At 37.3% G+C, this 72,089-nt stretch overlaps 5 protein-coding genes and 1 long non-coding RNA gene across 6 annotated transcripts; 3 read left to right on the forward strand and 3 right to left on the reverse strand.

Annotated features, from left to right (window-relative positions):
- Positions 1-12,866: 12,866 nt before the first annotated feature.
- On the forward strand, positions 12,867-15,166 carry LOC145015098 (putative E3 ubiquitin-protein ligase BAH1-like 1). Its single transcript, XM_078973549.1, has 6 exons — positions 12,867-13,296; positions 13,804-14,060; positions 14,156-14,413; positions 14,536-14,673; positions 14,749-14,807; positions 14,883-15,166. The coding sequence occupies exons 1-6, from the start codon at positions 13,101-13,103 to the stop codon at positions 14,986-14,988; spliced, it is 1,014 nt and encodes a 337-aa protein (XP_078829675.1). The 5' UTR covers positions 12,867-13,100; the 3' UTR covers positions 14,989-15,166.
- LOC145015097 (ABC transporter C family member 14-like) lies at positions 14,475-20,548 on the reverse strand. Its single transcript, XM_078973548.1, has 9 exons — positions 17,965-20,548; positions 17,164-17,880; positions 16,919-17,083; positions 16,536-16,830; positions 16,196-16,410; positions 15,804-16,109; positions 15,646-15,709; positions 15,286-15,525; positions 14,475-15,180 (listed from the first exon to the last, which is right to left on the reverse strand). Exons 1-9 carry the CDS (start codon positions 20,362-20,364, stop codon positions 15,080-15,082), a joined length of 4,503 nt encoding a protein of 1,500 aa, XP_078829674.1. The 5' UTR covers positions 20,365-20,548; the 3' UTR covers positions 14,475-15,079.
- Positions 20,549-21,955: 1,407 nt separating this feature from the next.
- Positions 21,956-24,193, reverse strand: LOC145018573 (putative E3 ubiquitin-protein ligase BAH1-like 1). Its single transcript, XM_078976451.1, has 6 exons — positions 23,805-24,193; positions 23,159-23,415; positions 22,809-23,072; positions 22,549-22,686; positions 22,321-22,379; positions 21,956-22,257 (listed from the first exon to the last, which is right to left on the reverse strand). Exons 1-6 carry the CDS (start codon positions 24,010-24,012, stop codon positions 22,152-22,154), a joined length of 1,032 nt encoding a protein of 343 aa, XP_078832577.1. The 5' UTR covers positions 24,013-24,193; the 3' UTR covers positions 21,956-22,151.
- LOC145018574 (uncharacterized) lies at positions 23,320-24,421 on the forward strand. Its single transcript, XR_013667077.1, has 3 exons — positions 23,320-23,433; positions 23,533-23,954; positions 24,169-24,421. It is a non-coding gene; the product is annotated as an uncharacterized LOC145018574 (long non-coding RNA).
- Positions 24,422-31,323: 6,902 nt separating this feature from the next.
- LOC145014604 (uncharacterized) lies at positions 31,324-32,604 on the forward strand. The gene is made up of 4 exons (XM_078973015.1): positions 31,324-31,578; positions 31,684-31,775; positions 31,985-32,106; positions 32,265-32,604. Exons 1-4 carry the CDS (start codon positions 31,398-31,400, stop codon positions 32,344-32,346), a joined length of 477 nt encoding a protein of 158 aa, XP_078829141.1. The 5' UTR covers positions 31,324-31,397; the 3' UTR covers positions 32,347-32,604.
- Positions 32,605-33,507: 903 nt separating this feature from the next.
- LPA1 (tetratricopeptide repeat (TPR)-containing protein) lies at positions 33,508-36,927 on the reverse strand. The gene is made up of 9 exons (XM_078973014.1): positions 36,608-36,927; positions 36,003-36,106; positions 35,771-35,906; positions 35,459-35,690; positions 34,852-35,009; positions 34,569-34,754; positions 34,395-34,495; positions 34,141-34,237; positions 33,508-33,743 (listed from the first exon to the last, which is right to left on the reverse strand). The coding sequence occupies exons 1-9, from the start codon at positions 36,863-36,865 to the stop codon at positions 33,669-33,671; spliced, it is 1,347 nt and encodes a 448-aa protein (XP_078829140.1). The 5' UTR covers positions 36,866-36,927; the 3' UTR covers positions 33,508-33,668.
- Positions 36,928-72,089: the final 35,162 nt, after the last annotated feature.

The following is a 72,089-nucleotide window of genomic DNA, read 5'->3' on the forward strand; positions in this document are numbered from 1 at the left end:
CTTCGACAAGACTCGCCGAGTCCAAGAATAGACTCGCCGAGTCTAAGGCTATCATCAACCTACTCGCCGAGTTGTTCTTCCAACTCGCCGAGTCCCAGCTCATCTTCAAGCAACTCGTCGAGTACACCCATGTGACTCGCCGAGTACCACCGGTCTGAATCCATTTAGAAGCATTCCAGGCCATGCAACTGCTCCAAAACATAGATCTAGTCTCCTACCACTCATCCATCACGTAAAGTGGCAAACTTTACGTGAATCCAAAGAGATCTAATCCGTTTGCACATTAGGCTAGGGTTTGGGACATGTAAGCTTCACTAAACACTCCAACACAGGGACTTTCATGCTCTCTGATTCTTCTCCCTTCCAGATCTGAGGTAGCAACCTCAGATCTAACCTCTAGACTTCCCATTTCATCCATAGAAAAATTCTCACAAACCCCAAAATGAAGAAACAACATAACAACAGCTCAATAACGAGATATTACCTCTAAGTGATGCCCCAATTGCAATGCAATTCGAATCCAAGCAAAGCCCCTTGCTCCAAGCCTTCAATCTCCCAAAATTCCTTCAACAATTACTTCTCCAAGCTCCAATCCACTCAACAATGGTGCTTCTCCGTGATTTAGGGTTTTATGGGGCTCAGGGGGTGATAAAGAGGCTGGGAGGAAAACATAATGATCTTTTTATAAGGCTCAACCCCGAGAATTAGGGTTTTCTCCACTCAGCGCCTACTCGTCGAGTCCATTACACTGACTCGCCGAGTCGGCCACTTAACACGCGACCAAGTCGTGACTCTACTCGCTGAGTCCGCACATGGACTCGCCGAGTCACTCTTTCCCAATTTACTCTTTTAGCCCTTCAACTCTACTCTTGATATTTCGGGATGTTACAATTCTCCCCCACTTAAATTAGGCTTCGCCCTCGAAGCCTACAGCAACTCAACTCCAGAAATACTCCCACAACGTGCCACCTGGCCTTAATCGGACCAGATCTCACAAGGCATACCCATCGAAACTCGAACACACTCTCCCTTTCCTTACGGTGTCCTAACCACTGTCTCGAACCGAGCACCGGATGTACCCTCTGATAACCACACTCAACGATCCGAGAATTACCCATGAAGCATCATTGTCCCAAATCTCAACAATCCTCGACCCATAAGGGTTAGAAGCCATGAACCATCAGATCCCCGATCCGAATCCCATTCTATCCAATCCATGACGACAGGAAGGCCCACTCTTTAATCCCAGAGCAACTCCCATGAGTCCTCTTCTTGCAATCACGCACCCAAGCTGCACTAACCTTCGCACTCTCGGGTTAGGAAAACCCGTCGCACTGATGACATCTCTAACATCCCCAGGAGAAACCAGCACTACGCACACGACCCTTGATCAGAATCAAGCTGGGAGTCCCAGACTCCATCCCTACATCCATCCTGAGACTCTTGGCTCTACACCCGCGGAATCCCTTCCGCGTCCTCAGCAGACATCCCATCATGATGTCATTTCATACCACTGTCACAGACACAATGTTCGACCACCATACTTCAAATCATCCATTCTCACTACAACTTCCACTTCCGCGAATCAACACTTTCCCCAGCAAATGAGGGTCCGACACTTCCTCCCATATAACAGCACAAAGGGTGGCATACCAATGCACCATTGATGGCTGTTGAAATAGGATAACTCAACCAAGGATAAATACGTGCCGCAACACCCTCCGAAATCTAATACACATGCCCGAAGCATGTCTTTGAGCGTCTGAATCGTTCACTCCCTTTGAGGTGTCCTCAGACATCATCATGATAAGCTCTAGCTCATTTCTCATATCCCTCTTCAAGACTGAGCACCAGGTCAGCTTTTGACTCCACAACTGAGCCTCCAAAGGTCACCCATATCATGATCCAAATATCCCACTAACTTCCTCCCCGTGACCACTATCCCGGCCCCGTGACACGCAAGTCACGAAATTCTCTTTTCCTTATGCGAGAAAATACAATCCAACCGAGGATCGTCTCGACTCTGATCTCTGGTTTCTGCTGCGCATATCCCTTGCGCATCTCACCACATTTCCTGACAGAGACGGGGACCCCAGTCTCGCCCCCGGTCCAACATCCAGGCTCCAAAAACTCAATACTAGGGATACTCAAGCCCAAAACTCTTCCACATCATACACTGATCGGAGAACATTCCATCATCACACTCTCTTGCCATCTAGTGAGTATTACGGCTCCCCGCGGTATCACAACACCCTCTGACTAGTGAGTACTACGGCTCCCTGCAGTGTCACAACACCCTTTGACTAGTGAGTACTACGGCTCTCCGCAGTATCACAACACCCTCTAACTAGTGAGTACTACGGCTCCCCGCAGTATCACAACACCCTCTGACTAGTGAGTACTACGGCTCTCCGCAGTATCACAACACCCTCTGACTAGTGAGTACTACGGCTCCCCGCGGTATCACAACACCCTCTGACTAGTGAGTACTACGGCTCCCCGCAGTATCACAACACCCTCTGACCCCACTAGCTCGTGCTCCGCAGACTATCATAGGCGGCTACCCATACTCGTCTCGAATATTCATCACAGACTCTGGAGGCAATCGTCATAACAGATGCCCACCCTTGCGAAGATCCACTCTCCCAAATAATCTCCCTGGATGCCCATACTCGAAGGGCTCTCACTAGATCCATAGATACCTGATATACCACAAGTCGTCTCAACTCAAGATTCGCGAGTAACTCCGAAATAAAGATATCAATAACCGGATACCTCGGAACACCCCCACCGAACATCACGAGATCCTGCCACAACCACTGATCTCCTGCCCCAAGCACCATATAGATGCAATAATACATTCCCTCTGAACCCCATAACTAGATCTTCATTTTTCCCAAGTTGCAACTTCGGTGTATTCAATTTCTCAATTGCAATACGAAGAAACGCTAACGCTACGAAATACGCTGATAATTCTCCGAAACCCTTTTTCCCGCCGCTCAAAATCCAAACAAGTATACGCATACCGACCCGGGAGTTGGCTGCCCAATCATTCTCTATCTACTTGCCCCAACACTGACCAATACCAGATTCCTGACCAATAAACACCTATCGTGGAGACATTCATCCTTCTCAAACAAGTACTTCCCGCATTAACTCACTCTGACCCCTTTCCTCGATCACCGACATTTCTGGTCTCATGATTTCTTACCGCATATCTCTATACTCCACTTATAACTGCTCTTGACAAATCTCTGCTTTCTTACATACGGCACCCGGTTCTCCCCCACTTAGGGTTCGAACCATCACCAAATAGCACGCAACTAACCCATAACTATATTCTCCAGCAAAATCGCACCTGCCCCCGGAAAGTGCTACACAACGCCCGATAATCCCCCTTAAGGAAATGAATCGACCTCATATACTCTGAACCACTGGTGAACTCCTCAAGAACTTCTCGTCACGTCTGCCTCTAGTCGTTCCAAATCTCGTACCAATTTAGTACCAAACAACTCAACTGCTCAATAACATCCCTGGCTCATACACTGAACCATAAAATCATCGTACCCCTCACCTCAACTCATTAACCAACGCTCCAACACTGGGATCATCCCAAGAACAGGAACCCACTCCCAAATTCAACACCCCATGGGTAGAAAACTCTCTACACCGCTGAACTCGACTGAACTCCCCACTGATACCACTACCGTACACCCGACTAAACTCAATTAGGTATAGCGTGGCCCTCGACTATCTCAGTCCCAACTGACTATCTGCTCATGATAAATCACTACCTCGCGGCACACATGCTACCTGATACTCTGGTGGGAAATCATCATCAATTAAGACCTGCAGGGTTTACCCCTAAACCCAAAACCAAAACATCATGCTTTTCATATTTTTCACACGAGCATAATCAGTACCTCCCAGATCATAGGAGGTGACATCTCCTTTATCGACTGATCGCTCAACTCAGATCGAAATTCTCCCTTCTCACTGACTCCTTACTAAAATACTCTGAGGGGCTCTCGATCTCCCTCTCAAGGGACGTCTCTTCGAACTTACTCGTGACCGAATAATCGGAGAACCACAAACATCATTCACTACGAACCATGGTACTCATTCCATGACATCTCTCCTCAATATGCCCCGGTGTATGGTACCCTAACCATAACATCACTCCCCAATCCGCTCCGATGTATGGTACCCGGACCATAACATCATTCCTCAATCTGCTCTGATGTATGGTACCCGAACCATAACATCACTCCTCAATCTGCTCTGATGTATGGTACCCAAACCATAACATCACTCCTCAATCCGCTCTGATGTATGGTACTCGAACCATAACATCACTCCTCAATCTGCTCTGATGTATGGTACCCGAACCATAACATCACTCCTCAATCTGCTCTGATGTATGGTACCCGAACCATAACATCACTCCTCAATCCGCTCCGATGTATGGTACTCGAACCATAACATCACTCCTCAATCTGCTCTGATGTATGGTACCCGAACCATAACATCACTCCTCAATCTGCTCTGATGTATGGTACTCGAACCATAACATCACTCCTCAATCCGCTCCTTAGAACCTTCAGAATACTCCCTGTATCAAGTATGGGTCCTCTGCTTTTAGTAGTACGGGCCCATACTACCTGCCACATCTACCCATACTTTACACACGGACCATCCCAGAGCTTCTAAGTAGCTGCTCGACCTGCTCTTTCACCAATCCCATCGCGCGTGCTCGCTCCGTAGCGAAATTCTCTATTCTACAAGCGCACTCATCTGGCTAGGGTTACTCCCTAGGCCCTTCCGTTGTCCTCCCACTTCTTTGCTATCAGCTGCTGAAGAGCTCCTAATGATGCCAGCCATCTACCTCCTGGATATCTTCATATTCACTTGGTAGCTGACTCCCATCATCGAGAGTTCCACAAAGCACAAAGCAAGCAACATTCGAGCATCGAAGAATACATAGGACTCCCTCTCTGTGATAACTCCACCTTCTCGGCTCATCCTCGAAAGTACCACCGAACTCTGTAACTCTACCCCTCATGGATTCTAACTGGATACTCTCACTCATCACGTACTCAAAAGCATAACACATATAACAACAAGTCCTAGGCTAAGGCATCACAAATCAGGCCACTCTAGTCCTAACATATGAAATACCTAGCCTGTCTCTAGCATGCAATAATATCTCATAAAGTGCATCATAAATATCTCATAACACAAAAGTAAGGGTATTTTGGGAAATCACCGTTCAGGCTCTGGCTGATTATACACACTGCTCTTTCTTGCTTTCTCTTTGAACTCTTATTCACTTTTAGAAAATTATTTCCTTAAAAACTTTTCTTACTTCCTCAGTTTGAGTCCAGATTTACCCGAAGGCGCATCCGAATCCCTCAAACCAAGGCTCTGATATCAACTTGTAACACCGTAAATTTCAAGACAAAATTTTCATTTAAAATTATCATTTTATTCTTAGAAACGCTTGTTAAAAATCTCATTCATAGTCGAATTACAAAACATAACTCCATTTTCACTTGCATAGAAAACCAGGATCCTCCAAAAAATGACTCTTTCTCTGGTGTGTACAATCAAGCCGGTGTCGTCTCGTGATACTGAAAGAAACGTGAAAACATCACACAAAACACTGTAATCACGAAGCTTAGTGAGTTCCCCAAAATACCACACATAACACATATTAGCCACTCGAGGCTATAACTCTATGGGTTCGTGCACCCAAACTCTGTGAACCCTCAGGTTCTAACTCTGGGAACCTTCCGGTTCCAACTCTATAAACATGCACAACATAAATCACATAGAAGTAATGCAGTACAACAGATCACGTACATATAGCATACAAATACTCTGATCACATAACTCTGGTTACCTACTCAAGTTAAAGTATAGTGAGAAGACTCACCTGGCAAGCAGAAAGCAGATATCCCCACACTTGAATCTCAAACTCGCCACCGCCTAACACGTAAGGCAAATACTCTCATGAATATAACTCTCGAGACTAGAATCAATCCTCTCATAACACCCTCTTAAGGGTAAAAGACTATTTTACCCCTCTCTTGGCCTAAAGGCCACATTGCTGACCAAACCCTAAAAGTCAACGGCCAACCCTTGGTCAAAATCAAAGTCCTCAGTCTAAGTCAACCCCTGACTGACCCTACTCGCTGAGTCAACCCTGTGACTCGTCGAGTTCCCATAATCAGAACTTCACTCAATCTGCGACCTAACTCGCCGAGTCACCCCGAGACTCGCCGAGTCCAACAACTCTGAGTCCACTCGCACACAACTCACCGAGTCATCCCTTGACTCACCGATTCTCGACTCAACCAGAGAATATCGGGACCCTTCGACAAGACTCGCCGAGTCCAAGAATAGACTCGCCGAGTCTAAGGCTATCATCAACCTACTCGCCGAGTTGTTCTTCCAACTCGCTGAGTCCCAGCTCATCTTCAAGCAACTCGACGAGTACACCCATGTGACTCGCCGAGTACCACCGGTCTGAATCCATTTAGAAGCATTCCAGGCCATGCAACTGCTCCAAAACATAGATCTAGTCTCCTACCACTCATCCATCACGTAAAGTGGCAAACTTTACGTGAATCCAAAGAGATCTAAGCCGTTTGCACATTGGGCTAGGGTTTGGGACATGTAAGCTTCACTAAACACTCCAACACAGGGACTTTCATGCTCTCTAATTCTTCTCCCTTCCATATCTGAGGTAGCAACCTCAGATCTAACCTCTAGACTTCCCATTTCATCCATAGACAAATTCTCACAAACCCCAAAATGAAGAAACAACATAACAACAGCTCAATAACGAGATATTACCTCTAAGTGATGCCCCAACTGCAATGCAATTCGAATCTAAGCAAAGCCCCTTGCTCCAAGCCTTCAATCTCCCTAAATTCCTTCAACAATTACTTCTCCAAGCTCCAATCCACTCAACAATGGTGCTTCTTCGTGATTTAGGGTTTTATGGGGCTCAGGGGGTGATAAAGAGGTTGGGAGGAAAACATAATGATCTTTATATAAGGCTCAACCCCGAGAATTAGGGTTTTCTCCACTCAGCGCCTACTCGCCGAGTACATTACACTGACTCGCCGAGTCGGCCACTTAACACGCGACCGAGTCCACACATGGACTCGCCGAGTCACTCTTTTCCAATTTACTCTTTTAGCCCTTTGATAGCTTCATTTTACTTACTTCTTTTTATAGTTTATTTTAGCATATTTCATTCATAATTTAGATAACTTTCATGCATATTTTCCCTTTTGTTATTTTTATGACCATTTCGGGGTACTTTCTAGTTTCTTGAGCATTATTGCAGATTTTCTTGGAAACTAGCGGGGCGGCACTCTTGCGAGGTGATTGGGCTTGAAGGGAATTGGAGATTTCATGCTTGATGGCTATGAAGGTGATTCATGGGGTGGACTTGTCAATTGCTTGAAGGCTTGGAAGAATTGAGCTTTAAATTTGAAAGATGCAGGGGAACATTCAAGCGTATGAAAATTATTAATCGGGCGAGTTCACGAGCTTTGGAGAGGATTTGGAGAGGTCAAATTGGACTTTAAATGAAGAAAAACTTGAAGAAAATGGGCTAGGAGGTGATTGGATTCGATCTGGGCTAGTGGGATATGCTTTAGAGGCCCAAAATCTCAAAGAAGCCCATGTCAGGCACCACCCGCGCAACCCACCCGCGCAGCAGCACGCGGGTCGCGCAAGGCCCTGCAGGGGCAATTTCGGGAATTCTTCTTTTGAGCTATTTGAGGAAGGTTGGTGCCCATCTTTTGCATACTCTTGGACATCCGATTTTTGAAGATTCTCTCTGGAGTTTTGGAGACCTTTGAAGGCCAAGAACCCTTGAAGAACATCATATTTTTACCTCTTGATTCTTGCTTAATGTTTGGTACAAATTTCTCTAACTTTGTTTCTTTGTGTTTAGCCATGCTTGGCTAAACTAATCTTGGTTGACTTTTGTTTAATCCTTTGAACTTTTGTTGAATGTTGAAGAATCCATGAACATGTTCTTGAATCTTTATGGAAATGTTTTGTGTTTTAACATCTTATCATTACTTGTATGTTTTAGTTCATGAGTTTAAATGTGTTTGTGGTGATTAGTTGGCTAATTTCTTGATTAAGTAAAGGATCCTCAAATTAGCAAGCAACAAATGATTTTTGTGTTGTTTTTACTTCACACAATCATAAAAACATTTTCCTCCAACATGGTGGTGAAAGCATTTGACCCCTCTTGGATTTGGTGACTTTTTGGTTCTTAATGCTAGTTGACTTTCACTAATTACATGCTATTTGGAATTAGTGACTTTGACTAAGGAAATTGTTATGAGCTTCTCTAGCCATTTCAACAATTAAGAAAAGTCTAGGTAATCTCAAGCTTCTTGGATTACTATAGTCAAATTGAGGATTTAAAACAAGTATTGCACCATTGAATTCTAATGATATGTTCATCAAAAGTCAAAGTGAGAAAACTTTAAGTCAACCATCTTTCCCTTATTGATTTTACATCAAATTCTTATTTTTGTTGCAATTGTCTATTTAAATCATAGTTAATTCTAGTTAGCTTCAAGTATTTCAAAACACCAAAACCCCCCATTTTATTTTTTTATTGTTATTTCACAAGTATTTTTATAAAGAGATTTTTCATAGAGTTAGAAATTGAACCAATCTCCATGGATTCGATCCCTTTACCACTATACACTATTTTAGTGTGTAATATTTAGGGTTATTATTTGTGTTGGCCTCGACAACCACCACCCTTCAACTCTACTCTTGATATTTCGGGATGTTACAGCAACCTAAAAGGACCACGCACAACCGGGTCAAATACATACCAAATATAGTTACAGGCTTAGACACCAATCCAACAGTCTCCCACTTGGATAAGTCTAGTAACTATAAATGCAAGTAAGACTTCAGCATCCGATTAGCAATCGTAGCTCTCAAAGGTGTTATCGGACTCTGATCTTATCAGTTACTTGTCCTTTAGATAAGGGATCGTATAGTCCTCCGTTCTAGATATCGTGCAAACAATTACATGGAACATAGTCATACTTATTGTCCAACAGTTTGTTTCTCGATCTCAGATTTTTCTGACATAGAACTTCATTGAACACATCAATTCAGTCCTGACCGGGCGCGACACATAAGTCAAACCAAATCATCTAGGGCCCCATATATCGCTTTTACCCTCTTAAGATAAAAGGAACAGATAAACTTCGACTTATATGCATTTACCATTCACTCATCAAATCATGCACAACAATGCGTTTTATAACATCAAGTTACTGATGCGTTTACACATTATCAATGCACAACCAACTTGCAAACAATAAACCATATATCTAGGTTTCAAGACCATATGATATTATCGTCTTGCGATCACTCGTGATAAATTCCCTAAAGTGATACCAGCAAGTGTGGGTCTATTCCAATGCTCAAATCTTATTCATAAGCATTCATGAACTCTGCAACAAAATTTTGCTATACACTTTAGACAGTTTACAAACCAATTCATGACAATATTCTTTCATACCTACTTCCAAAGTATGAACAACTGTGGACTGTTCGAATAATCTTATTATTCATGAAGTCAAAACATGCAAAATGAAACAATTGGTAAATAGTTAACATAAGACAGTAACTTTACTCATAAATAATAATCCTTTATTTAATAATCAAATGCCAATTACAATTTATCTATTACACATTTCGAAGCTATCTAATCTAAACTAATATCGTCGTTCAGCCCAATGCTCTTAGCGTGCTGCAAGTGCTTAACCCTACTCAGTCCCTTCGTGAGGGGATTTGTCGGGTTATCCTCTGACGATACCCTCTTCATTACAAGGAGTCCCTCTTCCACCCGATGTCAAATAAAATGATATTTTATGTCGATACGTCGAGATCTACCATGGTCCCTCGGTTCCTTGGTCAAGGAAACCGCTCCTTCATTATCGCAGAAAATCTCCATAGGCTCCTTTATGGCTGGCACAACTCCAAGGTCTCTGATGAAGTTCTTTAACCATATTGCCTACTTTGACGCTTCGCTCGCCGCTATGTACTCTCATTCACACGTTGAATCAGCTACGGTCTCCTGCTTGGAACTTTTCCAATTCAGTATTTTGACTAAGTCCTATTAGTCTTTTACTTCTGTTTCACTATCCTTATTTCCAGAATATAGGCAGCCTCTCCGAGGTCCTTCATAGCGAAACCTTTCCCAAGCTAGGACTTGACTTCCTGCAGGGACAGGATGTCGTTTCCTATGAGTAGTATGTCATCGACATACAATACGAGGAAGCTAAATATACTCCCACTGGCTTTGACATATACACATGATTCATCCTCACTTCGAAGAAGCCAAACTCTTTGACTTTCTCATCGAAACAAAGATTTCATCTGCGAGACGCTTGTTTCAATCCATAAATGGATTTCTCAAGCTTACACACTCTATTAGGATGTTTCACATCGACAAAACCCTCTAGCTGATTCATGTAAACATCCTCATTCAACTTCCTATTAAGGAAAGCAGTTTTGACATCCATCTGCCATATTTCATAATCATGAAACGCAACTATAGCTAGCATCACCCTAATAGACTTTATCTTCACAACTGGTGAGAAGGTCTCATCATATTCAACTCCGGGAGTTTGAGTAAATCCATTCGCAACCAATCGTGCCTTATAAGTGTGTGCCTTCCCATCCATGCCAATCTTCTTCTTGAAGATCCACTTGCACCCGACCGTCTTATGACCTGACACATTGTCAACCAAATTCCAGAATTGGTTGTCATACATGGACTGAATCTCGTTGTCGATAGCCTCTTTCCATTTTGCAGACTCCGGGCCTGCCATGGCTTCCTTGTAGCTATTAGGTTCATTTAAATTTATTAGTGTACTATCACTAATAAACTTATTACCCTTACTTGTTATATGAAAACCATATAGCATAGGTGGAGCACTAACTCTACTGGAACGTCTAAGAGGTAAGAACTCGTCAATCGGTTCAACTTGAGTTTCCTCCTCAAGTTGAGCGCCAGTGTTAGAGGTTCCTTCATCATTCGATTCTTGAAGCTCTTCAAGATCGATTTGCCTCCCACTATCCCCTTGGCTTATGAGTTCTTGCTCTCGGGAAACCCCTCTCCTCGCAACGAAGACAACATTGTCACTCGGTTTATAGAATAGATATCCAAATGACTTTTGCGGATAACCGATGAAAATACACCGCTCACTACGAGGTTCGAGCTTGTCGTGAGTCTCTCGTCTTATGAAAGCCTCGCAACCCCACACCTTTATGTGCTAACGAGGGAGCTTTCCATGTCCACATCTCGTGAGGTGTTTTGGCTACCTTCTTTGTACGGGACTAAGTTAAGGATATGGCCGACAGTCTCTAAGGCATACCCCCAGAATAAAATAGATAGCGAAGCACGACTCATCATGGAACGAACCATGTCTAGCAAGGTTCGATTACGTCTCTCAGCTACACCATTCAATTGCGGTAGTTGTGGAATTCAAGAATTAAGTACTATCCTCCTCGATCGGATCGAAACATCTTGATTTTCCTGCCTAACTGATTCTCCAATTCATGCTTAAGCTCTTTGAACTTTTCAAAGGTTTCTGACTTGTGCTTGATTGAGTAGATATACTCATATCTACTATAATTTGTTTACATAAATGTGTTGAAATATGTTACCCAAACCTGCTAATTTCGTATCGGGTTTGTGTTGAATTGTCGTATCGTGTCAGGTTTTGTCAAGTCTAAAAGATAAGATAAGATCCATACCAAATATAGTAGGACGGAAATAAAAGAAATAAAGTTCATTACTCTATGTAATAATTTGAATTTGTTGGCAATATAAAGATATTGACTATAGTTGATTTTCCAAAAATATTGTTTTGGCTTTAGAGTATCATGTTTTAAAAATTTATAAAATTATAATAAAATTGCTATAAAAAAGTAACCAAAAGAGTACAATGATATACTTAAATACAAAATTTCACACCTAGATCGTGTTTAACTGGTAGCGGGTAACGTTTTGTTAAATGTTATGTGAGACAATTTTTAAATTTTGAACGTTTTATTTAAATTAAACGCTAAAAGCTTATGGTAACAAACAAATTTTTTTACTTAAAATAGAATGTTTTGTCGAATACTTAAAATTAAAAACTTACAAACGTTACATATCAAATACGCTCAAAGTTTAGGTTCAAAATATTGGTTTACCGAAAATATTATTTCTAACAGTTAACCTCTATATGAGTCTTGAATTTATGTTCACCGTTCAGATAAATACTTCTTTTTAATTGTTTTAACAAGGGTATATACTATTTCTTTTTTAATCATGGATGGCAGCCATAATGTCAAAAGCCCACTGGTATTTAAATTTTGTTTATTGTGAAAAGCCATGGTTTACAGTTGTTTAAAATGGCCACCATTACTCAAGTGGGTTGGTAAATCATTTCTTCCCCATCTCCATTTATATACATTTAAATTAAATACTATATAATTATATGGTTGTGTCTTTGTAAAATTTAATGGCAAAACAAAATTATTCTTCCACATTTTTTTTAACTTAAAGAAAAGGTAAAAAAAACTTTAAAAAACTCCATATTAGACACGATCACGTTTATTAATTGGTTTTAATTTTACTTATTAATTATTAATTGTAATAACTGTTATGAATAATTTATTTATTGAAAAATATATTAAAATTTTTAGTTTTTAGTTTTTTTATAAATTAAAGTTAAATTAGCACCAAGTTGTTAATTTCTTATGGTTTAAAACTTTAAATATAGAGGAAAATCTGAAGAAAGTTGACCCTTTCTTGTATTATCTTCGGGAACGGCGACACGCTAGGGTCAGGTGCTTCGTCACCCTTCTTTGTACATAAAGCCAGCAAAACCAGGGACTTAAATCGTGTTAACTTTCTCTGTCAACAAGATACGAACAGTGTTCTCGTTCCCCTGGCCTTCATCACCATTGCAACATAATAACACAGATCGATTGGCGTCCAAATATACATCTAATTCTTGTTGTTCTTTATAGAATTAATATAGAAGATGAAGTTCTGTAAGAAATACGAGGAGTACATGCAATCGCAAGATCAGAAGAAACTACCTGGTGTGGGTTTTAAAAATCTCAAGAAAATATTGAAGCGCTGTCGCAGGGAGACAACTCAGTTACAGAATTCCCCATTGCTTCTTAATGACTCTGCTCATCATAACTCTCATGCGCGTTGCCTGCACCCTTGCCCAGGTATTTTATTTATCCTACTTTGTTACTTTACAGATGTTTCTGGTTCTTAATTTATAACGTATTCTTTGGGTTTTTTAGTTTTGTATATCAATATCCTGACTTAGTCTTTAAGGTGTTTGATGTATTGTCACAGAGGTGCTTCTGTTACACGCTTCTTATTTAATTTTGTTAAATCTTAAACTAGAACCCACCCATTTAAGAAGGAGAAGAGGAAGACGATGATTAATATAAATCACACCATTTTCTTGGTTTCTTTACTTGTCAGCATCATTACTTTCTTTTTATTGATGTTATTCTTGTTCGTCTCTTCCTACGTATCTCTCTGTTTCTTTAAGCTAATATTATGATTGGGTAGAGGTGAAATTTGTTGCATAGTCACTCCACACAAGCTTTATCGTAATACGATGTGTGAATGGTGTAATTCTGGAATATTGTTTGTACGAATTTGCATATACAGTTGTTGAATATATAGTCGTGATTTATTAATTGTAATAAATGTTGATGTAGTCTGCGATGGAAGCTTCTTTCCTTCCCTTATGAAGGAGATGTCTGTGGTGGTTGGATGTTTTAATGAGCGTGCACAAAAGGTGCTTGATGTTCATCTGGCAACAGGCTTCCACAAGTACTTCATGTGGTGCAAAGCCAAGTTACATGGCCAAGGAAACCAAAATCATCATTCTTTAATACAAGAAGGCAAGGACCTTGTTGGTTATGCAGTTATCAATGCCATTGCTATGCGTAAAATTCTTAAGAAATATGATAAGGTTTTTATTTGTCTTATATATAATTATCAAAGAGCTTTTAGATTCTTCAAAATAAAAACATGAGCAGTTGAGCACTCATAACTTTTTTCCTGCAGATACATGACTCTAAACAAGGGCAAGCATTCAGGTCACAAGTCCAGAGCATGCACATGGAACTCCTTCAGTCTCCATGGCTTTGTGAGCTTATTGCCTTCCACATTAACTTAAGGGAATCAAAGAAAGCTTTAAGGAAAGGTTCTGAAATCTTATTAGAGGGATGTTCTCTTGTATTTAATGATGGAAAACCATCACTTTCTTGTGAGCTGTCTGATACTGTGAAGCTTGAGATAGATTTGACTTGTTCCATATGCTTGGTCAGTCCTTTATCATGCCTTGTAAATTTTTGTTATAATAATTAATGCATAACGTGATTAATTAAAAATCATATAGTATCTGCTATTGATTAATCTGTTATTTGTATTTATTGAATGATCAGGATACTGTATTTGATCCTGTGTATCTGAGTTGTGGACATATATTCTGCTTCATGTGTGCTTGCAAATCTGGATCAGTAACAATTGTTGATGGATTGAAGGCAACCGCACCTACTGCCAAATGTCCTCTGTGTCGAGAAGTATACTCTCTCTCTGAAATTTGCATGATAACCATTTGGCGAATTATATCTTAGTGTTGTTTTTACTTTTTACAGGCAGGAGTTTACAATGGATCTCTCCATCTGGACGAGCTCAATATTTTACTTAGTCGAAGGTACGTTTTTTACTATGAAAAACATGCTATTACTTGATTTTAGATATGACATGAAGCTTTATGAAACTTGTACAGATGCCCTGAATATTGGGAGGAAAGGCTTCAAAGTGAGAGAGCAGAAAGGATTCGACAGACAAAGGAGCATTGGGAATCTCAGTCACGTGCATTCTTGGGGATCTGAACTTGTAAGAAGTTTTGAATAAGTTGTAGCTTGCTTCTTGTAATATATTTCATGCGTGATCTATGCGAAATAATTTCGTTTAGATGTACATTCATAAACCAGATGATCTGTTTGCATATTCCTGAACCAATGCCCCGAAAAGTGAGGGCTTTTCAATCAAAAGCGAAGGTTTGTCAAATTCTTTTGCATACCCTGTGAAAACAAACCAGCATAAGTTAGTTAGTTGACCTTCATAGTAAGAAAACTGATGAACATTCGATCACTGTTTGTTGAGAAAAATGAATAAAGAAAGTATACCTGCATCAATGACTAGAACCTGATCACAGTCCATGACAGTGGGTATCCTGTGAGCAATGCTAACGACAGTAGAGTCTGAAAAGTCTTCTCTTATGACTTTCTGAATTAATGCATCTGTTTGTGAATCAACAGAAGCTGTTGCTTCGTCCATGAACAACAGCCTGCTGTGCTTCAGCAACACCCTTCCCAGACAGAGAAGTTGCCTCTGTCCCACACTCCAGTTATCCCCATTATCAACAACTATAAACAAAACACCCAAATATAAAAGCGAAAAACAAGATTACATCTTTTTTTCTATTTTGACAAAAAAAAAAAAAAAAAAAAAAAAAAAAAAAAAGTCCCTAGATCCGTTTTAAGTACCTGCAGAATCAAGTTTCCCAGGTTTTTCAGCTACAACATCATTAAGTTGGCATCGTTTGAGACTCTAAAAAGCATATTCTTATGTTAGATGGATCAAATTCAAAGGAGGTGAGGTGAGTGAGTAAGATTTAAGAAAGAAAGAAAAATGACGTATTTACCCTCCATATCTCCTCATCGGAATGTTGACCGATAGGGTCAATATTGCTTCTGACTGTGCCTTTAAAAAGGATGGGTTCTTGAGGAATGATACCAAATCGAGACCTAAGATCATGAAGTCCGAGTGTGGAGATGTCGATACCATCAATGATGATACTTCCTCCAGATGGCTCCACAAGTCTAAACAGAACCTGGATCAAAGTTGATTTCCCACTGCCTGTTCTCCCAACAACACCAATCTTCTGCCCCCCTTCAATCTTTAAAGTAATCCCCTTGAGCACAAGAGGCGTGTTTGGGCGATATCTAACCTGCTCACAAGCCAACATTAATCAAGTTCAATTTGACAGATATGAAGTGGAAATGTTGAATCTTGATAATGTGGTATCCTGGCTACCTGCAAGTCTCTGAGCTCCAAACTGCCATGAGTAGGCCAATTCGGAGGAGGTGGGCCATCTTTCTTCACCCATTCTGCTTCTGATGGTATGTTGGTGAACTGTTTTATCCTTTCAACCGAAACCATTCGGTTTTCAACATAACAGCTTCCAAATAAAGCCCAAAACAGCAAACCGTTTAGGGACAACCCATACGAGAGTGACAGTCCAACGTCCTCTGTAATCATGAGTACCAAATTCGATTAGAAACCTGGATATATACATATATATATATATATATATATATATATATATATATATATATATATATTAATTTGGTTGGGTTTTGAAGGGAGAAAGTACCTGGTTTAATGATGTTGTTGGGTAAGATGATCATGAAAAGAGTGGAAAAGCAAAGAAACAAGCTTCCTAGAAACTCCATACGGAAGCCCAACCACCCAATGGATCCATTGTTGTGGAAATCCATTTTTAGATTTCCATCCACGCGCTCAACATTTTCTTCAACAAACCTGTCTTGTTTCCTGAAGCACCGGATCGTCATAGCCCCATATATGCTCTCTGAGAAGTGGTGAATGACGAGTGCTTTGGTAATCGAGTCGAGTCGGGTTATTTCGCGAGATGTTGCAAGGTAATACCCCTGAAAAAGTTAGGATAAAAAGAAATCATTTTTTTAAAAGGAAAAAAAACATTTTGTATCCTGATGACTTCACAAATTAAACACATACCCGGTACCAGAAATTGAGCCAACCGAGTGGAATCAGTAGGAAGACTGTCGGCCAAGTGTATTGGCACGTGATGATGATGACACTAATCACAGACATGTACAAAGCAAGGCTCAGATTCATCATGAATGGAAGCAGAATATCGATGTTGGTTTGATCAACTGATGCCTGAAAAACATCTAATAAAAAGCATACAATCAGGTTGTTACACAATACATTTTTTGCCTAAAAAAATGGGGGAAGTTTACCCGACTAAGCATTCTTGCTGAAGGAGTGGTGTCAAAAAATGACATTGGAGCATGAAGAATGCTGTGAAGAATCTGTTTAAACAACTTTTGTGCAGTCTTGAGCCCCAGGAATGTATATAAAACAGTTCTAGCAAATGACAGGACAAATGCAACGCATGCAATAACTGCATAGACTCCAATGAAACGAGAAGTGTTGAAAGAGGCAGCTCGATCCTCTGAAGTTTCATAAGCCAACCAATAATCACTACCCATCTGTGTGGCTTGCCACAGCACCGACAACAACAGAAACAGGACCACACCAGTCCAGCCACAACCCTCGGTGGCATACACTTTGTAGGCATGTAAACTCACCCTTCCTGTTTTATGCTCCTCGTCTTCAATCAGTTTTGATGTTCCTACTATAGAACTTGATTGGGATCGTGCTGAAGCTTTCTGATCTTTTTTTTTTCCTTCCACTGAGGACTTATTATGGCTAGGAGATTTTGTTACGGTTTCTGGTTCAGTAGTAGACTCCATTTGTACTAGCTGCATTGAGGTCTCATGGGCTGATACTAAAGCTGAAAAATCCAGACCAGAATCAACCAGTTCATCATACTTTCCTGATTGTACGATCATCCCATCACGCATCACCAGGATAAGATCCACATTATGAAGGAAGTCAACTTGGTGAGTCACAAGTAAGATTGTCTTGTCTCTAAGGATACCCCTCATGCATTCCTGCATGCAACAAAATTTATACATATGAAGAAGAAGAAGAAGAAGAAGATGAATGTGATACAGTTTAATTATATGATCACGTACCTTGAATATTTTTGAACATGTGTGGGCGTCCACAGCACTAAACACATCATCAAGAAGATAGATGTCAGAATCTTGATAAACAGCCCGTGCAAGCTGAATCCGTTGCTTTTGACCACCACTGAGATTAATCCCACGTTCCCCGATTTCAGTTCGATCTCCAAATTCCATCATTTCCAAGTCTTTCTCCAAGCAACATGTTCTTATTATCCTCTTATACTTATGTCTGTCCATTGGTGAACCAAACAGAATGTTTTCTTGAATCGTTCCGTTTTGAATCCATGGTGTTTGTGCAACATATGCAGTGCTCCCTGACACTTTGACCTTCCCTGATATTTTGGGCATCTCACCAAGAACAGATGCAAGCAGAGACGATTTCCCAGATCCTACAGTCCCTACAATGGCTGCAAGTTCACCTTTCTTAATCTCAAAGTTGACGTTCTTAATCATATTCATTACCCCTTCTGAAGACTCATCATGCCAGCTAAACGACCCGTTTTGGATCTCAACAACATTCATATTGTTGCCTTGGTGTCTCTCTACCCAATCTTCTTCCAACTCCTTACTCATCATATACTCATCCAATCTCCCTAACGAGATCATCGCCTGAGAGAGCGAGATCATCGACTGAGGAAAATTCCAAATCGGTTCTTGCAAGTTCTTGAACAGCGATGTGGCCGTGAAAACCGTCCCCGCATCAAACTTTATCCCAAGCAAAATCGTGCTCCCGAATGTTACCGTCGAGATAAGTAATGGTGTGCTCCATAAAACAATCATGTTTGCACCGACCGAATACATGAACTTGCAAAGCCAACCGTATTCAGACTCACGAAATGTCTGAATCCTCTTGTTGAAGTGTTCTTCCCAAGCTTGAAACTTAATCACCCTCATGTCACTAAGCATCTCGTTTGTGGCCTTCATCCTTGAGTCCCGGTTCGTCATTATATTAAACTGGTACCGATTGTTTCTTTTCGTACCCCAAAACACGAAAAGTAGAATCACCAAAACCGCAGTGAGAGTGATCACGGTTGACAACCCGAGGTACCCGTAAAGAATGACTAATGACACCAAAACATGACATGGCAAGAGCCAAACTGCGTGTAACTGAAGCATAACATCAGAGAGCTGTTGAGCATCTACAACCATGTAGTTCACAATCCGGCCCACACCATGAGACTGCCGAGCCGAGCACGAGAGGCGTAAACCTTTCTTGTACAGAGAGGTTATAAGGGATGACCGGATCGACATCCCGAGCTTCTGAGAGTGGAAATTGAAATGGTGTGATGATAGAACTTCAACCAATTTTGCAACTAGAAGGATTAGGACCAGGTAAAATCCTTCGAATGGAGAGTTTCTTTCGCCCGAGGTGAAGTCCACGAATCTTTGGATGAGTAGTGGCCCCACATACACAATACCCAGCTTTATGATTGCTAGGAAGCCGATGAACATGATGTCTTTCCAGAAACAACGAAGCAGTGTGGTTCGAACTGGATGTTTCGATTTCTCTTCGGGTCTGGGCCAGTTTTTTTCGAAAAGGGACAACAGTCTTTCGGCTCGGTGTTGTGGAGAAAGTGAAGGGATGTCTTTGATTGTTAACGGGGTTTTGTAACCTTTCTTCAATAACGGATTCAACCATAACCAAAACGTTCTTGAAAAGATGGAAGCAGATGCCCATCCACTCGCATTCGATGATTTTCTCAATTCAGGTTTGGATTCTGTTGTCACTGTAATCCCGGTTGAACCGGTTAATGATGGAATCAAGAAGAAAGCCGAAAATGGTAAACAGATTGATGCAATTAAGTCCTCGGTTTTCGATAATGGAGTGTTGGAAACTAGACGGATGATACTTGAAGAGGCGATTAATGCAATGGCTATGAAATTTACAACCCAGAATACCCGAAGAGAGACCGGATGAGTGTCTGCTCGAAATCTCTTCTGGTGGATGATTAAAACAGCGATTGTGACGAATGATATCGCTTGAATTAACCAACAACTTCCATTGATCACTCTCCATGGCGTCTTCTGGGTGTTATGGGTGAACCCGAGAATGGATGAAACAATGGCTAAAACTGCTAAGATGCCTGAAACAAGTAGAGATAGTTTAAACCAAAGACTGGTTTTGACAGAAACTGTGTTTTTAGCAAGTAGAGGTTCGTTAATGGCAGAATCATGATTGTTATGGGAGGTGAATCTTGAATAGAGGTTTTGAAGTGCAAAAAGAAAGAGGGCGAAGAGAAAGAGGGTATCAATGGAAGCTAAGAGTAGTCTTTGAGGGCATGGAGATAGCAAGATGAACTGTAGCCATGGAAGAAGAATGGAAGAGTTGTGTGAGGTGTCGTTTTCTGGAATGGCAGAGGTTGAAGAACAAGAGAGAGATGTGATCCAAGATGAAGCAGAAGTCATGTGTACTGGCCACAAGGATATATATGTCAAATTCTGTATACAGAATTAAATCATTAATGGAACATAACCACACCGAGTATCGTAGCTAGTTATCCTGTGCGAATAACTATTTATGGACCAACAAGATTCAAGGAATTAACACTGGCAGTACAGGGCTGTGTGGAGGCCTGTGGATCCATTTTTAGCTAGGTAGTATATATATATATATATATATATATATATATATATATATATATATATATATATCCAGGAAATGAATTTTAACTTATGATCTCATCATGCGTACACAGAACTGACAAATCAGTTTGGGTGTGTGAACAGAAAGAGTACTGGGTTAATTTGATGAAGTTGTCGATCAAGTAAAGTTGACAAATGTAAGCAATGGTTACTAATTAAATACCAACTCACAGTAAATTAAGTTAATTACAAAAAAACTGAAACTTAACAGAAAAAGATATTGATGTTAATTAATTTGCAGTTTTTGTTTTTGGGGTAAACGATCGATCTGATAAATTTAGGAAAGAAAGAAATAATGTTATTAATTAAATAACAAATATTTTTTTGTATCAAAAGTTGTTGAATCGTTATATGTGTATATAAAGTAGGTATATGGTTTGTGAAGGTTGATTAATTTATGTTTTAGTGTCGTGAAAAAAGTAACAGCTACATGTAATTGGTTTGTCGACACAGGCAGGTGCAAGTTGTACACATGTTGATAAAGCAGTTGCTGCTGGGTAATTAGTATTCAAATTAAGCTGAGCACGTAATCAGTCTCATCTTATGTTATGTTTTCATAACGTATATTGGAACTTAATTTAAGTTACAGGTGAGTGATTACATTATATATGCATGTGTACGAATATTAATTTGTATAATTATGGTAGAATTTTTTTGATGTAGTATTATAATTGGTTGCTATTTAGTAACTTAATTTGGCCTGTTATGAATGAATGAATATACAACCATAGTATATATTAATTATGGTATAGGTCATATATAGTGCATGCGTGGACCTAACACTTTGGAAACTACGTGGTTCTGAAATTCCCGCAAGTTACTTTCCTTTCTATTATAGTATCATGGGTCCATTCACCAGAGTTAATGTCCGAAAATTTGTCCCCACTACAAAATGTTTTGTTCCTAGCTATTCCTAGATATATCAATTCAAGTACGTGGGATGGTTGACAATTTGGACCACCCTCCGATCCATCTTGTCGATATTTCTTGGAACTCAGACTATAAATTGAAATCTGCTTTGTGATATTTTCGAAATCTAATTATTATTATAATATTATTAAATGTATAGAATTTATAACCGATATTTTTGAATCCGTGTTAATGCTATTATATTCGATTTTGAAATGTGTTTTAACGAATTGATCAGTTGTGGTTTATTTTGCTTTTCACTCTTTCATGTTTAGTGTCCGAGCTACGTACCTTCTTTTTAATTATGTTTGAAGAGGCTCTGGATCAAAAGTAATACATCATGATTTAATTATCAAAATTATTTTCCAAACCATTTAAAACAATTAAGAATCATAAAGCATATATCTATAAATGTATTAACATGTAAAAATGCTAATACTCGACATTCATAACATCACGTTTCACATTTTGATCACTATTATTATAGTTAAAAGTTACCAAAATCTACAGAAAACCACCAAATAACTAGTAGAAGAAACACCTATTAATTAACCTATATACATTTATATTCTATAACCTTATAATAATATACAATGATATTCTTAGTTGAATGAAAAAACATGCATGTATGATCTATATATTTAGATCCCCAAGAATGCACGTGACTGAGATTCCCAATGCTCCTTGGTCTGACGAATCCTTTCTGCTCTCTCACTTTGAAGCCTTTCCTCCCAATATTCATGACACCTGTCAAATTCCAACTCAATTATTTCTACAAACAAGTAAAACCATATATAAATAAAGTTATACCTTCGACTTAGTAAAATGTTAAGCTCATCCAAATGGAGAGATCCCTTGTAAACTCCGGCCTGTATATATTCATCATGACCAAATGGTTATAATTAAGAAAACTTTAATTAAACAAAGATAAAAGAGAGAATTCAAAGGTATTATATATATATATATATATATATATATATATATATATATATATATATATATATATATATATATATATATATATATATATACACACACTTGTCGACAAAGAGGACATTTTGCAGTGGGCTCTGTTGCCTTCAATCCATCAACAATTGTTACTGATCCAGATTTGCAAGCACACATGAAGCAGAATATATGTCCACAACTCAGATACACTGGATCAAATACAGTATCCTGGTCATTCAATGAATACAAATGACAGATTAATCAATAGCAGATACTATATGATTTTTAATTAATCACGTTATGCATTAATCATTATAACAAAAATTTACATGGCATGATAAAGGACTGACCAAGCATATGGAACAAGTCAAGTCTATCTCAAGCTTCACAGTATCAGACAGCTCACACGAAAGTGATGGTTTTCCATCATTAAAGACAAGACAACATCCCTCTAATAATATTTCAGAACCTTTCCTCCTCATATCCGCCTTTGTAATTTCCCTTAAGTTAATGTGGAATGCAATAAGCTCACATAGCCATGGAGACTGAAGGATGTCCATGTGCATGCTCTGAACTTGTGACCTGAATGCCTGCCCTTGTTTAGAGTCATGTATCTGCAGTAAAAAAGTTATGAGTCATGTTTTTATTATGAAGAATCTAAAAGCTCTTTGATAATTATATATAAGCGACAAATAAAAACCTTATCATATTTCTTAAGAATTTTACGCATAGCAATGGCATTGATAACTGCATAACCAACAAGGTCCTTGCCTTCTTGTATTAAAGAATGATGATTTTGGTTTCCTTGGCCATGTAACTTGGCTTTGCACCACATGAAGTACTTGTGGAAGCCTGTTGCCAGATGAACATCAAGCACCTTTTGTGCACGCTCATTAAAACATCCAACCACCACAGACATCTCCTTCATAAGGGAAGGAAAGAAGCTTCCATCGCAGACTACATCAACACAAAAAGGTAAAGATATTATCTAACAGATCAAATAATTACATGAAACGAGCTTGAAAATGAGGGTTATCATGATATCTTCGTGATTCTATTGAATTTCTTTTACAGGTTTTGGTTACGTGTTTCTTCGGCAAATAAGTTTATCATCTGGTGTTATGGTTCTAGTTTAAGATTTCACAAAAATAAACACCTTCTTTGTGACAATATATCCACCACCTTAAAGACAGAGTCATGATATTGATGTACGAAGGAAGATACTAACAAAATTAAGGCGCAGAAACATCTGTAAATTAACATATTGATGTCGGAACCTAAAAAAATCCACCAAGAGTATACTAAATAAATCCGTAATTTATCAAAGTGAGATAAATTATAAATACCAGGGCAAGGATGGAGGCAATAAGCATGAGTGTTTTCTGCAGAGTCGTTAAGAAGCAATGACGATTGTGACTGCAACGAAATCTGTGAATGAGTCATCTCTCTACGACACCGCTTCAAGATTTTCTTGAGATTTTTAAAACCCACACCAGGTAATTTCTTCTCAGCTTGTGTTTGCATGTACTCCTCGTATTTCTTAAAGAACTTCATCTTCTACCTTAATTAATACAATCAAGAATCAAGAGACAGACAATAACAATTCGATGTTTTTTTTGAACGTGTAAATCGATCTGTGTTATTTTGTTACGTGATGAAGGTAAATGAAATTGTATTCAATCAAATAATGCTATGTATTTTTGTTGATAGATCTAGAAAGTGAAGACAGATTTTAGATTTATGCCCACGGTTTAGCTGGCCTTATGCAAAAAAGCACCTGGCTCTGGCGGGTCGGGTCGCCGGTCCCGAAGATAAATATGAGAAACGGTCAAAATGTCTTTTATATCAATATTTAATATATGATTAAATAAAATATTTAGTATTTATTTATTATAGATATTCCATTCTATCTAATTATAACTCTGTATGTGAACCTACAAGGCTACAAATACCGATTTTAAAATCGATGGCATGTCTGTTAAGTGCAAATTGCTCTAAATAAACAAAACCTGTTTTTATTTGACCATTAGCCTTTTACAAAAAGGAAGTGGAAATCAATGTAATCTTTAATTATACAGAATATTTACAGTAATTTGACAAAAAAACATTAATCACTCAGGTGAAGTGAATGATTTTGTTAGCGGATTCTAAAAGTTGCATGATTTTCTAAATAAATGCTTTTGAAAGTTGGATTATTTCTATAAATATTTTCTAAAGTTTATAGTTTTGGTAACAATTTTAAATTTAGTGATCAAATTAGGAATTAAAGGATAAATAAGCCCTTGCCCTGTTGTAATTTGCAGTATGTTTATTTAGAGTTTTTAGAATGAATTTGTTATAACAGGATGAATACTAGGCCTCAAAGTTGAATCATGTAAGATTCAACATGAGGCAACTCCTTTGGTGGTGGTAAAGGTACTTGATTGATGTCTAAAAAGTTTTATCAAGCTGCGATTTGTTAAATCATATATTCTATTTTCAAGCCATGGAGTGGATAGTGGATACTACATTTGTCTCCAATATAATCACCTGGTTTGAAAATATGACAGTTAAATTGACATGTATATTTTTGACAACGTTTTTTTATAAATTTTGATAATAAAATACTTTGAAATTACATCGAATATTCAATATTTTTATAATATAAATGCCTTTTGTAAAAAAGAGAAGGGTGATTCATGTGAACTTAATAAAGATTTTACCAAATTGTTGGGTTTATGCTTATCCTTTTTTCCAAGTGAACGTCGTTTTCTCGCACTTTTGATAAAGTCCATCCAAGTCTGAAATAACTTATCTATGGATAAATTGATGGATTTGACTTGTATGTTAATTTTAAGAGTTATTTATAAAAATATTATATGAAAGTGTCTTTGGTAGAAGAGTTTATTGCTTATTAGCTTATAGTTTACTAGTTTCCTAGCTTATAAACTAATAAATTAGAAATGATTAACTTATGAAAAAATAACTTATTAGTTATTTATCAACGCTATAAGTTATTTTTATCCAAACACCTTTTTAACTTACACCAGTATAGAACCATTAATAAGCTAATAAGCTCTTTTGCCAAACATCCCAAAATGTATTTTCACCAAATTTTATTGTTTCATATTGTAAGAAAATGACTACAAACATGCTAAAAAGTTTGAACGAACCGAAGGTAAAACATGTGGTTCATTGTCACATAGAAACCCCATGATTGTAATTAATTTATATAAGTTTTAACTGTCTCCACTAAGTATTAATCGTTAAGTATGCACGAATAGAATGTGAACAACAAACCCGTCTTTTTACTTTTTTTTTTTTTTAATTGTGTGCTTATAAATGTGAAGAACAATATTTAACACTTGATCTATGTACTTGATGATTCAACCCCTATTTTCTTTGTACTATCTTTTAATATACATATAAGTGTTTTAATTTTATTTTATATATCCTATTTATTTGTTGGTTTGACAATCTAACAACATATAGACATATACAGTGGCGATCCAAGATTTTCATGTATTGGGGGCACAAAAATACTATCAAACAATTCTTTTTCCAAGTTGTGTCAAAACGATTTTAAATACTAATAACAAAGTTACAGTCTAATATAAAAAATAAAGAAAGTTAGCTATGTGATCTAATAAATAACATGAAACTAAATTTTGAAAATTCACAAATCATATCACTTTACTCTGCTTCCACATAAAGAATGAAAAATTCATATACAAATGAAGCCTATAAATCTATAATTCACAAATTGTTAATAATGTAACTACAATACTATATAAATTGTTAATAACGCAACAGACGAAGTCTTTATAACCAAGATCCATTGGGGTCTAGCCTTTATTCCCTTTATTCCTTTTGATGGGCTTGCTTTGCTTTTTTTTTTCTTCTTTCAGCCCAATATTAATGAGGGGCACCATTATGTGGACTTTGCCTGGAGGGCACATCATATATTTAAAACAATAGTAATAAAAAGAATAAATGTAGCTTATTGATGTTAGTTAATTTTGTGTTGATGGGGAACATGCATCCCCGCTCTAGAACCGCCAATTTGCAGTTTAACATACAGTTGTATAAACGTATTGTCGTATGCCATTGGTTTCTTCATGGATTGGGCTTGGGCCATGTGCCTTGGTCTTGGATTTGATTGGGCGAGGGTAGCCGTTAGCTAGTCTGAGCCCTAGATGGGCTAAAAAAGTAAGCCCAAAAACTGAACCTAATGTCTAGTGGGTGATTTGGACACATTGACACAACTCAAAAGACTAGTGTCTTTATGAAGATAAAAAAGAACCAAAACCACTCACTAACCCTCTTCCATTCTATCTCTCTCTTTATATCCCAAGCCCCAATGACCACCCAACTAGCATCTTTTAGTCAACTTGGCTTATCGAGGTATCTTTATCTTTCTTCTTTTTAACTAAAGAGATAAACTCAGGCTCCTAGTTTTTTATTATTATTATTATTATTATTATTTGAACAGCAACCCTCCTAGTTTAATTAATTACTATGCATGCAAATGCATTAATTTAAGAATAAATTCTTAAATTAACCCATTTTAGATCGAAAGGTTATATGAACCTGAGAACAAGAAATCACTTGAGATTGACGTTGTCTATAACTTCATCATTCTTTTCTTTTAGGGCTGTTAACCCATTTTAGATTATACTCTGTTGTTCTCTATTTCCAATATTGATTACAAGCAAAGAATCATATACCCTGGAATTTCTTTTACGATGTGAATATCTATATATCCATGGGCAGCTCAACCATTTTAGGGGTTCTAAGCAAGTCAAAAAATTGGGGCCCTTTGCCCTTTACTAGACTCGAAAATCAAAAACAAATGAGATAAATATGTCGCAGAAAATAGAATCAGTAGAAGAATGCAATGTCGTTTCAGTTTTATAAATACAGCGATAGTTGATTTATTCTTCCGCTTCATTGATTTTGTGGTTACCAGATTGAATTTTTTAGTGGACTAAACTTTTGGATTTTGAAAAATATGAGGCTCCTTAGAATTGGGGACCCTAAGCCCTAGCTTAAAAAACTTCTACATAGCCGGCCCTAATATATCTATATGATTTTGTCATAGTTTGTTAATGTTGTTTATCTTTGATGATCAATGCTTTTCAAATATAGCAAGGAATTGATACGAGGGTATTTAATCATCAAACCGAATATTGCATGCATTACATTGCCGTGATAGGGAAAAAGAGCACGTCCACTTGTCAACAATGACGTTAAAGCAATAGATTACACCACGTGCTTTTTATCTTCTTTCTAAGATATTTTTCAAAATAAAATATATCAAAAGAAAAATATAAAAGCCTATTTATAAAAGAACAAGTATATCTTAATACTACTAAAAGAGTGAATGCAAAGTAGATTTTTTGCTCTAATTTATGCGACAACGATTTAACTTCTCTTTCGAAAACAAAAACAATGATTTAACTTGTTATTGGTTTCCTATCACTTCATGCATGCATATAATAATAGTACTAGTTTATAACTTGCAGAAACCAAGATTATAAAATTAATTAAATTTTCATAGTAAAAATTAATAGTTATTTTTTAAATAAGTTATTAATTAAGAGATATATAATATTATTGAAAAATTATATTAAAATGACACGTAAACAAATAAACAAAAAAGTGATAAAGAAAATAAGGAGATATGCATATTGTGGTAGAAAGTGAAAATCTTTGTAAACATAGTATCCTTTAAAATGCATTCTGCAAAGATAGGGCTGTGGCCCCAATTAATCATATCTTTTTATTTTTAGAATTTTTTAGCTTTTATTGGTATATTATCCCTCTATTAAATTTATACGTGAGACTCTTAAAATATATTAAATATATTTATACTTTTTGTTATATTTTATTCATATTTTATCATTATGATTCTTTAATATTTTATCTATAAACTTAATTATTTCTTTAAAATATTTATTTTGTTATCTGTTTTACTATAAAATTTTCATTAGTATCTTGATTCAATATTGATACTTCATATTACCATATATTACTATATAATATCCATGATTTAACAATTTTTCTTTTATAAATTTACATCCAAACTTTATCTTTATTAAGAAATTTATATGTGAGACCCTTAAAATATATTAAATATATTTATACTTTTTGTTATATTTTATTCATATTTTATCATTATGATTCTTTAATATTTTATCTATAAACTTAATTATTTCTTTAAAATGTTTATTTTGTTATCTGTTTTACTATAAAATTTTCATTAGTATCTTGATTCAATATTGATAGTTCATATTACCATATATTACTATATAATATCCATGATTTAACAGTTTTTCTTTTATAAATTTACATCCAAACTTTATCTTTATTACGAAATTTATATGTGAGACCCTTAAAATATATTAAATATATTTATACTTTTTGTTATATTTTATTCATATTTTATCAGTATGATTCTTTAATATTTTATCTATAAACTTAATTATTTCTTTAAAATGTTTATTTTTGTTATCTGTTTTACTATAAAATTTTCATCAGTATCTTGATTCAATATTGATACTCCATATTATCATTAGGGATGTCAACGGGATCAAATGGGAGCGGGAATAGCTGCCCCCGCTCCCGCCCCCGAAATCAATTGTTGCCCCCGGTCCCGGTCCCGCCCCCGGCACCCCCGTTTACATAGCCCACGGTCCCGCTCCCGGTTACCTCCATCACCCCCGGTCCCGCCCCCGTTCCCCCGGTTCCCCCGCTTAAAATTCGTTTTTTTTGCTAAACGACTACTTTGTGTTAGGCTAAAAAGCTTGTTTTTAATAACTTTAAAAGTTTAAAACGTAATCTTTTAGAAACTAAACAATTAAAAATTCAACATTACGAATTCAATATTACAAAACGACAATTCCATCAATCTTAAAAATATAAAATATGACAAATCCAATATTACAAATATAAAATACTTACATATCAAAAAATATATGATTAATTCACTACCTCTTCAATATCTATTAATTGAAAACGGGAAAGTGAAACCTAACCTACACTTAAAATTAGAAAATCTATTTTGTATATGTATTTTATATTAAATATATATTTTTTACATAAATATACAACCGGGACCCCGCGGGAGTACGGGACGGGAATACCAACTCCCGCTCCCGGTCCCGAAAATAAGCGGGGTTTAATTTTGCCCCCGCTCCCGCTCCCGTTCCCGGTTTTTTTAAAAATTTAGTCCCATACGGGATCGGGATCCCACGGGAGCGGGGTTCCACGGGGGTTTTTGACATCCCTAATTACCATATATTACTATATAGTATCCATGATTTAACAATTTTTCTTTTATAAATTTACATCCAAACTTTATCTTTATTACGATATTGGTATTTACGTATTGATTTTATGTTTTAGTTTTTTTTACGAACTACTTTTTGTTTTTCAAAACAAAGTTGTTTTGTTTTAATTATTTTGGCAACTTTGTTTTCATATATCTTTTTAAAAATTTCATTTTCACAAATTCAACTTTTATAACTTTTTTTCAATAACGGTTGTTATATTTAAAAAAATCATAATAATGTAAACATGTTATATAAGATATGTGACTATGTAGAGTTAGATATATTTTTTTAAAATATTATTCTTTTAAAGTCTTTAAGAAAAAATTAAATAATATGATTTCTGAACTAATGGATTTAAATTGATTATTTACTTTTATTTTTTATTTTTTAAAATATTTTGAAAAACAACTCATTAGAGAAAAATATTTAATTCCAGATGACATTATTAGTTTTATTTTTTTAATTTTTGTAAAGACTTTAAAAAGCATTTAAAAAAATTATTTAACTCGATATATTCACATATTTTAGCATGTTTTCGTAACTTTTTACATTATTATATGGTTTTTTTAAATATAAAAATCGCAGAAAACAAATTTGTGAAAATAAAAAGTTGTTAACATATTCAAAACCAAAAAAAAAAACTTTGTTTTATAAAACAAAAGGAGTCGTAAAAAAATAAAACATAAAGTTACGAAAAATATTAGAATGTAAAGACCATTGTCATAATAAAGATACAATTTAGATGTAAATTTAAAAAAATAAAATTGGTGAAATCATGGATACTATATAATATCTACCTTTTTTATAATTTATTAGCATTTATTATATGAAGAATCAATATTGAATTGATGATAGTAACGAAAATTTTATAATAAAATAAATAATGAGGTATATATTTAAAAAAAATAAATTTGTAGATAAAATAGTAAAACATATTAAATATAAAATATGAATAAAAGATAACAAAGAATATAAATATAATGAATTAATATATTTTAAGGTGTCACATATACATTTAATTCACATATAAATTTAATAGATGAAAAAATACATATAAAAGCTAAAAAGTTTTAAAAATAAAAAGGATATTCATATAATATGTTATGATAGTGTAAGGGCCTCAAATATAAAATTTTAAAATGATAAAGTAAATATTGGTGATTGGGCTACCGTCCTATATTTGCAAATGCATTGTAAAATGCTCCTATTTTTACAAAGCAAAATGGAACCCCATTTTTGCAAAAAAACTGGGTAGAAACAGGTAACTTCATATTATTAAAAAAATAAAAATCAGTGATTTTTCTAAATAGTATTACAAGGAATGTTGATTTAAATAATAATAAAAAAAAATTAATACCGTTAGTTTGTTGCGTGGAATATATAACACCTTGTTTTCTTTATTACTTTTTCGTTTACGTTTATATACGTCGACGCACTTAATTTTTTTCATGGAAGCTAGATAACAGAGAAGTTTCAGACTTTGTACTTTTTACATGTATTGAAAGTTGAAACTAACGGCGTTAAGTCTCCTTTTTGGTCTATTTAAACTGTAATTCTGAATAGTGATGCAACTAACATTGCAATTGCTACAACTGTACACACACGACACACACAGCAACAATAACAATGGCGGCAACAGCGAAACCGGTGATGGTCGTCGGAGTTGATGATAGCGAGCAGAGTTTTTTCGCACTGGAGTGGACGTTGGATCACTTCTTTGTATCCTCTGCTCCACATCATCCCTTCGAACTAATCATCGTTAACAGCAAACCTACTCCTCCTTCTTCCATTGGATTCGCCGTTCCAGGTAATTAATATATATTTTGGGTATTGATTATCTTCTTCAATTCGCATGCATGTATATGTATGTATTAAATTTGTTGCTGAATATGAATATATGATGAAATTGCAGGTGTGGAAGTTTTGTCGCATGTGGATGTGGATTTGAAGAACATCGCTGCTCGAGTTATCGAAAGGGCAAGGGAGATTTGCCTTTCTAAATCGGTTTGTGAATCCAGCTTCAATTGTGAATATATATTGGGAGAAATTACAAATAATTAGCTCTGAATTAAGTGGTCGAGCATCAAAAATTTGATGTTATGATTTGGCCGGTTATCAAATTTGAATGATATATAGTTGGGTTGCTGAAGAAATTCATGACCGACTGTATTTAATCAAACGTGGATCATGTATGCAATGAATGCATTATGCAGGTGAATGATGCGACACTAGAGATTGTGGAAGGGGATGCGAGAAACATCCTGTGTGATGCTGTGGAGAGGTACCATGCCACCATACTGGTTGTTGGAAGCCATGGTTATGGAGCAATAAAAAGGTACATACGACATACCATTAATTAATTAATTAATTATGAGTAATTTATATACTCAATTAATTAAACATATATGCATGTCTCTAGCTAGGCTAGCTATATGATTTATATATAAGATTAAAATTGATGTTGTTCATATATATATATATTATAATGTATAGGGCGGTTTTAGGAAGTGTAAGCGACTATGTTACCCATCATGCTCACTGCACAGTCATGGTAGTGAAGAAGCCCAAGGCTTAGCTTAATTAACACGAATTCAAGATATCTTGCCCCATGGCATGGCATGGCATATATGGTATCCATCATCATTAGTTACCTTTTCTGCTTATCTTTCATCTGCGCTCCCCATGGCTGCAGTTTTTTTGCTTTGAAATATTGTCAACAGTCTAACATCGCTGTTGATCGTGGTAGTATGTATGTATGTATGTTTAATGTTTGTTCAATTTCATAAACTTATTTTCATTTGAGCAATCTATATATGTGTTTCCTTCATTTTAATCGTTACGAATAACATGTTTGCGTGTGTTTTGGACGTGCAAATTAATATGGATATTCCATTTCCGTACAACACATTCATTGTTGGTGACATATAAATAGCAACAAGTACTGGTTTCACTATCAATCCATGGTGATGATGTAAAACGTAGATGGGTTCCCTATAATTTATAATCAGCTTTGGAACTATGAGGACATGCAGTTTTGATAATGCTATTTGGAGAAAATTAAACCAGTGTTTATGCAACCAAAAAAAAAGCAACATAAAAACACTACTACTACTACTACAAAGTACAAATACAACGGTAATTTTGCATTCACATCACAGCCCACAATTACAAATGTAACTCTTACAAACGAGAATCCTTTTTTATATATTTTTTTTAAAAAAATCAATGGTTCATTTGGAATTTTACGTATTTTGTAAAATCCAGCATTAATTTCCCTCTTTCCTTAATTGTATTCTGTAGCTCTTGGAGTTTGCCACATGGATGAGTTGTTATTACAATTTACAAGTGTCAGTTTTTACCAATTCATGTGTAGTACTAGTAGATCGGATGGATGGATAAATATTCCTAAAAATCGTATCATTCAAAAAGTAAATAATTAGATTACTGTTTTTGCAATCAATGATATCATATACCATGGAATCTTTCTCAGCCAGCTAGCTAGCTTATTGAACAAGGGACCTTGATACACACACAACATTTGACTTGGTTAAAAAACATAAGATTCCCAATATATCTAGGATGGGCAAATGTGTGATATATATATTGGTTAGGTTAGGAGCTAGGAGAATCCAAAGGACCCAACCAACGCTTAATATTGCTTTTTACAAGAACACGATGCCAAATTAAAGCAAAGCATCCATGCATCCATGAAACTACTTTGCAACTGGGTCTGGGATATACCAAGTTTCCAAAGTAGAATTTAAAACCACATATATATACTTGATGCACAAGTTCAAGTTCCCCCTTGTATTCGTGTAATATTATTATAATAACTGTGACATGACATATAAAAAATAAAAGTTGGCAAAAGGCATAGAAATGAACCATTGTGTTGTGTTATCTTTCTAGTTTGCTTAATAAGTCTTCCATTGCTGGCAGCTCTTTCACAATTTGGTTCCAATCAGGCAAGCCCTATAGGAAAAAAAAACACACACACACAACTTTTGTTATATATCCGTTTGACCTCAAAAGTTAAAATCAATCAACAAACAACAATAAAAACGGTTGATCATTGTTAATTTCTATAACCATCCCTCATACTTGGCTTTTGTTGCAAATTTTCTTGTGAAAACTCCCAAAAAACATTTTAGTTTTTTGCAGGAATGAGCCAGATGAAAAAAAAAACACACAAAACATCATTGTCGGCATCTTTTTGTTAAAACATTCTTTTTTTCCTATTTGAATCATTGATTTGTTTAGAAAAAGCCAATTATGATGGTGAGAAATTTAATGGACTTAGAATGAAAGAGCGATACGAAAATAATAATAGAAATAATAATAATGATAAAAAAGAGCAGTGAGTACTGACCCTCCCTGATCTTCGAACGCGACCATCTAGACGTAGTATAATATATACATCCTCACCGGGTGTAACTCCCTCTGATTTTTGTTGCTCCTTTATCCACCTTTCAAACAACTTAGCACACTTAAAACAAACCCAATAACCTATTTAATTTAGAGTGAGATATTTGATAAATAGTGTCACATATGCATGCAGTGGTGTGTGGTCTATTTAACCCCAAAACAACGTTCATCAAGGATAATAAGATTATTATGACTCACCTTTCCCACTCCCCAGGTGCCACAACCTCCGCCTTGAATCGGATCTCAGACTTCAATTTTGTTTTTGCAGTTATCGACTGAGCTCGCGACTCAAAATCTTCCTACAATCATCAAAATAAGGTATTAAATTACAGTGCTATAGCAGTACTACAGGATAATTTTGCAAATTTATACCCCAACAGAAGGAAGAGATGCAGCTGGTTTTTTAGGACCCCCAAATCCTCTCTTATCGCTTTGCAATTCTCCTTCCCCCCAAATCACAGGAACCAATATAACACCTCGGTTCAAGAGCTCCATCCGGAACCTCTCCGCCTTTTGAATAGCCAAAGTCACACTCTCTTTCTTTCCCGCCAATATAACCTTCAAGAAAAGTATGCAAATTGATGATGAAAATTTCTACTTATATTTTTGAATAGTGATTATGCATGGTTGGGTGAAAGGGAATTTGGATACTAACAGGCCTTGCGGTGTCTCTTAACTGCACAAGTTCAACCACACGATTCGTTGAGAGGCGCAGAGGCAACCTTGATAGCGTTTCATCTCGGGTAATTTGAGCAAGTTGTTCTTCCTCTTTCTTGTTATCCCAAAGAAACAATGCCACAAAAACTACAATGCCTACACACTCAAACCTTTATTTATTTATTTTTTTTTTTTTTGACTTAAAGCACTTAATCTGGAACGTGAGTGTGTCTTAATCTGGAAAGAGTTGAGCCAAAATAAACACTGCTTAATGTATTAACCCACCAACCTCTTACATATTCCACCCAACTCTCCTCAAGTTAAAATTGATGGATATTATGAAATGGAATGCAAGGGTAAAATGGTCATTTAGTTCCATTTAGACGGTTATACAACATTCTATCCGTACAGAGTTACAGACATCATCAGTTGCTTTACCCATACAAAAACTAATGAGAAAAGAAACAGCCCCTTATTCTGATAAGCTGTACAGGGCGTTTCTATTTTACTTGATGCAATTAATAGAGAAATTCAAGGAGATGAGACTTTTCCATTAAGTCGTCAATTTTTATAAAGCTATCTAGAAATTACTTGATATGTTTTACCTCCAAGATTAATGGCAACATTTTGGGAAGTCCCTAAGATATCAGGAGCTCCCTCACCACCTTTGATAGCAAGGAAGAGTCTAGGAAAAGTAAGGAACAATGAGATTCCAGCAGCTGCTGTAAATGCCACATAGAAGAATCTTCTAACACCACGAAATGGAGCTTGAACCTCACTAATCAGCTTCAGATCTCTTCTGAAACCATACCCTACATCTTCCCCACCAAGCCTAGCCTGCAAATACTTTTCAAATTTAACTTACTTTGATATTTGCTAATTACCCACTTAGGGTTTTAAAAAAAAAGATGAAGAACCTCTTCTTGTAGCTGTTTAAATTCAGGCAAAACTCTGAAGGAGGCCAAATCTGGATCGTTTAGAATGGTTCCAAATTTCAGGTTATATTCTTTAAGGGCAGTGCGAAGACATTCAGCAGCTTTCTTTCCCTCCCCTCTTCCTCCAAACAGATAAAAATGAATTCAATCAGATTGTCCTGAAAATCATGGTGATATACAACACACATAATCAAAAGGAAACCAAAAGTCCTACCTATAAGCATGGCAACAGGCTTTGTTATAAAGTGCAGCTTGAGCCTCCACAGGATTAGGGTTCAAGGTAAGCGCTGTTTCAAACTGGATGAGAGCATCTTTAACCTGAAAATTTTATATCCATCATGATAGTCAATTTCAGATCTTGGATCCACTGAAACTGATCCAGACATTCCACTCCAAGTCTGGATGTTTATCATTTTAGTTCCCAAATACTTCATGATCATGATACATTGTTGTAAAATACTCTTTATGGTACCAGCAATAAAACCAATTCTTATTAATTTTCTAGAGAAAGTGACTTCTATAAGCTGTTCAAAAGTGTAAACATGGATGCATCCCTGAAAAAGAAATTAGTATGATAGGGGACATTCAGATATAAATTTCGGCCACTGAATTTAAACTAAGAAAATCCGGACAATATCCATAACAATGAAGCCATTAGCTTCAACCCTAGAAACACCAAAAATAAGGTAATCAAAAGTTCATAAATAACAACATGAAACATTTTCGCATATATAATTAGGTGAATTTCGAAGCAATAAGCAATGATAATTACGTATACGGAGTGCGACGGAATTAAAAGATGAATATTTGTATAAGTACCCGTCCTTTAGAGAAGAGGGTGAGGCCCAAATTGACGCAAGCTTCTGCTGTCTCTGAACCAACTTCCGGCGACGGAGAAGGTGGTGACGGCGAGGTTGAAGAAGAGCAAGAAATTGGTGAAAAAAGAAACTTTTGGGGGGAATTGAAAGTGGGTTTTCTGCGGAGTAGTAGTAGTAATGAGGATATTGATTGATTTGGGGAATTGAAGGAGCAGCGGTGGTGATGGTGGTGCCGGAGCACAGGATTTATCACATCCATTGAGGTCTCATGGAACACAACCGTTTATCCACTTCTTTGTATAAAACTAACTAAAAACCCAAGCGCCTAGCTAACTTTCCATAGTTTTATTTATTTATTTATTACATGAGTTCATATTTATTTATTATATTAATTTATTTTAAAGAAAAAAAATATGAAATTACAATATATATGAGAAGTTTGAATTTAAAAAAATATATATTAAATTATTAAAATTAATTTGTTTGTTTTTCTTATAATTTAAATAAATAAACAAAGGAAATTAATGAAACTTTAATTTAGAAAATTTGAAATTAGAAGGAACCTAGTTAATGAAATTGATATACATTTATTATTATATTTATTGCAATTATTACATTTAAATATTATGTGTAAATTAATAAAATGAAAAAACCATAAAAATATCATGCGAAAAAAAATTAATTGAAAATAATCACAAAATGACATATGGCAAAATCAATGAGAGTATGACATGTGACAAAAAGTTCTTTATTTATTAGAAACAAAGTGTAAGACTCATGTATTACATGAGTTAATTAAAAAAATTAAATATAAATGTCTAAATGTTTAAGAACTTTGGATTTATAAGAAATAAGAAAAATAATGAATTATTAAAATTGATTTTTTTTATCTTTTAAATTTAAATAAATTAATAAAATAAACTAATGAACTTTAATTTGAAAATTTTGAAATAAGAAGGTAAGTCCATTAACTAAATTTATATTCATTTATTACTACATTTATTGTAATTATCACATTAAAGTATTACGTGAAATTTATTAAAATAGAAAAACCCATAACATGACATGTGGAAAAGAAATTAATTCAAAATAACTACAAAATGACATTTGGCAAATTGAATAAGAATGTGACATGTGGCAAAAAAAAAACATTCATTTATTAGTGTAGATGAAGATGATGATTTTTAGAGTAAATTATTGAAATCGTCTCTATGGTTTGGTCAAAATTGCATGTTTGATTCCTAACTTGTTATTTGCACTTGGATCGTCCATGTGGATTGATCTTGTTCCGTTTTTCATCCCTTACATACATAAAGTTAGGGAACAAACGTGTAATTTTGATCAAAGCATAGGGACGAAAAAGACAAAAAAATCAAATCACATGGACGATCCGAATGCAAAAAAAAAGAAAAAAAAAAGAGACCAGACATATAATTTTGACAAAACCATATGGACGGTTTCAGTAATTTACTGTTATTTTTACTAATGAGAAATTTAATGTCATTTTTGAATTTACTTTTATGTTTTTTCTTTAAAAAAAGAATATAAATTTATGGCAATTTAATTAGTTAAGGGATACTTCATATTGAAATGTTGGAAGTTGTGGTTAGAAAAAACTATTGGAGATGTTTCTTATTTTTATTTTTTATTTTTCATTAATTAATATTAATTTTATTGAACAAAAGTGAGCAATGTAATGTCTAATTTAGAAAAGAAAATCCATGGAGTATCAAAATCAAAAAATAATAATATAATAACTTCTTTACCATTTGTTTATATTTCATTATCTGATTTCACCTTTTACCAATAAGCACCATAAATGGCACATTTACACGTATTTCATTAATATAGTAATAAACTTTTCACAATTACGAATTTAAAATATATCAAGGGGCGTGTGGTTTGGTTCTCGTATAATGCTTTTGTAAGAAATAAAATTTCTCAAATGTATTGGAATATAAATGAATTGAACTCTAAACGAATTAGAATTATCTTTGTTTATCATGAAGCTTTCCGTTTCATTTGCAAATTTATCAAGAATTGGAAATTAGTTATGTAATATGATCAAAATATTTTTTTTATTGATTTTTTATAACTTATTATTATCTTTAATAAAAATGCTAAAATTTTCATTTACTAAACTCTTATCCACTCATTTTATTGAATTTTAACATAATATATGAAGAAAAAAATAGTTTTAAAAAACATTAAACATATATAGATAAATGCACTTGATAAAAAAAACTAATAAATATCTTGCGTTTGGGCTAATGAAAGAAAAAAAAAAACATATGTATGCTTGTGTGTGTGTGTGTGTGTGGGGGGGGGGGGGGGGGTATGCCTGCACGGTGTGGGGTGTAAATGTAGGTATGGTTATGGGTGTTATGAGGTATGGTGGATGTAGGAGTAGGATGTGGTGAGTGTGTTGGTTAGTGGGTATTTGTGTATAGTTTTAATTATAGCGGTTTGGTGGTGGTGGGTGTGGTGGCAAGGTATGTGTTGGTGTGGCCTTGTAGGCATGGACATGTGTATGTGGTTGTTAATATTGGTGTAGGTGTCGGGGTGAGTGTTAGTGTGATCTTGTGGGCATGTACATGTATGTGTGGGTGTGAGTGTGAGTATATGTATGCTAGTGGGGGTAGGCGTATCGGTGTGTGAGAGTGTTATATAGGTGGATCGGATGGGAAGATATGAAATTTCGTCTTTAACCAAAAAAATAACAAATTCCTTCAAATGCATAATTTAACGGGGTTTCATAAATTCTAATTATTTTTATTTTGTTAACCACACATAAATTACTTTATAATTCCTCCAAATTCCTTTGAAATTTGTAAACTAATGACACCCTAAAATTGTGGATGTGTACTTGGATTTATTTTGTAAATTGATTATTTAGGGGGAAAAATATTTTTAAACAATTATTAACTTCAGTATGCTTCATAAAAAAAACGTTTATAGTTATATTATGTCGTTAAAGTAAATAACTACTCACAAGACACTAAATAAAAACTCTAAGAACACAATTTAAAGTACTAATCTTTTGTTATTTCATTGATAATTCCCATCATCTATGACTATAATCACTTACATGTGCCATTAACTAATGTGATGGTTTTTAAATCAAATAATTATGACCGACGGATCAACAAGTCACGTGGTACACAACATATATACCAATCATCGATCATTAATTATAAAAGACCAAAATCATATCTATGTATGGCTCCACGATCCCAAGAACATGATTGTTCTAATTGGATCATCCATTTTCACTCTTCGATTCAATCTTTTAACTTGTTTAGTATTATAAATTTTTCTTTCTGAATCTGAACATTCACTTCTTTCACTTCTGCTATCATCCACAACTATTCTGGCTTGAAAAGCTTGTCGAAGTCTTTCGCCTACCATTCTTTTGCACTCATGTATCATAGAGGTATCACTTGAGAGATGTTGAGGCTTCATTGTTCAAAGAGACTTGTGATTTTTTAACGAATGGTAGAGATGAAGAGGGACTAGTGATTTTTGAATGAATGGCAGAGATGAAGAGAGTTAAGCAATATACAAGAATATTGTTTAGTATTTATAGAAAATACAAGTAGGATAGTGGGCTCACAAAGGTGGCCAACAAGGGCCCACTAGAATAATTTGGATAGGGTAGATGCTTTATGTTTTGTGGGATACAGATCGGTTTTTAGGTAGTTGTTTTATTTGGCCTTCGAAAGTGGGATGTCTTTTATTATAAGTTATTTTTCGTTAAAGTTATTTTTTACTTTTGTTTTTCTTCTTTTCTTAAAAGTGTTAACGTTAATGTCATAAAATAATCATTATTACAACTTATGTTGTTTATTACAATATGTATCTTTTAATTATATTTAAGAGACTAGTAAACTTATTTTTGTTCATTTTTTAATATATGATTAAAATAAATTTTAACCTTGTTTTTTTAACGTCAATACACATATATATACTAATCTACTCTTAAATTATTTCATCTATGTCCACAGTAGGACTTAAACCATCAACCTTAAAGAAGGAGCACAACATCTGATACCACTGTGCATATAAATTGATTTTTCATCCACCGCAACAAATTAATGTCTATAATATACATTTTTTTCTAAAGCTTGATCCAAACCTCGATTTTTTTGGATTATGGTCCTTTTGAGCTAGTTTTGTTGTGTATTTGATGGCTCCGGAAACTAAAATGATTATAATACCCTTGGTGTATTTATTTTATATTTTCTTTCATTTTCTTTAAAAAAATTGCGTCCGAGCCTGTCCCACGGATGTATTAGAAATGATACATTGGGACGGATGTAAAGCCAAACAAATATCTTCCGCTCCAAGAACAGAGGATTGTGTCGGTCGTAAGATATGTGAATCCGCCTACCCAACAGATTTCTTGAGTGTTCGAGTTTATTTATGGCATGAAACAACCCGCATCATGGGTATAGCTTATTAATACGTTACATAAAACCCTACTTGAGCCCATTTTTTTACTGCCAAAACCTGTGCTCAAAAATATCTTATTTTTGGGCATAGGTTTTTCTGGTCCAAGTGTATCTTGTCTTTACCATGAACAAATTTCATTGGTTAACAATAATTGTAGTTTTACCAATATTTGCGGGTTCTTTTATTTTATTTCTTCCACATAAAGGAAATAGGGTCATTAGGTGGTATACTATATGTATATGCATGTTAGAACTTCTTTTAACAACCTATACATTCTGTTATCATTTTCAATTCGACGATCCATTAATCCAACTAGTAGTCTCGTAGTTCCTACGGGGTGGAGATGATGGGGTCGGTCCATGGATTTTCCTTCCTTTTGCCACATATTGCTCAAAGGGTTGAGGGGAGATAATGCATCAAGCTGTTCGCAAGGGCCAACTTGATCCTCTTCCCCAGGGATCCCCGATAAGGGAACCCTAGGAGAGCCGCCGACTCCAACTACCGTCCATGTACGATCCATACTAGATCTGACCAACTGCCCATCCTACCTCCTCTACGTTGGAACTCGTACCCCCCCTCGCTATCTATCGTCAGTTATTGTCCCAGGCGAGGAACTGATTGTATCAGACCTGATTCTCGCGCAACAAGATCTTTTGTGAGTGCCCTTCCTTTGGGGTTTGAGGCTCATCTCACGATGTTCGTCTTGTCTGATTGTTTTTGTCTTGGTTGGTACGCTCCCCCTTGTGAAAGAAGTCCTCTATCTGCACACTAACCTGGGAGACTTTCACCCAGTTTTTCCCTTGATGCTTCTAAGCCGCTTTGAATTAATACATATTTTTTTTATTTTAATAATTAAAAAAAAGAGGGCCCATACTCTCTCTCTCTCTCTCCTCTCTCTCTCTCTCATGCTTATTTCTTCTTCTTCATTACTTTTCCTTTACCATAGCTCTTTAATGGTTTCTTCGCCAAAAAATTCATCAACGAATGCCTCAAGAACATCAAATTAGATACAAGAATTTGTCATCAGAACAAGAATTAACACACACCAAATCTTGTGTCAAGCTTTTTCCAACGAAACCCATATCTCATGTCAAGCTTTTTTTGGTAAACCTCTGAAGATGCGACTCCTGCTCATGGACATGCTTCTCCGATGATGTAACGCCCGGGTTTTCAGGGCTAAGCATTTTGTCAATGTAATAGTCTAGGTCAACTATTGTAACTCTTTTTGAAGTAATAAATATGAAATATTTGAGTATTATGTGAACTATGTGTTTATGTGTTTATTATTAAATTATAAATGTATAATTAATAAATAATAAAAATGAGCGTCAAAATTAAAGTGTGAGATAATCCCGATATCTCTACATAAAGTTGTAGAATATGTCTCGAGGTTTCCGTACATATAAAGAATGCCGAAATCCGAACTATAACGAAGAAGTCATGGTCCGCCGAAGTTTTACGGCAAAACCGACACGGCACCGGAAGACATAAAATGGTAAATTTACGATAGAAGATTTTTTAGCCTTAGCAATCTAAACAAAAGTTGTAGAATATGTTAAACTAAGAACATCGATAAAAAGAACGCCCAAATCCGACTTCGTATGAAGAAGTTACGCTTTCTCGAAGTTTCGGACTAGCAATGTACTGCCCGAGATTCGAATGTTTGATCGAGCGGTTTTTAGCCGACACGACCTGAACGAGAATCGAAGATCTCATTGAGAGTAGCGTAACGAGAAAAAGATGGGCAAAAACGGATGTCGGATGAAGAAGTTATGAGAATTTAACGGATCAATCGTATCCCGGCCCATTAATAATATAAAATTTAAAATCGAGCCAAAATTAGCCGACGAAGTCTAAACGAAAGTTGTAGAGTACGTTCCCACCTTCGCGTGGATATAAAGAACGTCAAAAACGGAGCTCGTATGCGAAAGTTACGAATTTTTGAAGTTTGAACTCGAAAATGCGAACCTGATGCGAATTCGGGTGACGTGGCGCGATCAGAGCCGTCGCTTGCGGCCCACGGTCTCGCTCAGATAAGCGACGCGTCGCTCCTCGCTACGCCCAGCGTTCCGGCTTCGTGCGCCCCGCGTCCGCTCGTTCTCGGTCCAGAAGGCGCCACGCCGCCTCGCCCTACGCCCCGCGTACGAGATCCGGGTACGCCCCGCGTACCTTCGCCTCCCCTCAGTCCGGTGCGAGACAGCTGGCTGCGAGCTGGCGCCCTTATCCGTGGGAACGCCCCGCGTAGCTGCTGAACGCCCCGCGTACGGCCGAGGCCTCGCGCCTATATAAAGGGGCCGAAGGTGCCCTCATTTTTCACACCAAAACCCTTTCTCTCTCTAGTTTCTTTCTCTCTCTACAACCCCAAACCACCCCTAAGCCCTAGTTGAACCCCTAGCACCCTAAGGAATCCCCGAGGCTCCCGGAGTCCCGAGAAAAAGGAGTTTTTCGGTTTCGAAACGCTGCTCCAATTAAGTTCCGGTTTTCGATAAAATTCGATGTAAGTATGCTACGCTTACGCAATTTTTAATATAGCTTCCAAATAATTATAGGAATGTTATTAGGTCCTTAAAATAATTATTTGGGCTATTATTATGAGTTATATTGAGCATTATTAACGCTTGATAATAGTCAGACTAATTAATTTATCGCGGTTATCATTAAACTAAACCCTAGTGATATCGATACTAGGTTTTATCGAAGGAATATCATTTTAAGAGTATCGAAGCGCTGTCCGAGTGCTGAGTCACCACCTAATCAGGTGAGTGCATAGTTACCTTCAACTTACACATAGATATGAAGTATTTTACGTGCTATGTGTGCATATTATCTGAATACTTGCTATCTATGCTAGATGAACGTTGTTATACATGTTTTCAATGATTTAAACTGTATATGTATTTTATATCTACGAAAATGTTGGGGTAAAACATGGGTAGATGTAATAGGTGATGTGTGATAAAATGATGAGAGGCCTCGATGTTGTTGTTGTTGATCTAGTCATCTAGCGGAGTATAGATGACGACCACGGACTCTTCTAGACAGTCCAGTGGAACACTAGCAGGCTCGCAACCTGTAGGTGTTGTGAACGATGTGTTCACCGGTGTACTCCATCCCCCACATGGTTGCCTATTAGGACATTTATTGCTGAGGAATCCCCTTAGCAGTAGTGTCCATCCCGATGATGATCCTTAGGCTAGGTCCCTTATGATAGGTGTTTAGGGACGTAAAGTGAGGATAACGGGAACGGGTAATCGGGTTATTGTTGCTTGATGAAATTAATAAACTTATTTATTGTGGGTTGAAAACCCTATGTGCTCACCAGGCTCCCAAGCCTGACCCACTCAGTTTTATGTATTACAGGAAGTGGCGCATGAGCATAGGTGTGATGTTTTGGACGAGGGATTACGGATATAGGCCTGTAGATATGAAATAATGTAGTAAGGCTTATATTGTACTGTTTATACTTTTGATCTGTACGAACATGACATCCCGAGTCTTTTAATGAAATACATTTCTATGGAAATGCTTTTGATAAATCTTTATCATATTATTGTTTTGGGACAAATTCCACAATTCTTTTATTAAAAGATAACTCTGATTTTGAAATAAAGTATAAACAAAACCGGTCTTTTCTGGCCGTGATTTTGGGGATGTCACAGTTGGTATCAGAGCATTAGTTTAAGCGAACTAGGAATTTGTAGGATTTCTAGACTTAAACTTAGAATGCTAAGCGATGATTGTGAGGTGTGAGCACTAGCTATTTTAGGAATTATGCCTAAAATGCTTTTATGTGCTAAATGCTTTATGCATGATATGCTGTTATTTTGTTCGGATCTATGGTCTGTTGCCGACCGGATCTGGAAACCTTATGTGTTTAGGATTCTAGACGTACGACTATGATATTAAAACTAGCATATAAACGTTTCGGAGTGATAAGGACGATTTAAAACGTCTCTCCTAAATAAAGATCTAAATTCGCCTTATTCGGTATATAGATCAAGATGGTAAGGACCCGTAGCGGAAACGTAAACGCGAATGGGAATAGACACCAACCCCCAGTGGTTCAGCAAATACCTATTGTCGAAGAAGTTGCACCTGAGCCAGTTACCATGGCTGGAGTTCAAACCATGATTCAGGCTATGCTAGCTGAACAAAGGGAAGAAATGAGACGGATGCTCCGCGAGAATAGAGACGAACCTACCATACATGTTGAACCGACGGAGCCAGTTCCCGAGCCATCTGAGGAAGGGAACTATAGCCGTCAAGTGAGTCAAATAGGGACTCGAGGTGAGCAAAGGGATGGCCCAGAAGGGAGAAACAACAAGGATGGGTGGATGTACAAAAATTTCTTGGGTGCAAAACCACCAAGTCTCTCAGGAAGCCCAAAGCCTGTTGAGATTATGGACTGGATCTCCGAGATGGAGATGGTGTTTGAGAGCTGCGACTGCAACGAAAAGCAAAAGACTGTCTTCGCTGTGAGACAATTGAAAACTGGAGTCTTGAGTTGGTGGAAGCTATTGGCAGATACGATGCCACGAGGAGAAGCCCTGAAAATGTCATGGGATGAGTTCTTGGAACAACTGAAGGCACAGTACTGTTCAGAGATAGACCTGATTGATCTGAACAATGAGTTCCAAAATTTGAAGAAGGGGAGAATGAGCATCGATGACTATGCTGCTGCATTTACGGAAAAGATGAAGTTGTTTCCATACCTAGTGCCAACCGAACTTTCTAAGATTGAGAAATTCGCAAACGGACTGCCGGCTGACTTTGGCCCAACAGTCAAGATGGCAACCACTCTGAAATCAGCTGTTCGAGCAGCTAAGAATGTGGAGACCCAACAAAAGGAAAGGGGTCTGGAAAGGGCTGAGGTCGGTGAGAAACGGAAGTTCGATGGATGCTCGAAGTCCAACAAGAAGAGTAGATTCTCGAAACCTGGTTCGAGAGGAGGAAGATCAGAAGCAAAGTGGTGTGACAAGTGCAAGAAGAAGCACTTTGGGAAGTGTGATGGAGGAGTCACTTGTTACAAATGCGGAAAGCCTGGGCACTATGCCAACGAATGCACCCTCAACCAGAAGGCCTGTTATGGGTGTAATGAAGAAGGGCACATTTTGAAGGACTGCCCGAAGAAGAAGGAGGCAGGAAGACCCAACATACCACCAAAGCCGAAGGCGAGAGCCTTCCAGATGACGCTCGAGGCTGCAAAGGAGGCAGCAGATGTCGCTTCAGGTACCTTTCTTGTAAATGGTTTACCTGCAAATATACTATTTGATTCCGGAGCCAATTACTCCTTTGTGTCGCATAAATTTGGTGGAAAATTAGCATTACCGGTAGAAAAACTAGATAATGCCCTGATTGTAGAAGTTGCCAGTGGCAAATTCGTACCTGTTAGTAATCGTATTAGGAACATCGTCATTGACCTAAACGGAAACGAATTCCATGAAGAACTACTACCCATAGAGTTAAACGGTTTCGACATCGTTTTGGGTATGGATTGGCTTAGCGCCAACGATGCCGAGATATTATGCCGAAAGAAGATAGTTAGGATAAACCCACCCGGAAAGGAATCATTTATGGTGTACGGGGACAAACGCAGAGTGAATTCTGGAATCATCTCCTTGATGAAAGCCAGAAAATGTTTGTCCAAAGGATGTGCTTCATACTTGGCATTCGTAATCGATGCTAAGAAGGAAAAGAAAGAGGTGCAGAATATACCGGTTGTGTGCGATTATCCGGAAGTCTTTCCCGAAGATCTTCCCGGATTACCACTTGATAGGCAAGTAGAATTTCGTATAGACTTATTACCAGGAACAACACCGATAGCAAAGCCACCTTACCGATTAGCACCGACGGAGATGAAGGAGCTCATGACGCAACTCCAGGAGCTGTTGGACAGCGGTTTCATTCGACCTAGTTCATCACCCTGGGGAGCTCCGGTGTTATTCGTGAAGAAGAAGGACGGAAGCATGAGGATGTGCATAGACTACCGAGAGCTGAATAAGGCAACGGTGAAGAACAAGTATCCATTGCCGAGGATTGATGACCTATTCGATCAGTTGCAAGGTTCGAGCTACTTCTCAAAGATCGATCTTAGGTCAGGATATCATCAGCTGAGAGTGAGAGAGCAGGATATTGAGAAGACTGCATTCAGAACAAGATATGGACACTACGAGTTCTTGGTTATGTCATTCGGACTAACCAATGCTCCCGCAGCATTCATGGATTTGATGAACAGGGTTTGTAAACCATTCCTCGATAAATCCGTGATAGTGTTCATCGACGACATTCTCATCTACTCGAAAAGCCAAGAGGAGCACGGCAAGCATTTACGAGAAGTGTTGGAGGTGTTAAAGAAGGAGAAGCTTTTTGCAAAGTTCTCCAAATGCGACTTTTGGATACGGGAAGTCCAATTCTTGGGTCATGTTGTTAACCAAGAAGGAATAATGGTTGACCCTGCCAAGATCGAGGCTGTAATGAAGCGGGAACGTCCGAAGAATCCCACAGAGATTCGAAGCTTTCTAGGATTAGCCGGATATTATCGACGATTTATCCAAGGCTTTTCTTCGATAGCTGCTCCATTAACAGCTTTGACCCATAAAGGAGCTACATATACATGGAGTGAGAAACACGATGAGGCGTTCGAGAAGCTGAAGAAGAAGTTATGTGAAGCACCGATACTTTCTCTACCCGATGGAGTCGAAGATTTCGCAGTTTATAGTGATGCATCTGGAGTCGGGTTGGGTTGTGTTCTGACCCAAAGAGAAAAGGTGATAGCATACGTGTCACACCCCCAAACCAAGGATGGCGGAAACGTCTGAGGGTGGAGGACTTCATGTACAGTATCACAACAACGTGTATAATAGTGCTCAAAGTAAAAACAACCACCATAAATATAATTGCAAAAGTTACACCATAGTATATGTTTACATGTTTCAAAAGCAATTACATTATGATGACAAAATGAATTGTTGACGGTTTAGCGTCCCATCCTCAAAACGATGAAGTTTTCCTGTTTCACTGATTTCCTGAGAATACAAGTAGTTTTAAAAGTGTCAACACAAAGGTTGGTGAGTTCATAAGAGTTTTGTTTGAAGTAGAAACCGTTTTTCCTTGTAAAATCGATAGGGTTTAATTTCCAGAAAATCCAATATTTTCTTAGTTAAGTATGAATAGAAATAATCCTACATGATGCATTAATGAACCTTAGAGCAATCCGTAGAGTTCCTCTATAATCGTCCAACATATATAAGTTATATAAGGTTTAACTTAGATAAAGCGTTGAATATAGCGGGTCTGCCCCAGGTCCACAACCCAACGAGGAACAGGAGATGAGGCGGGCACCACCAATTCTAGGCCAATCATGACTAAATTCTTATATGACTCAAACATGTACGCTCAGCGATTATAGTTGAAGTCTAACAGTTCTAGATGCAATATAGTTTTAATAACATAATAACTTTGTATAGAGACCCGGTACTTTGTATTTGTACCCCCCGGTACTTTGTATTTGTACCCCTTTTTGTATAGAGACCCGGTACTTTGTATTTGTACCCTCCCGGTACTTTGTATTTGTACCCCTTTTTGTATAGAGACCCGGTACTTTGTATTTGTACCCCTTTTTGTATAGAGACCCGGTACTTTGTATTTGTACCCTCCCGGTACTTTGTATTTGTACCCCTTTTTGTATAGAGACCCGGTACTTTGTATTTGTACCCCTTTTTGTATAGAGTGTGTTGAGTGATGTATCATAAACTATACCTATTATAGTTTATCTAAAATGAATGTAGACCTTACTAGCAAGACCAAAGGACCCTTGGGGACCGGTGGTATACAAGCCATTGAAAGTCCATTTACGTTGTGTCGGATCGGTAAAACCCAACACTCCGTAAAAAAATGTCTTCGGGCCTTAAGATCAGGTCATTGGGCTAGCTAGGCTCAACGAACAAGATTTTACACTTGTGGGGCCCAAAGATGGTGCATAGACGTCTGTGCACACTCGCATGTGTATGTATAACCAAACGTTACTTGTATGAATCGTAGTGTTAGTAGTGTAGATTTTTATTGGCTCGAGACCGAGCCAATTCGTTTAACAACGACTTTTGGTATTGTAATGTATTGTATTTCGTTGAAATGTGTGCGAATAGAAATCTTTCTTGTATGAATGTACCTTTCTTGTACGAGTGCGTAGAGTGATGTATCATAAACTATACCTATTATAGTTTATCTAAAATGTATGCAATATGTATGAACCCTTTTATGGAAATGTATTAGTGTTATAAATATACTCAAACTATACTTTTTATAGTTAAATAATACGTGTTCCAAAATGAATGGATAATGTCTAATATGAATGTCTTAGTTTCAGTTCATAATGATAAACTAACTAGGAATCACATTCAAACATTAAAGCTTATGATTATACACTTTGCTCAACATAATACAAAGTGTTATGATACTTACATGCTGGTGGCAAAATTTAGCAATTCTGCCCTGTTTTGGAAAAATCATAGAAAAATCATACGAAGTCGAAAACTAGATCCGTAAATTCTGAGAGTTCACAAAATGTGCCTAGTTTGCTCATAATTTTTATCACAATTTATAATGACCTCTAACTTGGTTGAAAAAGTCCATAATCACAGACTGGTCCGGATTGTTGTTTGAAATGATAGGCAGTTTTGTAAAAATCACCATAAATTGTAGAAAAATCGTATGGAGATGTGCAAGTAGCCATTTTAAAGCTAAAAACTTGAACTATTTGCACCTTGTACAGTTTTGAAAACAAAAATAGTTAAGATGCCCAAAACAGTCCGTGAATGGAGTTGAACTTTTCTGATGAAGGCTGTTAGAAAAATTTTAGATACGTTCTTAGTGTTTTAACTTGTATTCCCCCCCTGAAAACTTGAGAAAACATGAAAATGTAGGGGTATGAACTCACCTTGAGTGATTTCAGTAGATACGTGTTGAAGAAGGAAAGTGTTCAACCCAAGAACACTTGAAGAATCACTTGAAGATTCGAAGCTCAAATGTGGAGGAAAAACTCAAGATCAGCCCTTGAATCTCGAATTTCTAGAGAGAGAAAGTGAGAGAGGAAAGAGTTTGATCTTCTTGTGAAATGAGAGCAAAATGAGAGAAATGAGGAGAGAGGATGAATAATCAGTCCTCAAAACTCGGGAAGAGGGTTAATTGAGTGGGAAAAGACGTTGATGTGACCTAGGTAAGGTGGGGAGGCATGGCTGGTCAGAGAGTGGGTGTGGGGCGGTTGCTTGTGACTGCGGATCAATAACACTGCTTGAATGCGAAGTTGGATTTAGCTTTGCTATAAGTTTCAATCGATTTTGAAATTAAGTATTGTTCGCATTTGTATGAGTGTAGTCGATGAATCGATAAAGCAAGAACATATGAGTTTTGATTCGCAATGGGATTGATGATTGAGGGATGATTCGTGAAGAAAAAACGCGAAGTCAAGGACTATGAAATTGTTGTTTGTAAGAATTTAAAAACTCGATTGTGGAGTTGTTGATGCTCATTTTTGCGAAAGTAAAACAATCGAGTGTTCGCATCTATGAATCAATTTGAAGTCAATTGGGTTAATATTCGCATATGGGTTCAACGTATGAATTTTTGATTTCGCAAGTTTAGAGTTCAAGAGCTAAACTGTGTTCGCATCTGGAATGAAAATTTTGTGAATCGCATTTGATTGATTAGGTTAAAATGCGAAGGGATGCGAAGGGTGTAAGAATGAAGATGCGAAAGTGATTAATGCGAAGGGATGCGAAGGGTGTAAGAATGAAGATGCGAAAGTGATTAATGCGAAGGGATGCGAAGGGTGTAAGAATGAAGATGCGAAAGTGATTAATGCGAAGGGATGCGAAGGGTGTAAGAATGAAGATGCGAAAGTGATTAATGCGAAGGGATGCGAAGGGTGTAAGAATGAAGATGCGAAAGTGATTAATGCGAAGGGATGCGAAGTATTTCACAGTAGAATGCGAATTGGGGAAGAAAACAGAAGATTTCAAATATTGTCCCTGGAGTTTCGCATTTTTGGAAATAAATACTCAACTTCGCAAATGGGGTCATAAAATGATGAAATTGCAGAAGAGTTTCGCATTTTTGGAAATAAATACTCAACTTCGCAAATGGGGTCATAAAATGATGAAATTGCAGAAGAGTTTCGCATTTTTGGAAATAAATACTCAACTTCGCAAATGGGGTCATAAAATGATGAAATTGCAGAAGAGTTTCGCATTTTTGGAAATATAAATGAAAATATATCTTTTGTTGTTTTAATTAAGGAAATAAATATTTTATATGAATACTCACCAGGAAAAACGCATATCATACATTCCCGATGAGTATGCATCATTGTTTTATCAGTTTGGCTCGCCACGTACTACAGTTTTTAGGTTAAAGAGATCTAGTTGTACGTACTTTTCGATTCATGTTTTCTTATTAGAGTAGTGGGTTGTTTAGTAAATACTGAACGTAAGTCCAAGTACACAAGGGTTAGTTGAGCTGAGAGGTTTGACTTGTTGACTTTATTTGACTTTGAATTGACCAGAATTTGACGGTTGTCACATCATCCCCCCGTTAAAGGGAATTTCGTCCCGAAATTTGCACTTCGAATGGGGATCTAGGAATTTAGAGGAAAGATGGGGATGACTTTTCGTAGTACGAGAATTTGATTATGGTAAGGAATAACTCGCCCGATGTCACATGATTACTACTATGCATGCTTTAATCGATGCTAGATTTATCATATAAAGAAATTCGGGATTTAAATGTCGATGTTAGGAACACGTACTGATATTTGCGGGCGGTTCTGGAGTGGTTTCTCCTGCGGTAGTGATCCTTAGTATCCTCCCGTCTGCACCAGAGTTCTTTATGATTGGACATTCCTTTCTAAGGTGTCCAGTCTCGCCGCATTGATGACATATCTGGCTTGCACTAGCATTGGTGGTGGAAGTGAGGTGTTTAGTTAGAGTTACATGGACACGGGTGCCCTCCTCATTCATCCACTTCGAAACTTTCCTTTTATGGGGTCCGGTTTTCCCATCAACCTTGTGTGCAGGGTTTGTCCCGATGCCAGGGATTTGAGGAATCGGTCGTGCTGCTGCTGAAGGGGCAGGAGTTGCCGCTTGTTGCTGTTGCATGGCAAGTCTTTGGGATCGTTGACGCTCCTTTTGAGCTCGACGATTTCGTTTCCTCTTCTCGGTTTTTACGACTTTGTATGTCCGAGACTGTTGTCCTTTGTTGGCTTCCAAGATTGATACAACAATCGAAATTTTCAATTCCCTTGTCAGTCGTGGTTGCGTCGTTAGTGTGGAGGTTTGTAAGGACAGTTGTCACAGCAACTGTTACCGCGGCTTGAAATGTTGCGGCATCGATATGAAGGTTAGGGGCTTCATTGTTCGGCTGACTATTTCCGGATGATGACATGACTCTGTAATACGAAACACAAGGAAATTGTGAGTGACTAAGGTTGGCTCTGAATTATTTTGGTTCTGACTAAAGATAAGTTATTATACATGAAAACTTAACATATACACATTATGATATAACCAAGACTGGGCGGATAGTAAAATGTGTGATTCTCCTTTAGTTTCACATCCCAACGAGGAAAAGAAACTAGGTTAGAAATCTCACATTCTATTTTCTACCAAGTCTTCGTTGTATATAACTGGGGAATGTATATGTGAGGAAATCATAACAAATAACATTCTTATTAATCCCTCTTGAAGAACTAGAATTCCTAGTAAGGGCTATCATTGAACCTAGATGTATTTCGATTGTCCACCTATAGAGTAGAAGTAAGATCAGAGAATGATCTAATGACGTTTGTCGTTCAAACCGGGTTCCATTGGTTGGTGAATAACATGATTCAACCTTTGAAAGAAATTGGGAACGATCCCGGAGTCAAATTACTCTAGTCCAATAACTTGACTAAAGTGGGCTTCAGATAGACTCATCAGGAAGTATTTGAACAAAGAGTGTCACGGAATTATCCTGACTGAGAACGTCATTGATGTCTAAGATGTAGCAAATTGGAGAAAATTGACCTTGGAGAGGGTCTTACATCACATCCGAAACAGGAGAGTTTTGGCCGCCTCAAGGCCTAACTAAAAGTACTTACAGTACCAGATGGTTTCACATAGGATGCCACATAGGACATAGATAGGGAAAAGAAAAAAATTCCTTGTTAATAGGGAAAGGAAGTAAGGCATCTACTACTAGCGGCGATCATCCCTTTGGTGAACCCTCAGTTCAACTAGTTGCCACTCCATATCAGGCAGGTGCCTTTTGTATACCCTCTGGTGTACTCAGAGTTCTATAACTTCGGTTCGTGTTTCAGCCTGTGCTCGCAGCAAGGTTTCAGGGTCTCTCTTAGACAATTCACGAGTGTGCTCAAGGCGATTGGTGCGGATCGTATGTATTCTTGCATTTGCATCAACCTCTGCGATACTATGGAGAGTTGTTCTACCCAGAATCTCGTTTCGGGCAACTCTATGGACCAGGATTGGAAAAATTGTATCTGTTGAGCTTCCTTTGTTTATGTTGTAGAAGCTTCGTTCTCTATTAAACGACATGTGTTGGTCTTGTTCTTTGCTCCAGGTTTCCATGCACTCTACCCAAGGAGGCGTCGGGCCTTGAAAGCCGGTCAAGGGTTGGGATTCGGAACAAGGGTCATCGGGGTTAAGTTCTCCACTTCAGGGTCGGAGTCAGAACCATCAGCATAGCCTTCAGCTTGGTGACCATCTACAGGGGTTGGGTAATCATTCTCTGGCTCCTCTCCGAGCCATTTGGTATTGTCGTGGTTAGGGTAGTATGGGTCGTCGTGTGGATGGAAATCCAGCCATGATATCTTCGCGAGAAATGGGGATATAAGAAATAATTAAGCAAACGTACTAATTAGCTAATTATACGATGATCTTTATCAGGTACTTCAACAAATTGTTTAGTGCATACTAATTATATGTATTCGGGACAGGATAGACCTTCGAATAAGCGACCCTAACTCTAAATCCCCAATCCAACGAGAACAGGAAGTAGAGCAAAGATCCACAGATTCTAAGTCTATGACGTCCTGGATACATAGAATTTTAATGTATCTACTAAGCAACTATTGACCTATTGATAAAGATCTATTTAGTTCTCGCAGATGTAATTTTTAATAATGCCAAAATACCCCTATGGTATTTCATTGTGGTAGTGTTGGTAAGTTTTTAGACTTGTTGCCACATCACAACCATTCTTGGGCATATGCTAATCACTCCTCGGACCAGCATAGTTGATCAGGCTATGCCACTCCCAAGACTGACCATACATCCCCAGGCTTACCTGTGATATCCAACAATCATTACTTTTGTTTTGTCCTAAAATGATGCTGACCTTAGTATGTATGCATGCATGTATACTTTCAACAAAAGTTATTTATTCTTAAAGGTATAGTGGTTTTGAAATCTTAAAATCAGAGACCTTAGTCCCAATGTATTTATAGTTTGTATATCTTATGTGGTTTGATATACTTAGTTCACTATAAACAATGCTCTGATACCAATCTGTCACACCCCCAAACCAAGGATGGCGGAAACGTCTGAGGGTGGAGGACTTCATGTACAGTATCACAACAACGTGTATAATAGTGCTCAAAGTAAAAACAACCACCATAAATATAATTGCAAAAGTTACACCATAGTATATGTTTACATGTTTCAAAAGCAATTACATTATGATGACAAAATGAATTGTTGACGGTTTAGCGTCCCATCCTCAAAACGATGAAGTTTTCCTGTTTCACTGATTTCCTGAGAATACAAGTAGTTTTAAAAGTGTCAACACAAAGGTTGGTGAGTTCATAAGAGTTTTGTTTGAAGTAGAAACCGTTTTTCCTTGTAAAATCGATAGGGTTTAATTTCCAGAAAATCCAATATTTTCTTAGTTAAGTATGAATAGAAATAATCCTACATGATGCATTAATGAACCTTAGAGCAATCCGTAGAGTTCCTCTATAATCGTCCAACATATATAAGTTATATAAGGTTTAACTTAGATAAAGCGTTGAATATAGCGGGTCTGCCCCAGGTCCACAACCCAACGAGGAACAGGAGATGAGGCGGGCACCACCAATTCTAGGCCAATCATGACTAAATTCTTATATGACTCAAACATGTACGCTCAGCGATTATAGTTGAAGTCTAACAGTTCTAGATGCAATATAGTTTTAATAACATAATAACTTTGTATAGAGACCCGGTACTTTGTATTTGTACCCCCCGGTACTTTGTATTTGTACCCCTTTTTGTATAGAGACCCGGTACTTTGTATTTGTACCCTCCCGGTACTTTGTATTTGTACCCCTTTTTGTATAGAGACCCGGTACTTTGTATTTGTACCCCTTTTTGTATAGAGACCCGGTACTTTGTATTTGTACCCTCCCGGTACTTTGTATTTGTACCCCTTTTTGTATAGAGACCCGGTACTTTGTATTTGTACCCCTTTTTGTATAGAGTGTGTTGAGTGATGTATCATAAACTATACCTATTATAGTTTATCTAAAATGAATGTAGACCTTACTAGCAAGACCAAAGGACCCTTGGGGACCGGTGGTATACAAGCCATTGAAAGTCCATTTACGTTGTGTCGGATCGGTAAAACCCAACACTCCGTAAAAAAATGTCTTCGGGCCTTAAGATCAGGTCATTGGGCTAGCTAGGCTCAACGAACAAGATTTTACACTTGTGGGGCCCAAAGATGGTGCATAGACGTCTGTGCACACTCGCATGTGTATGTATAACCAAACGTTACTTGTATGAATCGTAGTGTTAGTAGTGTAGATTTTTATTGGCTCGAGACCGAGCCAATTCGTTTAACAACGACTTTTGGTATTGTAATGTATTGTATTTCGTTGAAATGTGTGCGAATAGAAATCTTTCTTGTATGAATGTACCTTTCTTGTACGAGTGCGTAGAGTGATGTATCATAAACTATACCTATTATAGTTTATCTAAAATGTATGCAATATGTATGAACCCTTTTATGGAAATGTATTAGTGTTATAAATATACTCAAACTATACTTTTTATAGTTAAATAATACGTGTTCCAAAATGAATGGATAATGTCTAATATGAATGTCTTAGTTTCAGTTCATAATGATAAACTAACTAGGAATCACATTCAAACATTAAAGCTTATGATTATACACTTTGCTCAACATAATACAAAGTGTTATGATACTTACATGCTGGTGGCAAAATTTAGCAATTCTGCCCTGTTTTGGAAAAATCATAGAAAAATCATACGAAGTCGAAAACTAGATCCGTAAATTCTGAGAGTTCACAAAATGTGCCTAGTTTGCTCATAATTTTTATCACAATTTATAATGACCTCTAACTTGGTTGAAAAAGTCCATAATCACAGACTGGTCCGGATTGTTGTTTGAAATGATAGGCAGTTTTGTAAAAATCACCATAAATTGTAGAAAAATCGTATGGAGATGTGCAAGTAGCCATTTTAAAGCTAAAAACTTGAACTATTTGCACCTTGTACAGTTTTGAAAACAAAAATAGTTAAGATGCCCAAAACAGTCCGTGAATGGAGTTGAACTTTTCTGATGAAGGCTGTTAGAAAAATTTTAGATACGTTCTTAGTGTTTTAACTTGTATTCCCCCCCTGAAAACTTGAGAAAACATGAAAATGTAGGGGTATGAACTCACCTTGAGTGATTTCAGTAGATACGTGTTGAAGAAGGAAAGTGTTCAACCCAAGAACACTTGAAGAATCACTTGAAGATTCGAAGCTCAAATGTGGAGGAAAAACTCAAGATCAGCCCTTGAATCTCGAATTTCTAGAGAGAGAAAGTGAGAGAGGAAAGAGTTTGATCTTCTTGTGAAATGAGAGCAAAATGAGAGAAATGAGGAGAGAGGATGAATAATCAGTCCTCAAAACTCGGGAAGAGGGTTAATTGAGTGGGAAAAGACGTTGATGTGACCTAGGTAAGGTGGGGAGGCATGGCTGGTCAGAGAGTGGGTGTGGGGCGGTTGCTTGTGACTGCGGATCAATAACACTGCTTGAATGCGAAGTTGGATTTAGCTTTGCTATAAGTTTCAATCGATTTTGAAATTAAGTATTGTTCGCATTTGTATGAGTGTAGTCGATGAATCGATAAAGCAAGAACATATGAGTTTTGATTCGCAATGGGATTGATGATTGAGGGATGATTCGTGAAGAAAAAACGCGAAGTCAAGGACTATGAAATTGTTGTTTGTAAGAATTTAAAAACTCGATTGTGGAGTTGTTGATGCTCATTTTTGCGAAAGTAAAACAATCGAGTGTTCGCATCTATGAATCAATTTGAAGTCAATTGGGTTAATATTCGCATATGGGTTCAACGTATGAATTTTTGATTTCGCAAGTTTAGAGTTCAAGAGCTAAACTGTGTTCGCATCTGGAATGAAAATTTTGTGAATCGCATTTGATTGATTAGGTTAAAATGCGAAGGGATGCGAAGGGTGTAAGAATGAAGATGCGAAAGTGATTAATGCGAAGGGATGCGAAGGGTGTAAGAATGAAGATGCGAAAGGGATGACTTTTCGTAGTACGAGAATTTGATTGGACTAGAGTAATTTGACTCCGGGATCCCCATCTTTCCTCTAAATTCCTAGATCCCCATTCGAAGTGCAAATTTCGGGACGAAATTCCCTTTAACGGGGGGATGATGTGACAACCGTCAAATTCTGGTCAATTCAAAGTCAAATAAAGTCAACAAGTCAAACCTCTCAGCTCAACTAACCCTTGTGTACTTGGACTTACGTTCAGTATTTACTAAACAACCCACTACTCTAATAAGAAAACATGAATCGAAAAGTACGTACAACTAGATCTCTTTAACCTAAAAACTGTAGTACGTGGCGAGCCAAACTGATAAAACAATGATGCATACTCATCGGGAATGTATGATATGCGTTTTTCCTGGTGAGTATTCATATAAAATATTTATTTCCTTAATTAAAACAACAAAAGATATATTTTCATTTATATTTCCAAAAATGCGAAACTCTTCTGCAATTTCATCATTTTATGACCCCATTTGCGAAGTTGAGTATTTATTTCCAAAAATGCGAAACTCTTCTGCAATTTCATCATTTTATGACCCCATTTGCGAAGTTGAGTATTTATTTCCAAAAATGCGAAACTCTTCTGCAATTTCATCATTTTATGACCCCATTTGCGAAGTTGAGTATTTATTTCCAAAAATGCGAAACTCCAGGGACAATATTTGAAATCTTCTGTTTTCTTCCCCAATTCGCATTCTACTGTGAAATACTTCGCATCCCTTCGCATTAATCACTTTCGCATCTTCATTCTTACACCCTTCGCATCCCTTCGCATTAATCACTTTCGCATCTTCATTCTTACACCCTTCGCATCCCTTCGCATTAATCACTTTCGCATCTTCATTCTTACACCCTTCGCATCCCTTCGCATTAATCACTTTCGCATCTTCATTCTTACACCCTTCGCATCCCTTCGCATTTTAACCTAATCAATCAAATGCGATTCACAAAATTTTCATTCCAGATGCGAACACAGTTTAGCTCTTGAACTCTAAACTTGCGAAATCAAAAATTCATACGTTGAACCCATATGCGAATATTAACCCAATTGACTTCAAATTGATTCATAGATGCGAACACTCGATTGTTTTACTTTTGCAAAAATGAGCATCAACAACTCCACAATCGAGTTTTTAAATGCTTACAAACAACAATTTCATAGTCCTTGACTTCGCGTTTTTCTTCACGAATCATCCCTCAATCATCAATCCCATTGCGAATCAAAACTCATATGTTCTTGCTTTATCGATTCATCGACTACACTCATACAAATGCGAACAATACTTAATTTCAAAATCGATTGAAACTTATAGCAAAGCTAAATCCAACTTCGCATTCAAGCAGTGTTATTGATCCGCAGTCACAAGCAACCGCCCCACACCCACTCTCTGACCAGCCATGCCTCCCCACCTTACCTAGGTCACATCAACGTCTTTTCCCACTCAATTAACCCTCTTCCCGAGTTTTGAGGACTGATTATTCATCCTCTCTCCTCATTTCTCTCATTTTGCTCTCATTTCACAAGAAGATCAAACTCTTTCCTCTCTCACTTTCTCTCTCTAGAAATTCGAGATTCAAGGGCTGATCTTGAGTTTTTCCTCCACATTTGAGCTTCGAATCTTCAAGTGATTCTTCAAGTGTTCTTGGGTTGAACACTTTCCTTCTTCAACACGTATCTACTGAAATCACTCAAGGTGAGTTCATACCCCTACATTTTCATGTTTTCTCAAGTTTTCAGGGGGGGAATACAAGTTAAAACACTAAGAACGTATCTAAAATTTTCTAACAGCCTTCATCAGAAAAGTTCAACTCCATTCACGGACTGTTTTGGGCATCTTAACTATTTTTGTTTTCAAAACTGTACAAGGTGCAAATAGATCAAGTTTTTAGCTTTAAAATGGCTACTTGCACATCTCCATACGATTTTTCTACAATTTATGGTGATTTTTACAAAACTGCCTATCATTTCAAACAACAATCCGGACCAGTCTGTGATTTTGGACTTTTTCACCCAAGTTAGAGGTCATTATAAATTGTGATAAAAATTATGAGCAAACTAGACATATTTTGTGAACTCTCAGAAGTTACGGATCTAGTTTTCGACTTCGTATGATTTTTCTATGATTTTTCCAAAACAGGGCAGAATTGCTAAATTTTACCAATAGCATGTAAATATCATAACACTTTGTATTATGTTGAGCAAAGTGTATAATCATAAGTTTTAATGTTTGAATGTGTTTCCTTGTTAGTTTATCATTATGAACTGAAACTAAGACATTCATATTAAACATTATCCATTCATTTAGGAAACGTGCTATTAAACTATAAAAAGTATAGTCAATAAATTCACAACACTAATGTATTTTTATAAAAGAATTCATACATATTACATACATTTTAGATAAACTATAATAGGTATAGTTTATGATACATCACTCAACACACTCTATACAAAAAGGGGTACAAATACAAAGTACCGGGGGGTACAAATACAAAGTACCGGGTCTCTATACAAAAAGGGGTACAAATACAAAGTACCGGGGGGTACAAATACAAAGTACCGGGTCTCTATACAAAAAGGGGTACAAATACAAAGTACCGGGGGGTACAAATACAAAGTACCGGGTCTCTATACAAAAAGGGGTACAAATACAAAGTACCGGGGGGTACAAATACAAAGTACCGGGTCTCTATACAAAAAGGGGTACAAATACAAAGTACCGGGGGGTACAAATACAAAGTACCGGGTCTCTATACAAAGTTATTATGTTATTAAAACTATATTGCATCTAGAATTGTTAGACTTCAACTATAGTCGCTGAGTGTATATGTTTGAGTCATATAAGAATTTAGTCTTGGTTGGCCTAGAATTGGTGGTGCCCGCCTCATCTCCTGTTCCTCGTTGGGTTGTGGACCTAGGGCAGACCCACTATATTCAACGTTTTATCTAATTTAAATCTCATATAACTTATATACACTGGACGATTATAGAGGAACTCTACGGGTCATTCTAGGGTTCATTAATGCATCATATAGGAATATTTCTATTCATACTTAACTAAGAAAATATTGGATTTTCTGGAAATCAAACTATATCGATTTTTCAAGGAAAAGCGGTTTCTACTTCAAACAAAGCTCTTATGAACTCACCAACCTTTGTGTTGACACTTTTAAAACTACTTGTATTTTCAGGAAATCAGTGAAACAGGAAAACTTCATCGTTTTGAGGATGGGACGCTAAACCGTCAACAACTTATTTTGTCATCATAATGTAATTGCTTTTGAAACATATAAACATATACTTTGGTGTAACTTTTGCAATTATATTTATGGTGGTTGTATTTACTTTGAGCACTATTATATTCATCGTTGTGATACTCTACATGAAGTCCTCCACCCCCAGACGTTTCCGCCATCCTTGGTTTGGGGGTGTGACAGATTGGTATCAGAGCATTGTTTATAGTGAACTAAGTATATCAAACCACATAAGATATACAAACTATAAATACATTGGGACTAAGGTCTCTGATTTTAAGATTTCAAAACCACTATACCTTTAAGAATAAATGACTTTTGTTGAAAGTATACATGCATGCATACATACTAAGGTCAGCATCATTTTAGGACAAAACAAAAGTAATGATTGTTGGATATCACAGGTAAGCCTGGGGATGTATGGTCAGTCTTGGGAGTGGCATAGCCTGATCAACTATGCTGGTCCGAGGAGTGATTAGCATATGCCCAAGAATGGTTGTGATGTGGCAACAAGTCTAAAAACTTACCAACACTACCACAATGAAATACCATAGGGGTATTTTGGCATTATTAAAAATTACATCTGCGAGAACTAAATAGATCTTTATCAATAGGTCAATAGTTGCTTAGTAGATACATTAAAATTCTATGTATCCAGGACGTCATAGACTTAGAATCTGTGGATCTTTGCTCTACTTCCTGTTCTCGTTGGATTGGGGATTTAGAGTTAGGGTCGCTTATTCGAAGGTCTATCCTGTCCCGAATACATATAATTAGTATGCAATAAACAATTTGTTGAAGTACCTGATAAAGATCATCGTATAATTAGCTAATTAGTACGTTTGCTTAATTATTTCTTATATTCCCCTTTCTCGCGAAGATATCATGGCTGGATTTCCATCCACACGACGACCCGTACTACCCTAACCACGACAATACCAAATGGCTCGGAGAGGAGCCAGAGAATGATTACCCAACCCCTGTAGATGGTCACCAAGCTGAAGGCTATGCTGATGGTTCTGACTCCGACCCTGAAGTGGAGAACTTAACCCCGATGACCCTTGTTCCGAATCCCAACCCTTGACCGGCTTTCAAGGCCCGACGCCTCCTTGGGTAGAGTGCATGGAAACCTGGAGCAAAGAACAAGACCAACACATGTCGTTTAATAGAGAACGAAGCTTCTACAACATAAACAAAGGAAGCTCAACAGATACAATTTTTCCAATCCTGGTCCATAGAGTTGCCCGAAACGAGATTCTGGGTAGAACAACTCTCCATAGTATCGCAGAGGTTGATGCAAATGCAAGAATACATACGATCCGCACCAATCGCCTTGAGCACACTCGTGAATTGTCTAAGAGAGACCCTGAAACCTTGCTGCGAGCACAGGCTGAAACACGAACCGAAGTTATAGAACTCTGAGTACACCAGAGGGTATACAAAAGGCACCTGCCTGATATGGAGTGGCAACTAGTTGAACTGAGGGTTCACCAAAGGGATGATCGCCGCTAGTAGTAGATGCCTTACTTCCTTTCCCTATTAACAAGGAATTTTTCTTTTCCCTATCTATGTCCTATGTGGCATCCTATGTGAAACCATCTGGTACTGTAAGTACTTTTAGTTAGGCCTTGAGGCGGCCAAAACTCTCCTGCTTCGGATGTGATGTAAGACCCTCTCCAAGGTCAATTTTCTCCAATTTGCTACATCTTAGACATCAATGACGTTCTCAGTCAGGATAATTCCGCGACACTCTTTGTTCAAATACTTCCTGATGAGTCTATCTGAAGCCCACTTTAGTCAAGTTGTTGGACTAGAGTAATTTGACTCCGGGATCGTTCCCAATTTCTTTCAAAGGTTGAATCATGTTATTCACCAACCAATGGAACCCGGTTTGAACGACAAACGTCATTAGATCATTCTCTGATCTTACTTCTACTCTATAGGTGGACAATCGAAATACATCTAGGTTCAATGATAGCCCTTACTAGGAATTCTAGTTCTTCAAGAGGGATTAATAAGAATGTTATTTGTTATGATTTCCTCACATATACATTCCCCAGTTATATACAACGAAGACTTGGTAGAAAATAGAATGTGAGATTTCTAACCTAGTTTCTTTTCCTCGTTGGGATGTGAAACTAAAGGAGAATCACACATTTTACTATCCGCCCAGTCTTGGTTATATCATAATGTGTATATGTTAAGTTTTCATGTATAATAACTTATCTTTAGTCAGAACCAAAATAATTCAGAGCCAACCTTAGTCACTCACAATTTCCTTGTGTTTCGTATTACAGAGTCATGTCATCATCCGGAAATAGTCAGCCGAACAATGAAGCCCCTAACCTTCATATCGATGCCGCAACATTTCAAGCCGCGGTAACAGTTGCTGTGACAACTGTCCTTACAAACCTCCACACTAACGACGCAACCACGACTGACAAGGGAATTGAAAATTTCGATTGTTGTATCAATCTTGGAAGCCAACAAAGGACAACAGTCTCGGACATACAAAGTCGTAAAACCGAGAAGAGGAAACGAAATCGTCGAGCTCAAAAGGAGCGTCAACGATCCCAAAGACTTGCCATGCAACAGCAACAAGCGGCAACTCCTGCCCCTTCAGCAGCAGCACGACCGATTCCTCAAATCCCTGGCATCGGGACAAACCCTGCACACAAGGTTGATGGGAAAACCGGACCCCATAAAAGGAAAGTTTCGAAGTGGATGAATGAGGAGGGCACCCGTGTCCATGTAACTCTAACTAAACACCTCACTTCCACCACCAATGCTAGTGCAAGCCAGATATGTCATCAATGCGGCGAGACTGGACACCTTAGAAAGGAATGTCCAATCATAAAGAACTCTGGTGCAGACGGGAGGATACTAAGGATCACTACCGCAGGAGAAACCACTCCAGAACCGCCCGCAAATATCAGTACGTGTTCCTAACATCGACATTTAGATCCCGAATTTCTCTATATGCTAAATCTAGCATCGATTAAAGCATGCATAGTAGTAATCATGTGACATCGGGCGAGTTATTCCTTACCATAATCAAATTCTCGTACTACGAAAAGTCATCCCCATCTTTCCTCTAAATTCCTAGATCCCCATTCGAAGTGCAAATTTCGGGACGAAATTCCCTTTAACGGGGGGATGATGTGACAACCGTCAAATTCTGGTCAATTCAAAGTCAAATAAAGTCAACAAGTCAAACCTCTCAGCTCAACTAACCCTTGTGTACTTGGACTTACGTTCAGTATTTACTAAACAACCCACTACTCTAATAAGAAAACATGAATCGAAAAGTACGTACAACTAGATCTCTTTAACCTAAAAACTGTAGTACGTGGCGAGCCAAACTGATAAAACAATGATGCATACTCATCGGGAATGTATGATATGCGTTTTTCCTGGTGAGTATTCATATAAAATATTTATTTCCTTAATTAAAACAACAAAAGATATATTTTCATTTATATTTCCAAAAATGCGAAACTCTTCTGCAATTTCATCATTTTATGACCCCATTTGCGAAGTTGAGTATTTATTTCCAAAAATGCGAAACTCTTCTGCAATTTCATCATTTTATGACCCCATTTGCGAAGTTGAGTATTTATTTCCAAAAATGCGAAACTCTTCTGCAATTTCATCATTTTATGACCCCATTTGCGAAGTTGAGTATTTATTTCCAAAAATGCGAAACTCCAGGGACAATATTTGAAATCTTCTGTTTTCTTCCCCAATTCGCATTCTACTGTGAAATACTTCGCATCCCTTCGCATTAATCACTTTCGCATCTTCATTCTTACACCCTTCGCATCCCTTCGCATTAATCACTTTCGCATCTTCATTCTTACACCCTTCGCATCCCTTCGCATTAATCACTTTCGCATCTTCATTCTTACACCCTTCGCATCCCTTCGCATTAATCACTTTCGCATCTTCATTCTTACACCCTTCGCATCCCTTCGCATTTTAACCTAATCAATCAAATGCGATTCACAAAATTTTCATTCCAGATGCGAACACAGTTTAGCTCTTGAACTCTAAACTTGCGAAATCAAAAATTCATACGTTGAACCCATATGCGAATATTAACCCAATTGACTTCAAATTGATTCATAGATGCGAACACTCGATTGTTTTACTTTTGCAAAAATGAGCATCAACAACTCCACAATCGAGTTTTTAAATGCTTACAAACAACAATTTCATAGTCCTTGACTTCGCGTTTTTCTTCACGAATCATCCCTCAATCATCAATCCCATTGCGAATCAAAACTCATATGTTCTTGCTTTATCGATTCATCGACTACACTCATACAAATGCGAACAATACTTAATTTCAAAATCGATTGAAACTTATAGCAAAGCTAAATCCAACTTCGCATTCAAGCAGTGTTATTGATCCGCAGTCACAAGCAACCGCCCCACACCCACTCTCTGACCAGCCATGCCTCCCCACCTTACCTAGGTCACATCAACGTCTTTTCCCACTCAATTAACCCTCTTCCCGAGTTTTGAGGACTGATTATTCATCCTCTCTCCTCATTTCTCTCATTTTGCTCTCATTTCACAAGAAGATCAAACTCTTTCCTCTCTCACTTTCTCTCTCTAGAAATTCGAGATTCAAGGGCTGATCTTGAGTTTTTCCTCCACATTTGAGCTTCGAATCTTCAAGTGATTCTTCAAGTGTTCTTGGGTTGAACACTTTCCTTCTTCAACACGTATCTACTGAAATCACTCAAGGTGAGTTCATACCCCTACATTTTCATGTTTTCTCAAGTTTTCAGGGGGGGAATACAAGTTAAAACACTAAGAACGTATCTAAAATTTTCTAACAGCCTTCATCAGAAAAGTTCAACTCCATTCACGGACTGTTTTGGGCATCTTAACTATTTTTGTTTTCAAAACTGTACAAGGTGCAAATAGATCAAGTTTTTAGCTTTAAAATGGCTACTTGCACATCTCCATACGATTTTTCTACAATTTATGGTGATTTTTACAAAACTGCCTATCATTTCAAACAACAATCCGGACCAGTCTGTGATTTTGGACTTTTTCACCCAAGTTAGAGGTCATTATAAATTGTGATAAAAATTATGAGCAAACTAGACATATTTTGTGAACTCTCAGAAGTTACGGATCTAGTTTTCGACTTCGTATGATTTTTCTATGATTTTTCCAAAACAGGGCAGAATTGCTAAATTTTACCAATAGCATGTAAATATCATAACACTTTGTATTATGTTGAGCAAAGTGTATAATCATAAGTTTTAATGTTTGAATGTGTTTCCTTGTTAGTTTATCATTATGAACTGAAACTAAGACATTCATATTAAACATTATCCATTCATTTAGGAAACGTGCTATTAAACTATAAAAAGTATAGTCAATAAATTCACAACACTAATGTATTTTTATAAAAGAATTCATACATATTACATACATTTTAGATAAACTATAATAGGTATAGTTTATGATACATCACTCAACACACTCTATACAAAAAGGGGTACAAATACAAAGTACCGGGGGGTACAAATACAAAGTACCGGGTCTCTATACAAAAAGGGGTACAAATACAAAGTACCGGGGGGTACAAATACAAAGTACCGGGTCTCTATACAAAAAGGGGTACAAATACAAAGTACCGGGGGGTACAAATACAAAGTACCGGGTCTCTATACAAAAAGGGGTACAAATACAAAGTACCGGGGGGTACAAATACAAAGTACCGGGTCTCTATACAAAAAGGGGTACAAATACAAAGTACCGGGGGGTACAAATACAAAGTACCGGGTCTCTATACAAAGTTATTATGTTATTAAAACTATATTGCATCTAGAATTGTTAGACTTCAACTATAGTCGCTGAGTGTATATGTTTGAGTCATATAAGAATTTAGTCTTGGTTGGCCTAGAATTGGTGGTGCCCGCCTCATCTCCTGTTCCTCGTTGGGTTGTGGACCTAGGGCAGACCCACTATATTCAACGTTTTATCTAATTTAAATCTCATATAACTTATATACACTGGACGATTATAGAGGAACTCTACGGGTCATTCTAGGGTTCATTAATGCATCATATAGGAATATTTCTATTCATACTTAACTAAGAAAATATTGGATTTTCTGGAAATCAAACTATATCGATTTTTCAAGGAAAAGCGGTTTCTACTTCAAACAAAGCTCTTATGAACTCACCAACCTTTGTGTTGACACTTTTAAAACTACTTGTATTTTCAGGAAATCAGTGAAACAGGAAAACTTCATCGTTTTGAGGATGGGACGCTAAACCGTCAACAACTTATTTTGTCATCATAATGTAATTGCTTTTGAAACATATAAACATATACTTTGGTGTAACTTTTGCAATTATATTTATGGTGGTTGTATTTACTTTGAGCACTATTATATTCATCGTTGTGATACTCTACATGAAGTCCTCCACCCCCAGACGTTTCCGCCATCCTTGGTTTGGGGGTGTGACAGGAGTCTACAAGAGGAGTTGGGTACAAAGTTGTGTTTGAGTACTGCTTACCATCCGCAAACTGATGGTCAGAGCGAAAGAACGATTCATACGTTGGAAGATATGCTGAGAGCATGTACCCTCGAATTCCAAGGGAATTGGGACAAACACTTACCTCTAGTAGAATTTTCCTACAATAATAGTTTTCACTCGAGCATCAAGATGGCACCTTATCAAGCCTTGTATGGACAGAAGTGTCGTACGCCGTCTTGTTGGCTTGAAGCCGGAGAGAAGCAGTTTATGGGCCCCGAGATAGTCCATGAGAATGCTGAGAAATTGAAGGTGATTAGGGAAAGAATGTTAGCAGCTCAGGATCGTCAGAAGAGCTATGCTGACAAGAAAAGACGACCGATAACCTTCGAAGTTGGGGATTCCGTTTTACTTAAAGTCTCACCGTGGAAGGGACTTATACGATTTGGGAAACGAGGAAAGTTGAGTCCAAGGTTTATTGGACCGTTCAAAGTTCTTCAAAAGATTGGGAACCAAGCTTACAAGCTGGAATTGCCCGAAGAACTCAATGGTATTCATAACACATTCCATGTGTGTTATTTGAGGAAATTCGTGGGAGATGTTCCCGACATAATTCCAATCTCAGAGTTAAGGATAGATGAAAATAAAAGGCTGATCGAAGAGCCCGAGGCAATTGTTGACCGTAAGACTAAGAAGTTACGACGCAAGATGGTCGACTTAGTGCTAGTCCGATGGAAAAATTCGAATGGGCCGAATCTCACTTGGGAAACAGAGGATGACATGATGAGTCGTTATCCACATCTGTTTGCTGATGCATGATTCCGGGACGGAATCATCCTAAGGGGGAGAGAATTGTAACGCCCAGGTTTTCAGGGCTAAGCATTTTGTCAATGTAATAGTCTAGGTCAACTATTGTAACTTTTTTTGAAGTAATAAATATGAAATATTTGAGTATTATGTGAACTATGTGTTTATGTGTTTATTATTAAATTATAAATGTATAATTAATAAATAATAAAAATGAGCGTCAAAATTAAAGTGTGAGATAATCCCGATATCTCTACATAAAGTTGTAGAATATGTCTCGAGGTTTCCGTACATATAAAGAATGCCGAAATCCGAGCTATAACGAAGAAGTCATGGTCCGCCGAAGTTTTACGGCAAAACCGACACGGCACCGGAAGACATAAAATGGTAAATTTACGATAGAAGATTTTTTAGCCTTAGCAATCTAAACAAAAGTTGTAGAATATGTTAAACTAAGAACATCGATAAAAAGAACGCCCAAATCCGACTTCGTATGAAGAAGTTACGCTTTCTCGAAGTTTCGGACTAGCAATGTACTGCCCGAGATTCGAATGTTTGATCGAGCGGTTTTTAGCCAACACGACCTGAACGAGAATCGAAGATCTCATTGAGAGTAGCGTAACGAGAAAAAGATGGGCAAAAACGGATGTCGGATGAAGAAGTTATGAGAATTTAACGGATCAATCGTATCCCGGCCCATTAATAATATAAAATTTAAAATCGAGCCAAAATTAGCCGATGAAGTCTAAACGAAAGTTGTAGAGTACGTTCCCACCTTCGCGTGGATATAAAGAACGTCAAAAACGGAGCTCGTATGCGAAAGTTACGAATTTTTGAAGTTTGAACTCGAAAATGCGAACCTGATGCGAATTCGGGTGACGTGGCGCGATCAGAGCCGTCGCTTGCGGCCCACGGTCTCGCTCAGATAAGCGACGCGTCGCTCCTCGCTACGCCCAGCGTTCCGGCTTCGTGCGCCCCGCGTCCGCTCGTTCTCGGTCCAGAAGGCGCCACGCCGCCTCGCCCTACGCCCCGCGTACGAGATCCGGGTACGCCCCGCGTACCTTCGCCTCCCCTCAGTCCGGTGCGAGACAGCTGGCTGCGAGCTGGCGCCCTTATCCGCGGGAACGCCCCGCGTAGCTGCTGAACGCCCCGCGTACGGCCGAGGCCTCGCGCCTATATAAAGGGGCCGAAGGTGCCCTCATTTTTCACACCAAAACCCTTTCTCTCTCTAGTTTCTTTCTCTCTCTACAACCCCAAACCACCCCTAAGCCCTAGTTGAACCCCTAGCACCCTAAGGAAGCTCCGAGGCTCCCGGAGTCCCGAGAAAAAGGAGTTTTTCGGTTTCAAAACGCTACTCCAATTAAGTTCCGGTTTTCGATAAAATTCGCTGTAAGTATGCTACGCTTACGCAATTTTTAATATAGCTTCCAAATAATTATAGGAATGTTATTAGGTCCTTAAAATAATTATTTGGGCTATTATTATGAGTTATATTGAGCATTATTAACGCTTGATAATAGTCAGACTAATTAATTTATCGCGGTTATCATTAAACTAAACCCTAGTGATATCGATACTAGGTTTTATCGAAGGAATATCATTTTAAGAGTATCGAAGCGCTGTCCGAGTGCTGAGTCACCACCTAATCAGGTGAGTGCATAGTTACCTTCAACTTACACATAGATATGAAGTATTTTACGTGCTATGTGTGCATATTATCTGAATACTTGCTATCTATGCTAGATGAACGTTGTTATACATGTTTTCAATGATTTAAACTGTATATGTATTTTATATCTACGAAAATGTTGGGGTAAAACATGGGTAGATGTAATAGGTGATGTGTGATAAAATGATGAGAGGCCTCGATGTTGTTGTTGTTGATCTAGTCATCTAGCGGAGTATAGATGACGACCACGGACTCTTCTAGACAGTCCAGTGGAACACTAGCAGGCTCGCAACCTGTAGGTGTTGTGAACGATGTGTTCACCGGTGTACTCCATCCCCCACATGGTTGCCTATTAGGACATTTATTGCTGAGGAATCCCCTTAGCAGTAGTGTCCATCCCGATGATGATCCTTAGGCTAGGTCCCTTATGATAGGTGTTTAGGGACGTAAAGTGAGGATAACGGGAACGGGTAATCGGGTTATTGTTGCTTGATGAAATTAATAAACTTATTTATTGTGGGTTGAAAACCCTATGTGCTCACCAGGCTCCCAAGCCTGACCCACTCAGTTTTATGTATTACAGGAAGTGGCGCATGAGCATAGGTGTGATGTTTTGGACGAGAGATTACGGATATAGGCCTGTAGATATGAAATAATGTAGTAAGGCTTATATTGTACTGTTTATACTTTTGATCTGTACGAACATGACATCCCGAGTCTTTTAATGAAATACATTTCTATGGAAATGCTTTTGATAAATCTTTATCATATTATTGTTTTGGGACAAATTCCGCAATTCTTTTATTAAAAGATAACTCTGATTTTGAAATAAAGTATAAACAAAACCGGTCTTTTCTGGCCGTGATTTTGGGGATGTCACAGATGAACCCTTCGTTTTCCTTAGGTTTAAAAAAGCACAACCCTATCTATCCCTCTCCATCTTTCCTTTAATCTATATATATCCCCTCTAAAACCTAAACAATGAAATCAGATGATCTGCTCCTTAAAACCATCGAGACCTTCAAAACTACTCACCATTACTATCGCTCACACCAACTCTTTGACATCATCAGAGAAAACACACACATACACATCTATCTACACCAACGAACCACTGCATTCATCACCATAATCGTCTTCAGTGGTTTAGAATGGAACTAGATACCTTGTATAACTATACTTTTGGAGAAAACGAAGATGAAGATGATGGTCTAACCAACAACTACAAACATAGATAAACCCAGATGCAAAAAGGATTAATATCCAAATAAAAAACGAACCTTTTTAGGGATCAGTTTCAATCAGTAATGCAAAACCAAACCTTTTTTTGTTGAAATTCGAATGCGTTCATGACAACTGCTTGGGGACGACGAAATGGGTCGGTATGTCCCGAGCCATATCCGTGATTTCTTCCTCGACTCATGAATTTCAAACACCTATTTAATGGTTCTTTTTTAGGATGTCTTGGTTTGTGATTAGGTGAAAAAGGTGGTGAAGTGAAGGAGATTGAGCTAGTATCATGTTTCAAATTCAGATTCAAGGAAAAAACGAGAAAGAATGGGGAAGACGATATATATATATATATATATATATATATATATATATATATATATATATAGAGAGAGAGAGAGAGAGAGAGAGAGAGAAAGGGCGGGCCCTATATTTAAATTTAATAAAACATTAAATTAAATACAAAAAAACTAAAAAAGTATCAAAAGGTTAATTTAGTATTTTCAATTTTCCAATGGATCAAAAACGCAATGATACTAGCTCAAAAACACCATGGAACCAAAAAGGTCAAAAAAACCTCAGAAAAGATACATACAACAACAATCATTTTTACAGTTCTGTCTAATATTAATAAAAAATCAACTTTCTGACAAGTTTATAAAAATATTTTACAAATGGTTTATTGAAAAAGTAAATGTTGTATTGTCCACTATCAAATTTCACATAACAAAAATTAGGGTTGTAAACGAATTCAACGTTCAGCAAACAGTTCATGAACCGTTCGCCAGAAAGTTTGTTTATTTAAGAAATGCACGAACATGAACATAAATTCTCGTTCGTTTAGTTAAACAAACAAACATGAACAATGATCTCATTCATTCAATTATATTCATGAATGTAACATTCCGTTAGAAATTAAGTAATTAAATAATAATCCCTAAAACCCCTAGATGTT

The sequence above is a fragment of the Lactuca saligna genome, chromosome 9, assembly GCF_052625555.1.
Source record: "Lactuca saligna cultivar CGN05327 chromosome 9, ASM5262555v1, whole genome shotgun sequence".
NCBI classification, from domain to species: domain Eukaryota; kingdom Viridiplantae; phylum Streptophyta; class Magnoliopsida; order Asterales; family Asteraceae; genus Lactuca; species Lactuca saligna.

What these genes read in the sequence shown, in the direction of transcription:
- LOC145015098 (XM_078973549.1), top strand. Translation starts at nt 13,101, where the DNA reads ATGAAGTTCTGTAAGAAATACGAGGAGTACATGCAATCGCAAGATCAG. An exon ending in TTGCCTGCACCCTTGCCCAG is followed by an intron (nt 13,297 to 13,803) that starts GTATTTTATTTA and finishes ATGTTGATGTAG; the next exon opens with TCTGCGATGGAAGCTTCTTT. An exon ending in AATATTTTACTTAGTCGAAG is followed by an intron (nt 14,808 to 14,882) that starts GTACGTTTTTTA and finishes AAACTTGTACAG; the next exon opens with ATGCCCTGAATATTGGGAGG.
- LOC145015097 (XM_078973548.1), bottom strand. Translation starts at nt 20,364, where the DNA reads ATGACTTCTGCTTCATCTTGGATCACATCTCTCTCTTGTTCTTCAACC. An exon ending in TGGAGCTCAGAGACTTGCAG is followed by an intron (nt 16,110 to 16,195) that starts GTAGCCAGGATA and finishes GCTTGTGAGCAG; the next exon opens with GTTAGATATCGCCCAAACAC. An exon ending in CCGATGAGGAGATATGGAGG is followed by an intron (nt 15,710 to 15,803) that starts GTAAATACGTCA and finishes TATGCTTTTTAG; the next exon opens with AGTCTCAAACGATGCCAACT.
- LOC145018573 (XM_078976451.1), bottom strand. Translation starts at nt 24,012, where the DNA reads ATGAAGTTCTTTAAGAAATACGAGGAGTACATGCAAACACAAGCTGAG. An exon ending in TTGCCTCCATCCTTGCCCTG is followed by an intron (nt 23,416 to 23,804) that starts GTATTTATAATT and finishes GTGTTGATGTAG; the next exon opens with TCTGCGATGGAAGCTTCTTT. An exon ending in AACATTTTACTAAGTCGAAG is followed by an intron (nt 22,258 to 22,320) that starts GTATAACTTTAT and finishes GGAATTTGACAG; the next exon opens with GTGTCATGAATATTGGGAGG.
- LOC145014604 (XM_078973015.1), top strand. Translation starts at nt 31,398, where the DNA reads ATGGCGGCAACAGCGAAACCGGTGATGGTCGTCGGAGTTGATGATAGC. An exon ending in CATTGGATTCGCCGTTCCAG is followed by an intron (nt 31,579 to 31,683) that starts GTAATTAATATA and finishes ATGAAATTGCAG; the next exon opens with GTGTGGAAGTTTTGTCGCAT. An exon ending in GGTTATGGAGCAATAAAAAG is followed by an intron (nt 32,107 to 32,264) that starts GTACATACGACA and finishes TATAATGTATAG; the next exon opens with GGCGGTTTTAGGAAGTGTAA.
- LPA1 (XM_078973014.1), bottom strand. Translation starts at nt 36,865, where the DNA reads ATGGATGTGATAAATCCTGTGCTCCGGCACCACCATCACCACCGCTGC. An exon ending in TTAAACAGCTACAAGAAGAG is followed by an intron (nt 35,691 to 35,770) that starts GTTCTTCATCTT and finishes AAGTATTTGCAG; the next exon opens with GCTAGGCTTGGTGGGGAAGA. An exon ending in TGTTGCCATTAATCTTGGAG is followed by an intron (nt 35,010 to 35,458) that starts GTAAAACATATC and finishes TTGAGTGTGTAG; the next exon opens with GCATTGTAGTTTTTGTGGCA.